The sequence below is a fragment of the Coloeus monedula genome, assembly GCF_965178545.1.
Source record: "Coloeus monedula genome assembly, chromosome: 17".
Lineage (NCBI taxonomy): Eukaryota > Metazoa > Chordata > Aves > Passeriformes > Corvidae > Coloeus > Coloeus monedula.
The window spans coordinates 7,431,577-7,498,740 of record NC_138797.1 but is presented as its reverse complement, the minus strand read 5'-3'; the positions used below and the strand labels follow the sequence as shown (position 1 = coordinate 7,498,740).

The window sequence follows — 67,164 nt, the reverse complement described above, 5'->3', positions numbered from 1 at the left end:
ATCTCTCAGCCTGTCTCCATAGCAGAGGTGCTGGCTGTTCCTTCAAGAAGCACCAGACCAGCTGGCCCTCACTGCAGACCCATGTTCCATCCCTGCTTCCTGTCCTGCTCTGCACGGTGTCGCAAGAGCCGGCTGGGCTCCCACAAGCCTTTCCAAAGAACTGCCTGGAAGTCATTTGCTGACCACGGCGGCTCCTCAGAGCTGCCCCATGCTGCGAGTGCCATTCCTCACGGTCGGTTTTGTGCAAATGAGGCTGGAGCCTCTGGACACTGCTGCCATCATACAAGTCATTAACAACCGTGCTAATGAGTTCCATTAGGCCAGAACGGCTGCCCAAAGTGCCCCAGGACAGCCAGGTCCCAAGAGCATATTCCTGAGAGTCTGGGTCTCCAGCACTGGCAGGTGTCACGAATCTGCTTCCATTTACCATCTTTTTTTTGTCATTTACAGAGAAATCTCTGATGAAGGGCTGGAGGCACCAAGAGAAACAAGGACACCCTCCCCCAAAATGAATCCCCTCTCCTTGTACAATCCGGTTTCCTTCCAGTCCCTCCAGCTCCAGACCTCTCTTTCCAGCTGAGCAGGGACATATTTAGCTGTCCCTTTTCTAGCCAAACCCATGGAGAACCAAGTCTTGCAAAAGGGGAAAAAATGCCATCCCCACAGGAGAGTGGTTCCAAAGAGGAGACTCCTCTGGGCTGCAGGACACTGCGCAATGACACCACAAGCTGGTTATTGTCTGACTGTGTGCTTTTAACTGGAGTGGAAGATGACAGGTTCGCCTTGCCTGACCAAACCAAATATCAAGGATGTATCTGTGAAGCTCAGCCTCCCAGACAGCCCAGCCTCTGCCCAAGCTTTCTCCAAGTGCCTCAGACAGCCGGGAGGCTTGCAACAGGACTTGAGAATCTGTGAACTCGGCTTTCAGCCACCCCTTCTGCAGACTGCTGGGCTGGAGACACAGCAGCTGGTAACTGTTTAAATTAGAGGCTTACATTCACTTAACGACATATTCAGCTTTGATTTACTGCAGGAATTACTGTGTGTTAAATTAATACAAGCTGATTATTAAACAGACACAGATTGCAACTTATCATCTATGCAAGAGACGGGATCTTATTACAATATTAGAACCATACTGAGCTTTAGCAACTGTCAATTGGTCCCTCACAATTTGCACTGAGCAACTGTCCCATCACCATCCCCACTCAGAGACACTTGGCTAGATGCTGTTCCAGTGGTCTCCAACCACCCCAAACCCCCCAAAGGCAGAGTAGGGTGTGCTTCAAGAGTCATACTCACCCAAAAGGGTCCAGGTCTTCCCCACCAACAGCAAAGGGGCTCAAGGGGGAAGGCCTGAAACACAGAACACAGCGAGATATTCAGGGAAGGGTAGAGAAGCTGCATGGAGCTGTGCCCATGGGTGCTCTCCCATGGCAAAGAGTGCAACACCTGGAGGGCCCTGGGACCTGTGGGACCCTGTGTGAGGGAGCTGCCACTGGGAGCCATCCCAGGCCCAGGACACAGCATTCCCTGCTCCAGGGTGTTGCTGGATGAGGACACTGATGTGTGTGGCAGCAGCTTGCTGAGAAAAAGAGAGCCTGTTGTTCTCACTGCTTCAAGGAGGAGCTGTCCATATATACCAGGAATTTCCATGCCAGGGGATCCCTAAGCAGGTCTGGGCTAGGCCAGGCTCTCCAGCATGTCCCAGCCCAGTCACAGTCCCACTTCTAGGAGTGTGGGGACAGTGGGGTGGTGGGCGTGCAGCCAGTTGGCACATCTCCCTGTCAATAATCCATGCCAGTAACATGGTTTCAGAGCAGTGCCCAGCTCCAGCCTGTCTTCCCAGGCCTCCCCATGGAGCCTCTCGCACCCTGAGAGGCAGCAGACAGCAGTGGGGTGACACACAAGCCAGATGTCCCAGCTGGTCCCCAAGAGATGGCAGAGCCACTGCAGTGTCTCTTGACTTCCAGCCAAAAGGCATCATAGTGTGTGTGTGAGAGAAGGGGGAACTCGCCTGCCACGTACAAGGGATGACTGGGAGGTGTCAGAAAGGGATGGCAAAGCAGGTGCCATGTGTCCCCTCTACCCAGCATTGCCAGCAATGGTTCCAAGGGGAAAGTGGGGTCAGGAGAACAAGAAGAGGAAGCCTTGCACCCCACCCTGGCTGGATGCATCTCTGGTGTCCCAGCCACACAATGGCAACTGTCCTTCCCACTGGTGTCCTTGCTCTGCCAGCCCCAACAGCCCCTCAGCCAGCACAGAGCAGGGCCACTGTCCTTCACCCCACACCTCACCTCTCAGCCCCAGACCCTGCCTGCTCCCTCCTGGGTCTGTCGGTCCAACACAGAGCTCCAGAACAGCCCATCCCTTTCCAGCAACCAAATCAAACCCAGGTGTCCAGGCTGATCCAGCTGGGGAAGGTCTGGATCCCTTACACTCCCCATCCCACATGTGAGAGATGGGCACCTGACATGTAGTTTGGGTCACATCCCATCTGACAGGGGGCTCTCAGCAGCCCCACGCTCTTTACTCACCTGGATGGGGCTCTTGTGCCCACTGGCTGCCGGGGAGGGAGCCGGAGCGGGTCCTCATCCCAGTGCACATCCCTTTTGGACTCAGGCTCCTTTTCGGCCTTTTCTGCAGGGCCCCTGAGGGGAGCAATTATGCCTGAAGCTATCCTTGTCCTCAGCTCCTCAGTGTTCTTGTACACCCTGCAGCAAGGAGAGGGGAGGCAGTGGGCTGGGGTAGCCATGGCACCAGGACACAGGGTGCTGGACAGGCTGCAAGAGGCATGGGGAGTGGACAGACAAGCCCAAAGCGTCCCTGGCACAAAACATGTCCCCTGCTGGCAGCACAGAGGGGACAGGAAGTGGTAACAGCACACAAGGGCATCAAAGTCCTCACCCCATTTCAGATGGGCAAGGTGTCACCCAGCCACTCCCTTCTGCTCCAACCCAACCAGTTTGCACTGGAGGAAAGCACATGACACTGCAGATGTGGCTGAAGCTGTCATTCTCCTGGGCAGTGTCCACCCAGCACAATGCTCTGGAAATAAATGGCCTGTCTCCAGGTGGGGTGGCCCTCCCCTAGGCTCCAACCCATGATCCCACTGTCCTCTAAATCTCTTGTGCCAGCGCAGAGGGAGGCATGGAACAGAGTTCTGGCTGCATTTCAGGGCTGGCCTGGGTTTGTACTGGGGAGTAAGTACAAGCTCCTCCCAACCTGATTTCTGACCCCCTCTCCATGCCAGCAGGACACTTCCTCCTGCAGAAAATACCAGGAAACTGAGATTACTTGTGGAAATCGTCCAGGTGCTCTGGGTTGATGTAGTCAGCCACTGCCAAGGTCACATCTGCCACCTTCTGAGAGCTCCGATCCTGGAAAAATGCAGGTAAAGCAGAGTGAGCAGCCTGGCAGAGCTGGGAATGAGGGACAGAGAAGCTACAACACCAGCCCCAGGCTTGGGATACAAAGAATGGGGCTCACCTGCTTCCCGCCATATCCCTGTGCTGTGCCTGAATCCCCAGGAGCAAACCCCAGCATACAGCAACATTTTCCCTGCTCCCTCTCCCCAGTTCAGGCTGCAAAGGGTGAAACACTGAGCAAAGCCACCTGGAGAAGGTGCTTGTTGGGGGCTGCAGAGATGTCCTGAGCTAGGAAAGGGACAGAAGCAGGGCAGCTCCTGGGCTGCAGTGTTCAAGGCCAACTGTCCCACTGCTCTGACACAGCAAGGGTTTGACCAGCTTCATGCTGGGCCACATCTTCTGCCACACAAACACCCCCTGAGTCTGCCCCATCCTGAGGGACAAACACCACTTCCAGGCAGAACGAGCAAAAGCAAACATTTAAGAAATTGCCCTGGTGTTCTTTTCAGCCAAAGGACCCCAAACCCCCTGGGCCACATGGGTGCTCACCATGACGTTGAGGATCATACTGTCCTCCACCATGATGGCCTTCAGCAGCAGCTCGTGGGCATCGTCCGTGGACTTGTAGCGCAGTGTATACACCTCCTTATTGGCTTCCCAGCCGGTGGGCAACAGCTCTGACTTCCTTTCATTGGGACCTGGCTGCAACAGAACAGACAGGCTGCCAAGACCCTGCCCAGGAGCCCAGCATGACCTCCTAGGGCGGGGGTCTTGTCTTGGCTGCACAGTGAGATCCAGGAGGGAACTGAGGTCTCTGGGAGGGGATCCCTCAGTGCCTTCACAGTTTCGACAGCAAAAGCAGGACTGTATTTCCTACAGGCTGGCCCTGCCTGCGACAGCCTCCCTCAGCATCCCTGTGCTGGAACAGGAGGGACTACAGCACCCTTTGCTGAGGAGGAAGATGTAACAAATACCCAGACTGGGAGACAATGCTCCTCCCTGCCAGACTCTCCCCCTCACCTCCCCAGCATGACACAGAGCTATCTGGGGTAGGGGGGAAGGCTATCATCATGTCTGTCCCAGCCTCACATCAGTGCTGCTGGGGGCCCTGCCCTACACTGTCCCCTCCTCTGGTACTGGGGAGGGTTCTCTGCCATGACAGTGTCCTGCACCCCCCATTACTCCCTAACACCACATCAGGCACTCTCCCAACACCCATCAGGATCCCAATTCAGTAGACCCCCACCTTAGCACTGGGTCCAGAACCAGACTGGCCCCCCACTCCAGTATTACCTCAGTACATTTACTCCTCAGCACTGCACTGGACACCTCCGTTTTATTACAGAGTTCTGCCTCAGCACCAAGCTCCACTTAGCACTGTACTAACTCCCTTCCCGAAGTCATAATGATCGCATCAGCAACAGGATCTCCCGTCCTGCGACATCCCACAGACCAGCCCCAGCATCGGGACCCTCGGCCCCCCCAGTACCGGGATCCTGTCAGCACCGCCATCCCTCCAAGAGCGGCACCCCCTACAGCACAGGGACGCCCCGCCAACACCAGGACACTCCACAACCCCGCAGTCGCCAGTTCCGACCTCCACAGCAGTACCGAGGCCCCTCGGACCCCGCACCGGCCCGGGTGGCCCCAACACCGCCGGCGCCGCGCGGTTCCCCCGGCTCCGGCAGCGGTCGCCGGGCTCGGCCGCACGGCGCCGGCGAGCGGCATTAGGAAAGGCCGGGGCTTCACCGTGGCCTACTAGGCCTCCGCGGCGCCGCAGCGCGGCTCGGCCCATACCTGGTCGCCGGTGCCCAGGCAGCGGTAGCCATGCCGGACCAGCTCCCAGTGGATGCCACAGACCAGAGCGTCCTGCGGGCGGGAAATGACGGCCCTTGCCAAGGCGTAGAGTGGCTCCAGCCCCGCCATGGCTGCTCCGGGCCGGGGCGGAGCCGGGGCCGCACCGCCCCTCACTAGAGGGCCCCCGTCCGCTGCGTAGGGCCCGGGCCGCCTGCTGAGGCTGCTGGGCCGGTGGCTGAGCTTTTGTGGGCGCCACTGCTGAGGCTTCTCGAGTTCTGGGATCGGTTTCGGGCCCCCCAGGACAAGAACGATATTGAGGGGCTGAAGCGTGTCCAGAGAAAGGAATGGAGCTGGGGAGGGGGCTGGAGCACCAGAAGTGGATGGGGAGCCAGAGGGGCTCAACCTGGAGAAAAGGAGGTTCAGGGGGCACCTTCTCTCTCTCTACAACTCTCTGACGGGAGGGTGCAGCCAGGTGGGGGTCGGGCTCTGCTCCGGGGGAACAAGGGACAGGACAAGAGGAAACAGCCTCAAGTTGTGCCAAGGGATGTTTGCTTTGGATATTAGGGAAAAATTATTCACCAAAAGGCTTCCCTGGGGGCAGTGGTGAAGTCACCATCCTTGGAGGGGTTTCACAGACTTGTAGATGTGGCACTCAGGGACGTGGGTCAGTGGTGTTGGTTGTGCTGTGGCAACAGTTGGACTCGATGATCTAAGAGGGCTTTTCCAACCTAAAGGATTCCATGATCCTGTGAAGGGTCTCTGCCCAGCACCATCCAGCAGCCTCCAGGGTAGTCACTCTGAGCGTCCTTCTCTACTCCTAGCTCTTTCTTGTCAGAAGAGCATTTGAGTCCATGCAGGGTCTGCTTGTGCTGCTATAGGAAGCCTTCACCAAAGGCACCAAAGCACCAAACAGCCATTGATGGGTTTATTTCATCCCTTCCATAACTCCCTTCTCTGGGTCAGTGTTTATAACACCTAAATTCTATTAAAGTTGCCACTGAAAGGCATTCAGGGGCTTTTTTTCCTTGCCCCTGGGCCAGAGCCAATGTCATCAGTGTGGCTGGCAGGAGACTGGGGCTCAGGACAAAGCCAGGGAACACCATCATCTGCTGCTTTCCTAATCTGAGCTTCAGCTCCTTGGGGATACTCATCTTGACTTCATTATGCGTCAATTAATTAACTTGCACTGCTCGCTCTTTCCATTTCCCTCTCAAGAAGTTACTGAGGCTGAACAACCCCCGGGCTGAACGACCCCCACGCTGAACGACCACAGTCCCACAGGTCCCATGGGAATCACCACCAGGAGACACCACACCTCCCACCATACTCTGACACTCCTGTCTTCAGGGAAGACAGCTGGACTCATCAGGAAAGCTGCTGCAGATTTTCCACAGGGCCAGGATTTCAGCACAGGAGCTCCATGAGGGAGGCATCAGATGGGGATGAGTTGGGAACAGCAGGAAATGCCTCAGCCGGATCTTCTCCATTGCTGAGATGTGATTCAGAGCAGCAGCAGCATTTCCACCCCAAGGCTCGGCTCACTCCCGGGCAGCAGCTGCGGTTTCAGGCTTTGATGGCATCCACATTTCACTTTCCCAGCACAGCCCGGCCCTGGGTGGGCCAGGCAGCTACCAGTGGCTCCATTTGAATGCCCACTTGTGAGGCAGAGTTTGAAATCATAGGTCCTTCCAGAAACCTGATCCAGAATCCTGTATCCCAGTGCTGCTAATAGATTCCCCTTAGATTCCTGCAGAACTGCTGCAGGTGCAGGAGCACAGGATATTTGGGATTGGTGGCCTCAGGAGCTGTTGGTGTCTCGGCAGGATCACACAGAAGCTCTGCTGAGTGCTTGCCAAGCTTTCCATTTCCCATCCAAATTGCTGCCATCCCTGTTCACCCACCATCCACTCCCCATCCTCTTGCCCTTCAGCACGTGCTCCCTTCCAGACCTCAGCTTGTCCTCCTGTGGCCTCACCTCCATATTTTCATCCTTAATTTATTTTCCCACACTGTGTTGTGTCAGCTGCCCTGGACCACTCTTGAGAAGTGACTTTTGGTGCCAAGTCCCCCTTGGCCTGATCAGCCCCTCTGTGGGCACAGCAGTGAGGAAAGCAGGATGCCTCCATGTATCCCCTCACCACAGGACCCTCCTGGGAGCCAGGCCCCTGCCATACCTGAGCCCATGGCCCTGGGGCTGACTGCCACTACATCAAAGCTGTTATTCCAGCACCCATGTTGCCATGGTGGCATTGCCTGACTCCCCGTTGTCTCCTTCCTCTGCTCCCGTGCCTCACTTGCTCCATGGCTCACTGATGATGAAAACCACTGGCCACATGAAAGCAGCCCCCTAATGAGAGGTAGGGGCCTGTGAACTGTGTGGGAGGTATGGAGAGCCTGGCCCCAGTTGGAATCAACAGCCAAGTTACTAACGAGGTGATGAGGACTGCAGAGCTGGCACACTTGTGCTGCAAGGCCAGCGCATCACAGCAGCTGCTGGGCACTCTGGTGCCATCATCGGAGCAGCCGTGTCCCTTTTGTGACTGCTGGAACACAGCTGGGAGCAGGAGTGATGCTGTGAGAGCTGAGCAAAGCCCTCAGAGCAGCCAGTGTCCCGATGCCTCGTACATGTTCATGATGATTCACACCCAGCTCTTGCACCAAGGAAGCTGCCCTTGGCCATTTTCCTCCCACTTTAACCTGGGAACATGATCCAGGAACATCGTGGAGGCCTGCTCCCTGACAGAGCATGGATGGGGGTGATGTCCCAGGGGAGGTGGTAGCTGGAGCTATCCCAGCCGGACGGCGGTGCTTTGAGCAGGTAGAGGGCTACATCTGCCGAGGTCACCTCCGTCACACAAACCGCAGACTCCCCTGACCTTCATACTTTCCCACTGCCTCACTGCTCCCATTGCATGCACCCACTGTGGTGTTGTAACGAGCAGAAGAGGAAACAGATTTCCCAACCGCCCGCCCCGCTGGCAGCCCATGAGCCCTCTGTGCTGGGAATGACAGCCAGCACGACCAGGGCAGCTGGCTCACCCCTGTGCTGTGCTCTGTGTGCTGGGTATGACCCAGAGTCTCACAGGAGAAGGCAGAGAGGGGCCGTGGATAATCTGTGGCTGATGTTCAGGTGTTGCAGGCTGCTGCTTCCCTCAGGGTCAGCTCACTGCTGCTCCTCTCCCATGCATCACCCAGGGCTGGGTGATGGATGGCACTGCCATGTTTTCTTCCAGAATCACTGTCCTGCTCCATGCAGGCAGCAGTTTCCTAGCACACAGTGGGAGGGAAAGATGGGATCCCCCGCTACATAGCAGGGAGAGCCAGCAGCGTTGGAGTAGCTTCTCCACAATCTGCTCAATGCCTCAGGGCTTACTGGCTCATAAGGAGCCACCTGATTGTGACTGAAATCACCAGTGCCAAGGGACATGGACTGGGACAGGACTTCCTGGAATGGGCTTTTCCCGTCACTGCCATCATTGCCTTGAGAGGGGAGGTAGTCACTCCATGAAAATTTGGCCTCCCCTTTATTTCCCCTAAATTCAATTCCAGGGAAAGATGACACTGAGGCAGGAGAAAGGGGTTTTTTCTCCGGGAAAGAAATGCAAACCACATGCAGGCAGGCTTGGGCAGGAGGAGGGACTGGGGCTGCAAGAGCCAGCACTCAGCAGCGAGGCCGAGCTAAAGTCAATTAGTGCTTCAGGACTCCAAACACGCCCGAGTGCTGCGCTTTGAGCAGGCATGATCCCTGTCGGAGAGAAGCTGCCAGTAGGGTTTGAAAATAATTAGGAAACCCAGAACCCCAGTGCTTCCCAGAAAAGCCTGTTAGTTCTGCGGTGGAAACCTTGCTTGCAGGGAGTGCATCGTACAAACAGAGTCGTGATTCATCAACTGGATGGAGCTAAACTCCATTTTTCAGAGGTCAACATGCTCAAGTCCTAATGAGCTTTACCCTTGATAGGGCTCCTGTGCTCCCTTTGTCTGCCTGAATTCCAGGAATGCCCAGCACACCTGAAAGTAATGGGGAACCGTTTCAGGGGATGTATTTCATCCAGAGACACCAAGAGCTTCCAAGAGGGCAGTGGTGATGGGGAAACTGAGGCACAGAGGGTTCAAACCACCAGCCCACTGCCTCCAGCCAGAGCCTGCACCACACCAGCCCCATCCCTGCAGCCTGGGTGGACGCTGCCAACCCCTGCTCTTGGGGGATCTCAGCTGTGAATACGAACGGTCCAGGACAGCCTTGGAGGAACAAAACAAGACAATCAATCACCCTTGCTTCATCCCGCCCCAGTCTGCATTGTGCGGAGCCTGAGGGACTCCACATCAAAGCGAGAGCAGCTGGCTGCCGGGGTGTCCCAAGCTGGCTGCCGGGGTGTCCCAGCCCCAGACGGGCAGCGCCCTGCCCACGGGCTGCCTGTCTGCACTGCCCACACGGGCTTGGCCTCTGCTCACTGCCTGAGCCCCGGCAGCAAAACCGGGATGCAGCGCTGCTCTCTGCTGCGAGTGCAGGGAGAGATGCCCGAGGTCACGGCGGCTTCAGAGAGCACCAAAGGTGGGGGTGCATGGATGCGGGGACACCATTGTAGCATTCCAGGGCTGGCAGCTCCTTCCCTCTGCGGGGGCGAGGAGGAGGTGGCATTACATATGGAGGAAGAGCCAGTCCCTTCCCAAGCTTATCCTGGAGCTGCGGGAAGCCTGCAGAGCAAAGCCTGCTCCTGCCGCGCAGCTCTCGCTATCCTCGCAAGACCCTTTTCTTTGCAGTTCCTTCCATGCCACACGGCGGGCGCTTCCCCCGGGCTGCAGCCCCAGCGCTGCTGCAGACAGTGTATTAATTTTTGGATGTCTTTTGCAGCTCCCCAGCATTTCTCTCCATCCCAGGCACGCACGGCTGGGATGAGGCAATGTTCTCGGGGAGTATCGGCTTCCCGGCTGGTGTGGAATATTCCCTGATGAAACTGGTCCAACGTGCTGCCCGGTGGGGCTGGAGATGGTGAGGGGTTGCAAGAGGTCCAGTCGTGGTGGGCTGGGCTGCACCATTATAAACAAGCAACACTGACCATCTGGGATGGGGTGTCTGAACCTGGATCTCCCAGGAGCAGTGCCGTGTGTGGGTGCAGCAGTGCAACAGCAATTTGGGTACAACACTCCAGATACCCCTATTTTCCCTCTGGCAAAGGGTCAGGGTGGCTCTGCCCTGTGACCACGGCATGGGACAGAGCAGGAGGACACGTCTCTGGCAGCCTGCGGGACACACGTGCCCGTGGTGGGTAACAATTGACATTTTTTCCAGTTCGTTAATTAAAACACAGAACAAAAGTCACTAAAGTGTGAGGCTGGGTGTTTACAGGGAAAATTCCTCTTCAGGTGCCAGGTTTATTAATAGAAGGGGAAAAAAACAAGGGGGAGAGGCAGGGCCACAGCTGGCCAAGGAACATCTGGGAAGGAGATGCTTTTGTGGGGGTGGATGGTGTTGGGGGTGTGTGTGTGGGATGGGGGTGTGAGGATGGGGGTGCAGTAAGCACCCATGTCCCCCCACCACCAAGACCCTGGGGTGCTGAGTGGCCATGGGGAAGCCATGCCATGGGCATTGCTGTGAGGCAGGAGGTTCCCAGCTCACCCAGTGGGACCCTGGCAGGGCTGATTCAGATCCTTTGAAGTTTTCCCCATTAACTGCCACAAATTGGTCAGGATCCAGGCTGATGAAGCAGAACATGCTGTCAGCATCGCCACCAGAGCTAGAGCTGCTGGGACACAAGGAAGACATGCTCAGCCAGGGTTCATGGTGTGAAGTTTGGGGCAGCAAAACCCTCCTGGCTCCTTCAAGCTGCCCCCAGGGGTGCAAGGGACTCCCAGCAGTGTTGGGGGTGGCAGAGCTGTGCCCCCCAGACCCACATGCCACCCACCTCTGCCAAGTGCCTGCACACAGGCTGGCATTTGCACTTCCATATGTGACACATTAAGATTTGTTTCGAAGCCCTTTATTGTCATATTTTGTTCTTTATTTCCTACAAATTCAATTTGCTGAGGGATATGTGCAGATTGTGAAATTATTTTGAGAATAGTTCCTCTGGGTTTTTTAATTTCCTTTGTATTAAATTTTTACAGTGTTTAAAAGGCTATGAAAAATTTTATGTTACAAAAAAAAAAAAATCAAAAATAAACTAGGAGGGCAAAATTCCAGGGAGGAAAGGAGAGGAGCCCAAGAGGGGGATGAACTGCGGGTTGGTGCTGGGACCAGCCATTGCCGCCTCTGTCATGGCAGGCGCCAGGGATGGTCTGGCACAGATGCCCCCTCCTGCTCCCACTTCATCCTGGATGGAAAACCAGGGTTGGGAGAGATGTGGCCGCTGCCTCAAAACTGGTGCCGGAGTGGGCCCTGCCATTTGCTGAGGCCTAGATGATTGTGGTTATTCCCACCACTCTGCCTTCCCCCTTCCTTTGCTCTCTGTATGGGAGCAGGACACAGATGCTTTGCACAAGGCCGCGGGGCTCCACTGACCCCCTCCCTGCCTTTCCAACCCCTCGCAGTCATTCGGTGCAGACGTGAAAGGCCACGGCCACTCCTGGCATGAAATTCCCGACAAGAAAATCTTCCAATTATTCCCAAGCTGTGACTGTGGAAAGCCAGGCTGCCCCCCATGAAGGGCTCCACAGCTTGGAGGCATTAGGGACCCCGTTTGCTGCTGGGGTGATGGCCAGTTGGGAGCCACCCTCCCGCCCTCTGTTCCCTGCTCTGGGTGTTTCCAGCTTCTTCAAATCACAGACACATTTTTCATCTCTTTAATTCTACCATTGTCATTGTCATTGTTCCAGGCTGGTGCAAATTGGGAACTGGCTGTGCACTGACACTGCTGCTCCCTTTGCCCGCAGCCGCCCTTGTCCCCGGAACCAGCAGGAGGGCAAATTCCAGGGATGGGGATGGTACTGCATCCTGCTGCCAGTCCCCCAGGGCTTTTGCACCTTGGTCCATGTCCCTGCCTGGCACAGGACCCTGGCATGCCTCTCTCCAACGTTATTTCCTCTTTGCAGCCTGCCTGAGGGGTGCTTGGAGTAGGGTGCAGGGGCTGTGCCAGTGTCTGGTGAAGGGCTGGCTGAGACCCCCCCAGTATTTTGAGAGGGTTCCTGGGGCCTCAGCAGCACTGGGGAGGGGGCTGGAAGCTTTGGGAATGATAGAATCATCCAGTTCCAACTCTCTGCCATGGGCAGGGACACCTTCCAGTAGACTATTCTACCTGGCCTTGAGCACTTCCAGGGATTGGGAAACTCAAACCCAGCAGTATCCTCAGCCTCAAGGGACCAGGAACAAGGGCTCCCCTTTGCAGTGCCAGGGTGCCCAACCCTCACCACAGCTATGCAGGGATCTGTAGGGTGGTTGGTGCCTCTCAGCACCAGGGGAGGGAGATGATGTGGAAAATAATTATGCAACAGGATTTATCCATTATTAACATGGAAACTGAAGAATTCGGTGAATTAACTTCGATCGAGAGCAAGATGCCAGGGCTGCAGAGTTGTCAAGTGCAGTTGGATATGTCAGACAACCAGCAGCACTGACCATCTGGGAAGAATGACAGGATGTTTGACTAAACTGAGAACAGCACAGTCTTCCAGGGCTGTGGGGAGGCAGGGATGCAGGGATATGGCGATAGAGGGATGTATGAATGAGGGGATGCAGGAATGTGGGGATTTTGGGGAGGCAGACATGCAGGGATCCAGAGATGAAGGGATGCAGAGATTCAGGGTTGTGGGGATGCAAGTCCCAACCTGATGGTCCCTCTGCCCATGCAGATCCTCTCCCTAACCTCAGCATGCCGAGGCCTTCTCAGATCAGCCTCACTCTGCTCCTCTTACCCCTGCAGGGAACTTGGCAAAACAACGGGGGAGGATTGCCGAGCAGATCCCAGCTCTTGATCTGTTCTAGGAAAAGAGAGGCCACACCAAGAACTTTCTGAAATTCCTTCCTGAAGCCTTGGCTGGGAGCCGCTGCCGCTTTGCTGAGGCATTCAGACCCTGGCAGCACTGGGGCTTGAGCCTGGCCTGGCCACGCCATCCTGCCTCTTCCCAGCACACAGGTTTAGGGAGCTGCAGCCTTGGCAAGGGCTCCGGCCTTTGCCCCTGTGCAGGTGTCTGGGTGTGGAGCCTCCCTGCCAGCCACCTCCTGGCTCCTCTTTGCCACCAGAGTAATGAGGTGGTGGCTTCTCCAGGCCACCAGCATTGCTTTCTCCGCCACATGCTGGCAAATTCCTTTCACATGAGCAGGAAGTACAAATTCTCCTCTTCTCTTTGTTTTTTCAGAAAAAGAATATGTTTAAAAAAATAATCTAATCAAATGCTGTTTGTTTGTGGTCTCGGTGATCTCGGTGATTGTTTGGTTGAGGCTCAGTGCAATACCATTAGGATGGCCGAGGACAGCGACCCTCCGAACCTACTGCAAACCCAGGTGCTCCCTGCCCTGCCATTGTCAGCAGAGCTGGGGCTCATCCCCGTGTGGGGACAGACAGACATCCCCATGGCTTCACTGGAACTGGGAGCACTGGAGCCAGAACTGGTTTGGCTGATGGAACCATTGCTGGCCCTGCTTCTGTCGGGCTGGCTGGGAGAGTGTGGGAGCACAGGGATTGCTGTGTGGTCTTCCAGGAGGGCTCAAATTAACAAGCCAGCATGGTTAAACAGCTCAGAACATCAGTAGCCTTTAATGATCCCCTTTTCCTATGGGAGGAGGCATTTTGCACCTGGGGAGGCCATGCCACACATCACTCTTTCATCACAGTATGATGGGATTTTTCCTCAACCCCAATGTCTGGAAGCAGCCCTGCTCCAGAAGCCCTGCTCCAGTAGGAAAGCACTGCCGTGCCAGGACCCTGGAAATCCCTATCCATGGGAAACAACTCTGTGATCCTTACAGGACCCCTGTTCCTGGATATGGCCCAGCTCAGGAATATCTCTCCTGCAAATATCTGATGCAGGTTTATTCCCTGTGTCCAGGGGGACTCTGAGCAGCATCAGTTCCTTGGGACTGGAATCACCCTTTGCACCCCAGAGCACCCCTAGGCCAGGGCTGGGACCTCAGCAGGAGGGACCCTCTGCTTGCAGGAAGGTGCTGGAACATCATTACTGCAATGGATGGCCGAGTTGGTTCTGTTGGGAGCCTCCCAGACAGCCAGGGAAGAGTGGGGATGGGTGGAGAGAGATGAGGGCACCAGGTCATGATGTCTCTCCATGTTGTGGTTGCATCTGAGCGGAGACAGAGCTCTCCCCTGTGGTGGGGAGTCATGAACCCCCAAAATGCCGTGGGAAGGAGAGGTGGCAGCTAAGAGTGCCTGGAGTGCATGCAGGGTGCAGAGGAGGCTGGGTACATTTGGAAATGTTCTTTTTCTGCTTTCACAGTGCAGCATGCATTTTTTACTTCATTTAATCTTTTTTGCTCAAATTCCCAAGTGAAGAATTCTTTCCATGAGCCAGAGCCTGCTGCCACGGCTTTGCGCCTTGCCATGGCGCTGGGGACCAGTTGGAGACCATGCCCTTGTATCCCTCCTCCAACTGCAGCAGCACGGATGCTCAGGAATTGGCATGAGGCTCAGGGCACCCAAATGGCACCCTCCCCATCACTGCTTCATCTCCACTGTCCCACCCCAACCCCCTTTTCTCCCCACTGCTGCAATGCCGTGTTTTTTGGGGTGATGAACCTCCTCTGTGTGCTTTGAGTGGGAGCTGCCCACAACCCTTTTTAAACAGCTCAGGCTCTGTCTTTATTCCAGCTCCTGAAAATTGAATTTGTTAGTGGCATAAACAGGATATACAAGACTGAAAAAACAAAACCAAAGAAGAGGGGAACATTTTTCTCCATGTCTTTTCTTTTGACCTATGAGGACCATATCCGCTGGCACCCCTGAGTGTTAGTCAAACTCCTGATAGCAAACAGCCCCTGGGGACCTGCTCTGTCCAGCATCCCAGGACACTCCTGATCTTGGATTTTTTAATACAAAGGTCACAATTTCTGCTCTTTTCCTTTTTTTTTTTTTTTTTTTGGTACTCTCCAAACTGACGCTGGTTTATGGTGCTCTTTGACGTCAGCCACAAATGGGGCTGCCAGGTGGTAATAATTTTCCTGAATGTCGGCTAAATACAATTATCACTCCATTTTCACTTCAGAAATATTAAAGTTTGTGTTCCTCCTGTTATTAATTCTGAAAAAAAGCCTTTGTAAGTCACCGTGGCACACGGCCGCCGGCCCTGGGGTGCTGGCAGCCACGGCAGGGCTGGTGACCATAGTCCAGGCTGGCCCTGCTGTGCCACGTCCCTGGATTGTTCTGGAGGGGAGGGATGGGAGGCAGTGCCCTAGAGACCCAGAGACAGAGCTGGGAATTGGGATGTCAGCAGGAGTGAGGATGGATCCTGAGCCTGGGAGGGTGAGGAGGGACCCATATCCCTGTGGGAGACCAAAATTCCAGTTGCTGTGGACCATGAACTTAAATTGGGTGTTTCCCAGCCCTGTGCCAGCACAGCAGGCTCCATCAAAGGACAGGCTCCTAGACACACTGTTTCCTCCTGGCTTGGTGTCCAAAGCATGAGCACATCCCTGCAGCTTCGGCCAGGGCAGGCGGGAGCTGAGGAGCTGCTGGCTTTTGTCATGGAATGATCACATCCTACTGCCACGAGAGGTCCATGAGGGTTGGGATTCTGTGGAAGTCCAAGTTCAGCTGCAACCAGAGGACCCAGGGCAGTTCCCAGAGCTGAGACACTAGCATTGGATTTTTAGCAAAATGGCTTAAAAGTAAGCTTTTAGACAGAGACAATGTCACAGCCTTTGGTGGCCGAGTCCCAGCTGAGTGATGCCAGAACCAACATCAGGCTCTCAGCCCTGGTACAAGCTGAGGGGCAGGTGCAGCCACACATCCCAAGTTTTCCTTCTCTGAGGGCACACAGATGGGCACCCTGCTTGCCTTCCACTGCCCAGGGTCACCTCAGCCTCTCACCGTGTCCCCTCACTGGCACACATGCACTGGGAGCTGCAGCTGCGGCGGGGCATGGGCAGGGCTGGCCACGGGCACCAGAGCCACGACTGCAGTGGCTGCTTCCACAGCCCTCCCCAGGCTCTGTGGCTGCGGGGGGGAATTTCCCCATCCCCAACCAGCAGCCTGCCCAAAGCCTTTGTCTTCTGCTGAATTCCATCTGGTGAGAGTCATCCACCAGAGTCAGAGGATTTACCCTCCTGGGGAATGATGCGCAAGAAGGGAACCATGTAGTCACATTACAATTATTTGAGAAAGAATGGTACTTCTGAGTGCTGTCTCACGTGGAGCCAGGAACATCCATCTGACTGATGCTTCCATCTGTCTTTCTCAATAGTTTCCTGAAATAGTCCAAATATTAAAAGAAAAATATTGGAATTTGGCATATATGGATCTTAGGAGAATAGAAGAGGGCCAGCTACTAAAATACCAGTGCCTTGCTCCCTTCCAGTAACAAACACATGATTTTCATTGCAGGGAACGCAGAGGCAGCTGATAGTCACATCTGGCACAGAGGAGGATGCTCCATGGTCACTGATGCTTTGGCTTTGCTGGGAGAGCAGGCTGTGCCCAGGCTGAGGGGTAGTGTGGGCACAGTAGCGGCACCCAACTCATCTGGGGAATTCCAGCTCCCTACAGCAAAGGAATCTGCAGTCCAGCTGCCCCAAACCCCAAGCTCCCTGCCCTGCACTGCAAGTCCCATCCCCTGCCTTTCCTTGGAGAAACCTTCCCTGAGCCCCCACTGTGCACGGCCAGGGGGAGTGGCTGCCATGGCAGGAAGAATTCTGGAGCACTTTTCACACCGTGTCTGAGTTCCTCGAAGACCTTGCCTGCCATTGCTCTTAGTCTCACCTCCTGCCAGCTCCTCCCAGGAACCCTGCGGTGCTGGCAAATGGGGATTGGTTTATGGCCTGGCTCAACGCTGGTGACTCCTCACCACCGTGTTTGCTTGTTTCATCCATCCAGCTCTGCTCAAGGAGCAATGACAGATTTTCAGTGATAAGAGTTTCAGTGGCTTATGTGGGATGGAGATTGATGTTGGCTTCGAGGATGGCGCTTGGTGCAAATCCTTTCCCACAGGGATGCCAGGGCTGCGGGGCATTCCCTGCCCCAATGTCATCCACTGCTGGGGCAGAGCTGGATAAAACCTTCAACAGCCCCCAGCCTTCACATACATCTCCTTTCCCCTTCTCCAGTGAATACCAAGGTCCCAGTTCAATGCTTCATGCAGCGAGCAAGTGCATCCTCCCTCCTCCCAAGGTTCTCCATATTCCACCATCCTCATCTCCTGGCTATCTGAGAGTGCTGCCCAAGCACCACCTCCCCTTGGGAAATCCCAGCTCAGCCATAACCACCGGCCCCGTGGCTACAGAGGAGCCCAGTGTGGGGACACCGTCATCCCCGGCACCCGTCGGTGCTGGCCGGCACTGAGCCCACCGCGCACCAGCCGCCGGGTGTTCTCCCCACTCTGACAGCTGTACGGAAATTGGAAGGCGACGCTGACATGTGTCAACAATAACCGGCGAACAAGCGCCAGCGGCGGTAGCGGCTGTCCCCACCACCTCGAGGAGGCTGGCCACTCTTGGCTGAAATTGCGGCACGTTGCGTCTGGAAGCAGGAGTATTGTTTCAATTATTTCCATTATATAAAGTCAGGCCATTTAATATATTCTGCCTCAAAGGGGCTCAACTAAAGAGATAAAATAAACACTGGAATTCTGCTCTGCTGACATGGATCAGGAATTCGGTTTCGACACCAAGCCTTCCCTCCCATCTCACTGCTCCTCTTCCCTTTATTCCCAGCTCCTTCTCCTCCTCTTGCTGCCCCTCGGCCTTCAGCGCCACGTGATGCCAATTCTCTCTTTGGGCTTTGCTCCTGTTTTGGCAGATGGAGCACTTGAAGGCTGTGCAGCCACGCTGGCGTCCAGGACTGGAGCAAGCCAGAGGAGCCAAGAAGAGAGATGGAGCTCCAGAGCTTGCTCTGGGATGAAGGATTTGATTTATGGCAAATCTTAAGCTTCTTGGGGTGCCACATTCCCTGAGAACAGCAGGAAGGCCGGGTGCCACAAACCCAGGAATGGCTGGAGTGTGGCATGAGGAGGAGGAGAAGAAGAAGGAAAAGGAGAAGGGAAAGGAGGAAGAGGAGGAGGGCAAGTGTCCCATGAGTGTGCTGCAGGCTGCACTTGGCAATGGCAGAACTAAAATAAGCCACCTTCATGCCTTCCTTCTCATCTGGGAGAGCTGATGGCATCCTGGCACTGAGGGACCTCACTGGCTCTGTACTGGCATGGGAGGGGGTGAGTTGGGCTGCCAGGAAGCTGGAGCTCCTCCCACCAGTTCTGACCAGGCAGGAGCTGCTTCCCATTAGAACTTCCCACGGCATCAGCCTCCCCAGAGCACTCCTCCCTTGCAGGGCTGTGCTAGTCCAGGTATTCCCAGCATATTGGCATGTGGGAAGGAGCACCAGCCATACCAGCAGTGAATCTGTTACTTGGCCTTCCCCAGCAGGTTTCCCTGCTTTGAGCTCTGCCTCTCCTCGAGCAGGGTCATGGGCAGTGCCAGGGACCCGGGTGACAGAGGGAGCCGTGTCACGGGATGCCCGTGAGGGCTGCGGTGCGGCGTTAGGTGGAGCTGGCATTTCATAAGAGCAGGGAAAGGGCCTCTGCCGAACTGGCGCGAGAGCAGCTGTGACTTTCCATTCCTGTGGGAAGTGGGCTGCCACTGTCCAAGCATCTGGGCTTGTTATGATGGGAGAGAAATGCCAAGTATTTTTCTTCCTTATCCACTACCATCCGCTCAAACACTCCCCTGATCAAACCCATATTCATCGCCTGGGATGCACTGGAGAAGATCCCTCCCAGCCCTCGTGGCTGCTGGGAGCTCATGGCACCTGTGGAGGAAACCCCGCCCTCGTCCAGGGGCTCGCTCCATCCCCTTTCCCCTTCCTGTCTCCTTCTGCTGCTAGCCAGCTCCAGACATTTAATTTTCACTTTACTACCTTTGCTAGGAGCATCCCCGCACCTGCATCCCCGTGCCTGCATCCCTGTGCCACCACCTCTATGACTGCATCCCTGCTGACCTGTGGGCCCGGTGGGACCGCACTGACCCCTCCAGAGCCCTGAGCATCCCGAAAGCAGCCACTGGGATGGTGCCACGGGCGTGTGCCCTGGGGCGCCTGCCGTGCCGGGAAGCAGGCGGTGCAGCCTTGGAAGGTCACCAAGATTTTTCCGAAGATGAAAGTGTGCTCAAGTGTCAAACAAACTTTCCAAATTATCTTTCTGGACACTTTCTCCCTTCTGCTTTGGAAGACGGAGGAGGAACATTTCATTCCCTCTGTGCTGGCGTGGAGCGGGGCTGCGTGAGGAGCCGGGAGCTGCCAGCGGCACCCGCGGCTCAGCCTCGCTTCTCCCCGGCATCATCCCTGAGTCACCGCGGGTGCTGCCCTGGCATCATCGGCTGGGCTTCCTGCCTCCCTGCAGCCCCCCAAACCCCTCCCAGCATAAGACAGGGCTGCCAGGTGCCCAGTTAAACAGCAGACACCACCTCTCTTCCCACTGCCGTTTGGATTTGTCATAAACAGACAAATTAAGGGAAACGTGTGGGTTTCTCTGCTCTCTCAGGGATACCTGGCACACAGCAGCAGGGGTGTGGGGACAGCGGCTCTGCCGCCCTTGGCAAGTCCCCCGTGATCCAAATAGATGGGGTTGGGCTGAGCAATGACCACGCGCTGCCCCGAGGATCCATCACTAATGAGAGCTGTCTAATTAGTGCGTCCTCCTGTGACGGGTCACCCTGGCAAAGCTTGTGCCAGCATCCGCTCACCCATGCCAGCAGCCAGAGAGCGTGACCAGGAATGAGGTGCTTCCCCGCCCCTTGCCCAGTGTTTGCCTTCCAGGTCTAGACAAGGAAATTCCCTATTGCCTCCAGGGCAGCTGGGCTGGCACCCAACAGGACTTGTGGCAGCTCCTTGCCCTGTGGTGCCCGCGTCTCCCTCAGGTCACGGCCATCCACACCAATGCAGCTGCCTGCAGCCAGGATTTGGAGACACTCAGATATCCCCAAGGCCATTCCCATATCCCTGTGTTTCTGTGCTGGAATGGCAGCAGCATCCCCATGTCCACATGGGCCCCCCAGCCCTTGCAAACCCCTGATGGTGATGCCATGCTGCAGTTTTGGTTGTTTATGGAAATTTCGGCTGAGCCAGATGCTGCAATTTATGCATTTTATGTGTACTTTTTCAATTTATTTCATAATTAGGAAAAAAAAAACCCTAAAGTGATCCCAACCATTATTACTCCTGGTTTCCTCAGTTATTACTCTGGGTTTCCTACAGTGAGACCAAAGGGGTCTGAAATGGTTCCTTTGTTGTCTGATCATTAACCCTTCAGGAATGAAATGCAGCAGTGCCGGATGGGAGCGCTGGGGAGAGAGGCTCAGTGGGGGCTGGGGGAGAGAAGGGAAACAGAAGGGAGAAATTCGAGGTGTAGAGAGAAGATTAACCCCAATGTACTGTCCCTGGGCATGGTTGGACACCCCAGGACACTGATGGACACATCCCCTGCAGCCCCGTGGGTGGTCTGCTCTAGTGCAATGAGTTTGCTGGTTCTCAACAGCCGCCAGCCCGTTCGTCCCTGCCAGGTGATGCAGACCCAGAGCATCTCAGGTGGGAACCTGCAATTTATTGGCGTATGGGATGAGCAGGTGGATTATCATCTTCCCCAGGGTGCTCAGAGGGGTCCTGTGTGCCCAGAAAGTCCCTCTGTGCCCCCTCTGGGGGGAGGAGAGGGACCCCATGTGCTGGTTTGCACTTGGTGATGCCAGGGGTGAATGCATTGTCACTGGGGCTGTCACTGGTGGCCAGTGGCCCTGGAGCCCTGGCTGGGAGGTCACCAGGCTGTTCCAGGGTACGGCTCCTGGCACAGGGTTGGCACGATGGGACAGGCATGTGGGGCTTCCAGGATGGGGACCTGCGCCTCTAGGTCACCTCGGGTGCCTGGCGAGTGAGGTGTCCCCCTCCTGCCCTGCATCCCACCCCAGGCACAGCTCTCAGGGTGGGTTTTGGGGAGCACAGCGTGGGACAAAGAGTGTGGACAGCCGCGTGAGAGCCCGGAACCGCTCAGTGAGCTCGTCTTGACTTGGCACATCTTGGCACGGCTTGGCACGGCTCGGCTCGGCTCCGCTCCGCTCCCGCAGCTCGGAGGGAGGTGAGCTAAGAAGCGCTCGGAAAATCCGAGTCAGCTGCAATCCTGAGGACAGCCGGGGCAGACCCACAGCCGCCGCCGGAGCTGCCGGAGACCCACCACGGCTCCCGGCGACCGGGGGGCTCAGCCCTCCCCGGGGGCTGTCACTGGCCCCCCCAGCCCTGCCGGTGCTGGAAGCGGGGGGCTGAGCCGGGGGGGCTGAGCCGGGGGGGCCGGCGCAGGCAGCGTCACTCGCCTGGCTCCACCCCTCCAAAATCGCAGGGGGCTTCGCTGTGACCCCGGCGCTGGGATGGCAGCGGGACAGTCGGACCGCGGCGGGACGGCGGGACGGTTCCCAGCCGAGGTGGTGGCTGGACTGCTCCGGGGGGATCCAGCCAGGGCGTTTGCCAGTCGCTTTGTTGCTGCTGGGGGATTTTTAATTTTTTTTTTTAGGATTATTATTATTTTGAAGGGGAGGGTGAGGAGAGGGGGCTGACACTGACTATAAAGGCAGAGCTCTCCGGAGCAGACGCCACTTCCCCACCACCATGAGCACTCCCCGGGCCTGACAGCCCCAGCCTGCCCCAGTGTCACTGGCTCATGCTGCCCTGAAGTGTGGCTGTGTGCCCGAAGCTCGGGTTGGGATGGTGTGAGCCCGGAGCCGCTCGTCGCCCTCCCAACACCCCTCACGGGCTCTGGCAGGAGCCGAGCCTGCCAGCCGCTTGGATGATTTGATTCTTTCCCTGCGCGACATCACTCCTGCCCAGATGCAGTGGATAATATTCATGTTGCTGTTATTCATCAGCTCCATGGAAATGCTCGCGCAGAACCGGTGGAAGAAGCAAGGTACGGTCCGTGCAGTGGGCTTGTCCCGCTCGAGTACTGCGGGGTGGATTTGGGACACCAGGCTGCCTGTCCTGCCTACACAGAGCGGGAAGAAGTTGTGAACCAGGGCTGGAGGGTGCCAGGAACCAGCATCCCCCAACCCTTCCCCTTGAGCCCCCTTGGGGACTGTCTGCGTTCCCCTCTGGGTGTGTGGCACGGGGCTGGCTTGGCAGTGCGGGAAGATGCAGAGTGCAGCCCCATGGCACTGCCTGCCCAGTGCCAGCCCTGCCTTTTGGCTTCGGGGCTGGCAGAAGACAAGGGACGCTGGTTGGATTGGGACCAGCTCTGCAAATGCCAGCAGAGCCAGACACAGTGGGGATAGCACAAAACGGGCTGATTTTCCAATATTTTTTTTCTCTGCATAACACACTGAAGTGCCTTAGGAGTAAAACCTCCTGGAAGGATGCTCAGAGCCACAGCAGGCACTGCCTGTCCCCTGTCCTGTCCTTTCCTCAGGAAGAGGCACCAGCTGAGCCACTGCTCAGTGCCTGGGCAAGGGCAGGGTGTGCCGGGGCTGTGCCAAGGCGCATGACCCCTCCATTGGGCACTGGCTCAGGTCCCCTCGCTGGGGAGTGTCAGGCAGTGCCAGCTGGCTGTGTGGAGTGGGCCAGGGCTGGTTATCAGCTCCGTGCCAGGAATGCCTTGGTTTTGGGGCCAACACGTGCCAGGGTAGGGGCAGGACCTCCCAGGACCAGGGCGCCCAGGGCTGGAGGCCAGAGAGCTTCCCTTGAAGTTGTTCCATGTTAAAGGCATGTGGAGGCAGTAGGTGTGCGTGATGATGTGGGTGGCCAGGCTGGTGGTGGCCAAAACACCCCTGAGAGGAAACAGCCTAGCACCAAGAGGGGCTCCAGCTACCAGTGCTTGATGCTGAATAGCACAGTGCTCCAAGGCCCTCAGGTCTTGGCAACACCTGGAGGTCTGGCCATGGCTTCACACCCCAGACATCTTATATCCCCTGGGATAACCAGCACAGAAAGTCCAGCGCAGGGTCCAGGAGCCATGAAAGATGCTGCAGCACCCCACTGCCTCTGTACTGCCACTGGCAGCTCTGATCTGGGCAGTCCAGCACTCCGGAGACTCACAGTTTCCAGCAGGACTGGGCGCAGGGTGGGCAGAGATGGGGAATGTCACACCCATGTCCAGCACATCTCAGGTACCCACTGTGCCCCCTGCCCAGTGCCCAGCCCTGCCCTGCACTCTGCCATCACCGCTGGCAGGAGGAGAACCCACCACCTGTTCCTAATCCTCAATCCCACGGTTTCAGCATGAGCCACATTCCGTTGTGCTCTGCAGTGGCTCCCAGTGTCACTCCCGGTGGCAGAGATGTGTGTGCCATGCCAGCAGCACCATGGGGTGAAGGAGCACGACCCCACTTCTCCCAGCTCCATACCATGGGATTAGTTCCAAAACCAGTGAGAGGAAGGAGCCCCCAGAGTCCATCCAAGGGTCCCCCACCTTCTCTAGCCTGGCTGGGGTTGGAAGGAGAGCAGCAAAAAAACCCCTAAATATCAAAAAGAATTAGGGAAGGGAGAGAGGCTCGTAAATCTACGGGTCTCCAGGGAAGCCGCTCCAGCTGCAGCCAGGAACACAAATGTTGTCAGCATTTGGTAAATATGTAACGGAGACCATAACAACTTAATGGATCCAAGGTGCTTCGTTAGCTTTCCCAGCAGAGGCAGCTCTAATGAAGGCTCCTGGCAGTGCTGCCATCCCAGACAGTGTGCCCCCGAGAAGGGACTGGGATGAGCCAGCTTGGGGACAACTGCATGGCACCGCAGCATCATGGACTGGCTTGTGCCAGGGACCAGCGCATGTGGCTGTGAGGCATTGCCCACCATCATCATCTGACAGAATCCTCTGCCAGCATCTCCCTGGCTTCCCCAGCACCTCTGCCCCAGCCCCACAGCCGTGGGACCCTTCTGATGCAACTCCTAGGGCCAGAGGGACCAGTGCCAGGCATTGCTCCCAGAGCTCAGTCTATGTCCGTGCCAGGCAGCACCCAACAGGTGGATGGGGCTTGTAGCAACCTTGTCTAGTGGAAGGTGTCCCTGCCCATGGCAGGGGGTTTGAGATGATCTTGAAGATCTCTTCCATCCAAAACCATTCTGTGATTTTATGATGCTATAGAGCCCAGGTCCTAAGCATGCTGTACCGGGACTTCTGCACTGTCACTGCTACTCAGCCTGTGGTGCCAGAGGCAAGCAAACAATTCCCAGCACAGGGGCATGATTAAGGCATTGGATGCCTGCATGCAGGAGTTCAGTGGCCCCTTTTGTGATGCCCAGCCATCCTGTGGTTGCAGAAAGACACAGGGTGTGTGTAGCCCCCAGAGCTCGATGCTCAGCTCCCCAGCTCCCAAAGTGCCTCTGTGCCAGGGGCATCCCTCCAGGCTGCTTTCTGTGGGCTCAAGAAGCAGGAGCTGTTGGCGATGTCTCTCAGGGCTGGTGGATGTTGGCACCCTGTCCTTGTCCCTGGGAACAGAGCCGACCTCGGGGTCAGTCACACTCCCACAGTCTGGGAGTACGGCACAGGCAGCCAGGGAGGCAGCAGAGGCTCTTGAGCAAACAGGCAGATGCTTATCTCAGCGCCTCTTGAGTGCATCCAAAATGCTCTTTGTCCTCTGACACTTAACAGGCATCAACTGATTAATCCAGGTCAGAGCATATTTCTACCCGCTGACCCAGCGGTTGTTCTACGTCCCATGGGATGGGCAAGGCTAGCTTGGGGTGTGGCTCAGGCTGTCACCCACGGGCAGTGCTGGGCATGGAGCAAACCCTCAATGTGGATTTTGTGGAGTGATGGAGACCATCAGCTGGGAGCGATGGCTCCATGTGTCCCCAAGCTGCCAGTGTGGGCAGAAGTGGGGATTTGAGGAGCGGAGGGAGGTGGGGTGGCATTTGCAGGGAGACAGGACAGTGCCGTCACCCTGGTGTGCCAGAGAGGGGCTGCCACGGGGCTGGGACCCACCTCGGCACCTGTGCCACAGCCCCTCTCCTCCATTTGTCCCCGCAGCGAGTGCCGGCCTGCTGGAAAACTGCACAGGCTGCGTCCTGTGCTCTGAGGACAACGGCTGCATCACCTGCCACCACCGGCTCTTCCTGCTTATCTGGAGGGACGGCATCCGCCAGTACGGGATGTGCGTCCACACTTGTCCCCCAGGCTACTTTGGTGTGCGGGGTCTGGAGGTCAACAGATGCACAAGTACGTCCCGCGCCAGCCGGGGTCCCCCTGCTCCTACTCGTGCCCCCTGCTCCCCTGGCCACCCTGCGGGTCCCAGTGCTGTGGGAAGGGCGATGGCTTCATTTCCCACAGCATCGCTGGTGGCACTGCATCCAAGGGCGGCCGGGCTGGGGGGGCTTCGTCCCCTTTTTCCCTTGCCCAGAGCTGCAGCCTGGAGCCCGCAGGTTTTGGGTCCCCGGTGGGTGCCGGGGGTGCCCCGGGCTGTCCCGCTGACCGGCCGTCCCTCCTGGCAGAGTGCAGGTCGCCCAGCTGCGAGAGCTGCTTCAGCAGAGACTTCTGCATGAAGTGCAAGGACAAGTTTTACTTGTACAAGGGCCAGTGTTTCCGGCAGTGCCCCTCCGGCACTGCGGCACAGCCCGGCACTCGCGAGTGCCAAGGTAAGCAGCACCCGCACCCCGTGCCCGCCGCCCCTGGGGACGTGCCTGATGCCGAGGGGTCACCAATCCGTTCTTCCCCTGTCCCCGCAGAGACGTGCGAGCCGGGGCCGTGGAGCGAGTGGAGCGCCTGCACCCACGAGAGCCGGACCTGCGGCTGCAAGTGGGGAGTGGAGACGCGGGTACGGGAGGTGCCGGAGGCTGCCCGGGAGGAGGGGACTGCCTGCCCCGCGCTGCTGGAGACCAGGAGGTGCCGCATGAAGAAGCACTGCCCGGGAGGTGAGCACCGCGCCACTGGGGCTGGGGACAGCTTCGCGTCCCTCCAAAGTGAGCCCGAGGGTGGCTGCAGGAGGACGGTGGCAGCAGGGGTTTAGCAATGGCCGGCGAGCCGTGCTGTCATCTCCCAAGCATTTTGAAATTCTGGGTAAAGCTCAGGCACATGTGCTGAGCAGCCCTAGGGCTGGCTGCTCCCACCTGGCAGTCCCCGAGACTGCCTGGGACGAGCCAGTGTCCCCTTCCATTCTGGGCTGGGCTGGGCACTAGCATGAACCGCCGTGGTGGGATGAGGCTGCCGAGCTCCAGCTCCCATCCTGCTACGACGTGAAGGGAGGCTTTCTGCACCGCAGCTGTGAGTAAGGAGGATTGAGACACACACACAGGGGAGGTTCCTGCAAAAACCTCTGAGCTCCCCAAAAACTGGATCGCTCATGGAGCAGGAGGGCATCACCCAGGGGATTTCTGATGGCCAAAGTTTTGAGAGACACTCCAGGGCTCATCCTCCATGGCTCATCCAGCCAGATGTTCACTCGTGCTCCTGCACTTCTCCCCACCTCGTCCCCAGGCTGGGGGCTTCCTGGCTCAGGGATCCCCCCACCTTTCACACACCAGACATGCTGCAGGGTCTGTCCAGGCGGTGCGTGCACGGGTGCAGGGCTGGCAATGGGAACCAGGACGTGGCTGATGTCATTTTTGGATGCAGGCATCTGGACTGAAGCTACCCTAATAAATCTCCACTTAATAACTGGCAGAAAGGGGGATGCATGAGATACCGATCTGTAGTGCCTGGCAGTAGATCTGAGCCACCGAGGGTTGCGGTTCGGAGCTGCGGGATCACTCCATGCTGTGGGATGAGCTGGCCGGCACCGCCAGCGTGGCGGGGATCAGAGAGGACAGGACTGTGAGGGTGGAGAGAAAAAGGATGAAGAAGGGGGGCAGCAGCAGAGGACGTGCGTGCTGGGCGAGGGCCACAGAGCCAGGAGAGAGGCTTCATCACAGCACCATCAATCATAAGTAATATTTTCCCGCTGACAGGGCAGAGGAGCTGATTCCGTTCTCCACCCAGGTCCCAACTCATATCTTTGGGGTGCCAGGTGGCATCGATTTTGAGAATGTTCCCCTCCCTTCTGCTCTGTGCCAGCTCCAGACCCGCAGAGCTGGTGACAGTTTGATGCAAGAAATTTAGTGTGGGAGGACAGGCTGCTCTGGAGCACTGAGTCCTGCAGCATCGTGCCCATGCCCAGCCCTGCCCAGCGGGTCCCACTGGCAGAGACTGCTGTGCCAGTGTTTCAGGGGCACCTCATCTTGTGAGGTGACTGGGAAGGCCCCCCAGAAAAGCACTTGTTCTCCTGCCTCTGCCTGTGCTTCTGCTCCTGCAAGTTGGAAGCCCTGGGGCTATGGTGATGGGCTCAGGGGTTGGCAGGACTCTACTCTTGAGGCTGCTGTCTGGGATCAGCTTCAGAGACAGGCCCGTCCCCTGTCCAGCAGAAGGAATCCCGTGAGTGCCCCCCAAGCAGCCCCCGCAGGAGAGAGCAGCCCCTCCATGTCTCCCACTCCTGGGCAGGCTGTTCGGCATCCCTGCCACAGCAGAGCGTGAGTCTGCCCTCGCTCCCAGGCTCCTGCCCGCCTGGCCAAGTGCTGGGTTATGGGATCCAGATGCTGAAGGAGGACGAGGAGTTCACTTGATGCATCCAAGACACCCCAAGCCCAGGCAAGCCAGGGCAGGCAGCCGGACCCGACCGTGTGATGAGAGATTTGTGCCACCACTTCTGAGCCATCCAGGCGGCTGGAAGGGAAAAGCCGCCACGCTTGGCCGTGGCACAAACCCCTCGCACTGCTGTAAATCTGCCTTGGGTGTCTGTCCCGCTCTCCAGACGCTTGGCGTGCGTGCCGTGCCCTCTCCTTTGTGGGTGGCAACTGTCTGGGAGATCAGAGCCGAGAAACAGCCAGGCAGGACAAGAACTGGAGCCCTCGGAAAGGGTTGGGGACAACAGTGCTGGCACACGCAGCACCAGGGACAGTCGTGGTCCCTTGTGTCCTTCACACCACTGAACCCCCCACCCATGTGACTCTAATTGGAGTGGGCACAGGGGGTCAAGGACAGACAAAGCTGCCCTGGTTTTGGGGCTACCATTCTGATCCTTAGCATGGACTCCCCTTCCCACTGGAGCCTATGGCACGGCAGAGTTTATCCCGAATCCCTGTTTCTTGGCGTCTCAGCACCAACACCTCGGCCAGCTGGAGGGTGTGTGGCAGCTTCTCAGGATGAGCAACGATTTGAGTCCCAACAGCCTGACCCTGGAAAGCTGACAGTGGGCTGATCTGGGATGCATCCAGGCTCCACCAGCACGTTAGCTGTGCCACTGGCATGGGGACCATCCACATGTGGAGGGTATCCACACGGAGAGCTTTAGCACCTATGCATGGATGCACCCCAAATGCCCAAATGCTCTCAGGGGCTGTCTGGGTCCTGTGGTGGTGGCAGCACCTGCCCACCTTCGTCTCCAGAGAGAAGGGAGGTGCATTCCCACACCGTGGCAGAGCTGAGCATGGCTGTGCCGTGGCTTTGGGGTGTTGGTGCAGCCGCTGTGCCTCTTTAACATCCACAGTCCTTGTTCAGAGAGAAGCTGGGGTTTCTCCAGGCAGCTCCCGCTTTGGTTGAGCTGCCCCAGCCCATTCCTAGGGATCTTGGGGTACCAGGATTTAGAGTCTAGCCACGGGAGATGTGGAGACAACACACCAGTGTCCCTCTGCCTGTGCCACCAGCACACCCAGACCCCTCCACAGCCCCTCGCTGCTGTTTCAAGACCAGGAGAAGGCTCTGGGGTCCCGAAAATGAGAAACTGGGTCCAGCACTAACATCCTGAGGGAGAATGTGGGATCAGCACGCCATGGATGGGGCTCAGGTCAGATCATGTTGCCTGGACAATGAGCGAGCCCTCCTTTTCTCCTCCTTTTTTTGTTGCAGAGAAAATCGAACCCAAAAATAAAGGCAAAAAGCGACAGAAGAAGCCGAAGACAGAACGGCACACGGGCACCTAGCAGGCACCAGCACGGGAGCTGGAGCACTGTGGCAGGAGCTCCCAGCCAGCTCCTGCCACAGTGGTCCAGCCATATTACCCCTGTTTTTCCATCCATAAAAAAAAAAAATTGCACAATTTTCTCTGCCGCCCCATCCCCCTTTTCTTTTGAGACAATTTATGGCCTGTAAAACATTTCCTTTTCAGAAAATCTAATTTGCAATGTCCAAAGCAAAGCCCTAGGGCTTGGGGAGGGGGTGGCTCCTTTATTCCTCTGGTCTTCTCTCTCCCCTAGCCTGCTCCATCCCTTCCCTTCCTCCAGACGGGCGGGATGGGGTTAGACCAGGGGCTGGACCCTGCTAATGAAGCTGATGCCTGCCTGGATACCGTCCCCCAGGGCTGGGAGCTGCCCTGGCTTCACAGGGTCCTGATTTTATGGGTGTGCTGGGGGACACAGTGCACCACTGAGCTGCTCCAGGTGCTGGATAGTGTTCCCCATCCTCAGCCACAGGCATGGGAAGCAGCAAGACTCCCAGGGTTGGGACCCCACTGGGGACCATGCCATTGCTCACAGCAGCCCAGCCTCATGCTCAGCATCCCCACAAGCACAACCAAGGGCCAAATCCCGCTGTCCTGGGGCAGCTGGACCCCCAAACTGGGAACCCTTCTGGGAACTATGCCAGCCCAGCACTCAGCATCCTCATGGGACAAATCCTGCCGTCTTTAGACTCACAGAGAGGCTCAAAGAGCTTCTCTCCCAGCTGGATATGGGCACAGGAATTTGTGGTGACCACGGCTGTATTCGGTCTAGGACAGGGACGCACACAGTGTAAGTGCCAGCGTGGGCGGGGCATGCTGCTGCCTCCTGCATCCCCAAACCGGGATGTGTTGGAAGCAGCGCTGTAACCCCCTCCCAGCCATCACCGGGTGTGTGACCGTGGGGTGCTGAGCCCAGGCCTGCCAGTCTGTCCCTCCCTGCCACGCTGTATGTGTCCACAGGCACAGCGGGCTGCATTGGTGTATATATACCACGTGTGTGCTTAAATCGCTGTCCCAGCCGCAGGCAGCTCTGCATTCGGGGTTTGCCGGGGTCCGAACTCCCCGTCCCTGCCCTGAGCGTGAGCAGGGGGAGGCCAGGGCTGGCCGCGTTGTGTCGGGGCTGCGGGGGCTGCACAGACCCTTCAGGACGGGAGCGCTGGGTGTCAGCATCGAGCCAGCCCCAGAACCGGCACAAAGCTGCCGGAGCAGCTCCTCCGTTCGCTTCATGACAAATAAACGGATTAAACCCTCAGCATCGCTCCTGCGTCCCTGTTTTCCCCATTCCCGTGAGTTGCTGCCGGAGATCCCGGACTGGGATGCTGGCTGTAGCCACGGCGTAATCCGCATTCCCCAGCTCGGCATCTTGGGTCCCTGTGGGGGGACACGGTGCCCTGGCCCCCCAGCACTGGGGCACTGGGGAAAGATTTTATTTCAAGCTTTTATTTAAAGTACCACCAGCATCACTCGCCTGAGCGAGCACTGGAGCAAGCGACAAGTGTGACACTGGGATTGCCATTCCACAGGGATTGGGAATCACCAGGGGGTTTTTCTGGCTGGTGGAGAAAATCCCCCTCTGCTGAGATGCTTGAGAATCCCCTTGGCAGCCTGTCCTCACCACTGGGATTATCTCCTCCTGGGGGACACAGCCCAGATCCTATCCCAGTACATGGCCTGGCAGATGTGGTGTTCCCCAGTTCTGCCCAACAGCTCCCGGCAGACCCCTGGCCTGGGATCTGGGCACGCCAAGCCCCACACACAGTCTGGCTGTGTCCTGCCAAGCTCTGCCTGGGACCCAGCCCCACTCCTGGTCCCCACGGGCTCATCCCATGCCAGAGCAGTGAAATCCAGGCCTGGCTCCCGCTGGCATTATAAATAGCTGGGACTCGGGGAGGGAGCTGTGCTGCCTGGGATGGGGGTGCCTGCATGTGGTGAGTCCCAGCGGGTGCTGATCGGGGGGACTCGCAGGGTGCAGGGCTGGAGGGTGGGAGGGCTCGGTGCTGCCGTGGTGCTGCCCATCCCGGGAGGTGCAGTGAGTTGTGCAGAGAACGGCCGGGGGAGGGACGGGGCTGCGTGTGCGAGTGTGTGTGAGAGTGTGTGTGAGACATTTATAGATCACGTGTGAAACTTGATCTCCCCGCAGTGGACTCAGAGGAAAGAAAAAAGATAGAAGTATTGTTTTTAAACAGATTTTTTCCTTTGTTTTTCTTTTTTTTTTTCTCCCCTCTCCCCCTGCGAGGGCTGGCGATAAAAGGCCGGGGCGGCCAGCGCCGGCTCAGAGGGAGGAAATGCCGAAATCGCCGCGCTTCGACGCGGCGGCGAGCGCCCACTGACCCATCCCTGCACGGAGCAAGCTGCCGGCGCATCCCCCGCCGTGGCATCCCGGTCCCGCGGGGACCCCCGCGCCATGCGGGCGCTCAGCCTCGGCCTCGTGGCCCTGACCTGTGCCACGACGGCTCTGTGCGCTGCCGGAGCCCAGCGCCGGGCGCTGGAGGGCGGCGGCCGCCGGCGCTACCACCGCGTGCAGCACGGCCGCTGCAGCTATACCTTCGTGCTGCCCGAGGCCGACCCGCTGCCCTGCCCGGCCGCCCCCGCTCCTGTCCCCGGCCCGGCCAGCGTGCTGCTCCAGCGGGACTCGCCGGCCGGCACCGCCGGGCACGGGGCTGCCCAGCGCTTGCGGCACCTCGAGAGGATCCTGGAGAACAGCACCCAGTGGCTGCTGAAGGTAGGGTGTGGGGTGTGTGGGGTGTGTAGGGTGTGTGGGGTGTGGGGTGTGTGGGGTGTGTAGGGTGTGTGGGGTGTGGGGTGTGTAGGGTGTGTGGGGTGTGGGGTGTGTGGGGGGTGTAGGGTGTGTGGGGTGTGGGGTGTGTGGGGGGTGTGTGTGTGTAGGGACAGGCAGCGGGGGGCTGTGGCCAGGGATCTGTGTCCAGCACCCACGCATGCAGCATCCCTGTGGCACAGCTGTGGGCACTGGGGCCTGTGCCCACCTGAGCATCCAGGTCAGCTTTCCCCTGCAGGAGTGCAGCTGGCATCAGGCACTGTCTGTATGGAGGGGATGTGTGCTGAGGGTTCTGCAGGTGCTGCAGCTCATGGGTGCTGCAGATCAATCACCCAGATCACTTCCCACTGAGGCTGTATTCCCTGCCCATCATTGCCATAGGGCTCCTCGTGGTCCTGGCTGCGTTAGCCATGCCAAGCATCCCTTGGGGATCAGCATTCCAGGTTCTGGGCGAGGATACTGGGAAGTGGTTTGGCCAGTGGCAGGGCAAGGGTCCCGAGGGCAGGGGCCATCAAAATCTCTCCAGCTTCATCATTTTCCCTCTTACAGGCTCTGGAATAGCTCCCAGCACTTGGTGACACTTTGTGTGGGACCCATGGCTCCTGGGTGGCCTGTGGGTGGTGCAGGGTGGGGGCAGTGGGGTGCCACACCAGTGGGGCTGTGTACCCACACGGTTGCCCCCCCCCAGCCCCCACTGTCTCGCCCCGTCCCCAATGCCTGAGGCAGGAAGCAGCATTTCCTTCCTGGAGTCCCCACCAGCTGACTGCAGCTGCCTTCGTCAGACCCAGGAATAGCTCGTCCCAGGGGACACATCCCTGGGGGGCCATGCCAGGAACACTGGGTACCTGTGCTGATAAGAGGGGAAGCAGCTTGTCCCCAGCTGTCACTGACCCAGCAGAGTCACATGCATGTCCGGTGGTGTCCCGCCAGGCTGCAATGGGACCTGTGTGCCTGTGCACTCCCATTTCCTGGGTGATGTCCCTGTGCCGAGCCCCCACAGCCCTCAGGGATTGGGAGGGGGCCAACACACTGAGTGGGGGTCCTGGGGATGGTCTGTGCCAGCCACGCTGCTTGGGTAGCCACCCTGGCTGTGGGGGACAGTGCAGGCAGCAGGGACATGCAGGACGTTGTTCCTTGTCCCCTCAGCCATCCTAGAGAACAAATTCCTCAGGAGCTGGGAAAACGCTGAACTGTGGCTCTGCTGGAAGCCAGCCCAGGGTGTTGCAGAAGGGTCAGCAGGGCCAATGACAACCTGGCTGGTGGCACTGAATCTCCATCACTGTGGAACCTGCTGGGTGCACACCATCCTGAGGTCCCTGTGCCCTCAGCTCTCTGCCTCGGTGTCCCTGTGCTCTGGTGTCTTTGTGCCCTGTGTGCCCAGGCCAGCTCTGAGCTTCCCTTGGGATGAGGGCAGCCTTTGTACGGCCGAGCAAGGCAGGGGACTGGGGTCCCACCACGGGTGCACATGGCCCTGTCCAGAGCACTCAGCCACAGGCAAAGTGGGACTGCACATCTGGACAGCTGTGGGCACCAATGCCCCTCACTACAGGCACAAGGAGCACAAGGCAGTGAAGCACTGAGCAGCCAGTACCCCATCCCCATCCCCATCCCCATCCTGTTCTATCCATCCATCCCATCACAACAATCCCACCCCATCCCATCCCATCCCGTCCCATCCTGTAGCATGGCTCTCTCCTTTCAGAGGCAGCTTGAAGCTATGATTTTTGCTGTTGTTCCTCAGCTTCCCAAATTTCAGCAGAGCTGCCCAAGAACGCTTGTTTTGGTCAGACTCCAGCCCTGAACAAACAAGCGCGGGCTCAAATGAGGCATTGGGTTCAGGGACAGGTCGTAAACAATGTTGCATCCCCGTCTGCTCTGCCCTGGCATGGGGAGCCCTGGAACATGCTAAGAAATTGGGAGATCTCCTGGTACCCAACAGGGCTCCCCAGGCCCCCTCAGGCATCTCCAGCACCAGCTTCCTCCAGGACCCCCACCCACGGCACTGGGGAGCTGGTCCACTCAGCACCTCTTGCTTGGGACATGGCAAGGACCCAGCACACAAGGACACTTCAGCTGCTCCTGTCTCAGGAGGAATTAATTTTAGTTCGAACACAAACATTTGATTGTACCGCTGGGTCTAGGAGGGGACATGGGGTTGGAGGGGGTCTTCAGTGGCAGTTTGGCAGCTCTGAGGTGCCTGAGGCACAGGGGCTGGTGCTGCTCACCCTGGGATGGGTGCAGGGGTGTGGGTTTTCCACCCATGTGTAGCTCAAGGATCCCCCAGCCAGTGCTTGTGGAATGTTTAGAAATGCCAGGCCAGGATAGGAACTGGGACAGGGGAGGGATGTGGCTGCAAGAAGGCAGTACAGGATGATCCAGGTGTGGGCAATGGGATCCCAGCATGGGGACAGCAAGTGGCTGAGTTTCCTCCTGCTCCACGGTGATGTTTTGGGGTGACCAAAACTGCACCACAGCTTTCCCACCAGCTCTGCACTTACGGTGGAGAAATGAGTCTCTGAGCTCAGGAGAGCCCAGCTCACATCAGCACCCATGAGATGAAGGAGGGGGGATCAAGGATTCCCTGTCCTTGGCACAGCCTGTCCCACTTGTGTCCCCTATGCCACCCATGGCTGGGGACACTGTGCCCCTCTCCAGCTCCCAGGGAGCTGCTGGAGCCAGGACCCAGGGCTCCGTCTCCAGAGCTCTCACCCTTCCTCGTGCCAGCCTGACCTTTTCCGTGGGTATGTTCTGCCCTCGGCTCACAGATATGTTTATTTAAAAAAAAAAAAGCGAAAAGCAAGATTGAGAGGGAGAAAAGGCCTCCCCAAGCCCTGTGAAGCAACAAGATTAACGACGTGGTTAAAGGGAAACTCTCCAGCAATCCCTCAGCTCGGGGAAATGTTTTCCAGACGTGGCTCTCCGACCTCTCCCCGCTTCCTCCCTGAGAGCATGTTCCTGCGAGGGAAAATCCCCAGGGAAGGAGGTGCAGGCAATGCTGGCTGGGATGGTCAGCCCTGGGACCTTCCCACCCCGAGACCCTCCTGCCCCACATGGGTGCTGACAGTGGGGTGATGGTTTTGCCATTGCCTGATGCCGGGGAGGAGGGAACAGTGGGATTTCATCATGCCAAACAAGTGCAGAGCCCTGTGCCCTGGCCCGCTGCCGGCCCCACTCCCACACTGAGTATCCCAATGCTGCTGCCTGCCATGGCGCTGAACACCCTGGTATTGCTGCCCATCATGATCATCAAACAAACATCCCAGCACCGCTGCCCGCCCGACAGTGCCGAGCATCCCAGCACCACGGCATTCCCACCATGGTGCAGAACATCCTGTCACCACTGCCTGCTTTCCACACCGCCCAGAGAGCAGCATCCCAGCCCTGCTGGTTCTGGTCCACAACCCCGCAAGATGCAGGGGGATGTGGGGCTCTGCCTGCAGCACTGGGGAGCTCAGGCAGGGAGCGGGATCTGGGCATTGCAGGACAGCAGGATCTGTGGGGTGCAGGGAGCTGGGCAGCCCCCGTCCCTCCTGCTCTCAGGGGCTGCTTTCCCAGCGTGGGCGGCAGCGCGGCCCCTTCCGCTCCCCGTGGCCCCCGCCGAGGGACCGTGCCCCCACCGAGGCCATCACCCTGGGGAGGGGCTGAATGGGAACCTCATGGCAGGGCTGCCAGAAATAGCAAAGCCTTTGGGAAAGGCGGCTCCCCCGCGGGCTGGGAAAGCGGAAGCGTCATCTCAGCTGTGTCCGAGCTGTGGCGGCAGCCAGCTCCTTCCCAGCCCCGAGTACTTCCACATGGTGGGGCAGCACCGGGTGCCGGACACCCACCTTCCCTGGCTGATGGTGTCCCCTCACCCTCCATATCCCCAGCCCTGGGAAACCAGTGGTTGGGGGCTGGCAGCTGATGCTGATGTCAGTACTGATGCCAATGCCAATGCCAGCCACTCGCTGCCTGGCTGCTCGGCACCCAGCTCACCAGCACACCTGGGCATACAGAAGTCCGTGCCAGGCCCCAGCTGGTACCACAGCCCAGGAAACTTGGCAGCCGGTGCCTGAGGAGCCTCCCCTGCAGCAGCTCATCTCGCTCTGTCCTCTCATAAGATTCTAAGGGCCCTGAATGGGCCTGGTGGGTCGAGCTATGCAGAGACACAGGGCTGTGCCTGGAGGCTGTGCCCAGTGGTGCCAGGCTCGGCTGGGATGCTGAGACACCAGAGAGGTGCCCAAATGACCCACTGCATCCCCACTTCCCTGCACAGCTGGAGAGCTACATCCAGAGCAGCATGAAGCCGGAGATGGCGGAGCTGCGGCAGACGGCAGCGCAGAACCAGACTGCCACCATGCTGGAGATCGGCAGCTCCCTCCTCAACCGCAGCGCCGAGCAGAGCCGCAAGCTCACTGATGTGGAGGCCCAGGTATGGCCCGTGGCCTGTGTGTCCCAACATCCCCACCACCCTGAGACCGTGGTGGATGGCATGATTTGTCTGCAGATAAAATCAATTCCCTGAGGTGACACAGGGTTTAATGCCCAGTGGCGGAGGTACCAGGGCTGTGTGCCAGAGACCAGCCAGCCCGGTGACACCAGGGGTGTGTGTGGCTCTGGCTGCTGATGCCAACACTCCCCTCTGCTCCCGAGGCAGGTGCTGAATCAGACGTGGCGCATCGAGATGCAGCTCCAGGAGAATTCCCTGTCCACCACCAAGCTGGAGAAGCAGCTGCTGCTGCAGACCAACGAGATCCACAAGCTGCAGAACAGAAACAAGTAGGGGCTGGGGCAGCTCAGGGACCCCCACAGCCCTTGGACCCCCCAAGGAGGCCAGTCTCTCCCACCTCACACTGCGCTTTGAGGGGGCTTGAACCCCTCCAGGTGCTGGCTGGGGTCCCTGCATAACCCCAGCAGGGTTTCTTGGGCTTTGAGTTCCCCTGGCTGGCCACATCCCAGGTGTAAGGGTACAATTCAGGGGGTGCAGCAGGGGATGGGGACAGCAGTGGGTCCCTGCAGACACGCTGGGACACTGCAGCTGCAGCTGGCTTCACTCTGCCACCCCATCACCGCTGCATCCCACTCCCAGCATCCTGGAGGTGCGGGTGCTGGAGATGGAGACGAAGCAGCAGGCGGAGCTGGCGGGGGCCCACTTGGAGAAGGAGAAGCTGCAGCGGCTGCTGAGCCGGCAGAGTGGCACCATCGAGGAGATGGAAAGGACGCTGCTGGCTGCCAGTGCCAACACCAGCCTGCTCCAGCGCCAGCAGCTCCAGCTCCTCCAGTCTGTCCAGAGCCTGGTGCACCTTGTCTCCCAGGGCAGAGGTGAGCGGTGTGTGCGGGCAGAGTGGGGGCAGTGGGAAACCTCCTCATCCTTCCAGGAGGGTGTCAGGGTGCCCCTGTGGTCTGCTCAGCTTGAGTGACTTCACCTCAAAAATCACAGAATCGTTCAATCATAGAATGGTTTGGGTTGGAAGGGATCTTAAAGCTCATCTCTTTCCAACACCCTGCCATGGGCAGGAACACCTTCCACTAGAAAATGATCCACTCATTGCAACCAAGGAGCAGCTTGGAGCCCCAGGGAGTGGGTCCACAGCCTGATACCATTCCCAGCCATGGCAAACCCCTGGGTCTAGGCTGGCAGCAGCCCCGGTGGCACAGCTGCCTTGCCCAGCCCTCCGGAGATGGCGCAGAAGGAAAAAAATAATCTGTGAGCACAAAGGCATCCAAAGGGAGAGGGAAGAGCAGCAAAACCAGGCAGGGCTGCAGGGTCATCAGGGTTTCTGCCTTCTCACTGTCCTCTCTGCCACAGCCGTATCACCTGGCCAGGAGCAGCAATTCCAGGACTGTGCCGAGGTGCGCCGGGCGGGCATACGCACCAGTGGCATCTACACCCTGCACATTGCCAACCTCAGCGAGCCCAAAAAGGTGAGCACAGTCCAGAGAGGGCTTCCCTGCAGCAGCCCAGAGTGTTGCCCACCCAGTGCACACCAGCCCCACACCAGATCCCTGTTGCCTGGCATGTCCCAGAGCAGTTTCTCCACCCCATCCAGCCTTGGGGGCTGCACAGGGGCGAAGACAGCATCCATGGGGTGAAAGCACAGCCTTCCAAATGGGGGTATAAAACTGATTTTAAAGGCACCCTGACCTATGAGCACCAGACTCCAGCCCCTACCCACAGCCATGGAGGGAGGAGAGACCTCCCCCCAACCAGGCACTGGGCATGGCAATGGCACACCCTCACCAGCCCCTCAGCCAGCCCCAGTACCCATAGAGCACCTGCGCCGAGCTGCCCAGCCTGGCAGGGATGCACCTGGCCGCCCACTCCAAGGCACCCCCAGCCTGTCCCTCACTCCCCTTGCAGGTGTACTGTGACATGGAGACGGATCGAGGGGGCTGGACCATCATCCAGATTCGTGCCAACGGCAGCCTCAGCTTCCAGAGGAGCTGGAGGGAGTACAAGCAGGTGTGTACCTGACCAGGGAGGGGGACACCCTGGGGGCACCCCAGGCACCTTGAAGTCACCCACCCTGCTGCTCCACAGGGCTTTGGGGACGTGGCAGGGGAATACTGGCTGGGGAACGAGGCCGTGCACCTGCTGACAAGCCGGGTGCCCTACGCCCTGAGGGTCGAGCTGCAGGACTGGGAGGGCAGCCAGGTGTATGCCCACTACAGGAAATTCCAGCTGGGGAGTGAGCGGCAGTTTTACAGGTAGGAGAGAGGCACTGTGGGGATGGCCACCCAGCACTCCCCATCTCTGACTGTCCCCAGGCCCTGTGGGCAGCAATGGCCAGGGGCAAGGGCTGGATGTGTGCCCCAGGGAGGTGCAGGATCACCATAGGCTTCACTGAGTTGTCCTGGTATAGTTATGATGCCAGGTGCCGGGCACGTTGCTGGGACACTTTCATCTCTCCCTGGGCTCCTGAGAAGTAGATTTTTAATGTATAAAATCGCATCAAGGCAGTGGGATTTGCCATCCCAGTGGGAGTTCCTATCCCAGGCAGCAACCTGGGCACTCGCACTGGGGCTCGTTGTTTGGGCAAGGGAGGTGATGCAGCTGTGGCCACCAGACATTCCCAGGGGTGTTGGGCATCCCCAGGCTGTGCACGTCTAGGGAGGGATGCTGCACTCCTGATGCCCAGCTTGCCATGACCGTGTGCTCCTGGCCATGGGCAGGAGAGTGGACAGCAGCTGGGGGGCTTCACTGATGGGCTGGAGGTGGAACCAGACCCCAGACATCCCCTGCACCATCCATCCCATGCATGCACTGAGCTGACCCCCAGCAAGAGGACGGGAGGAGACTCGGGGGGTCCTCTCTGCCCCAGCATAGCACAACCTCCACCCTTGGGGACCAAGGACAGGAGGCCAAGCTGAAACCGCAGGATCTCTGCCCGCATCCCTCTGTGCTGTGTTCAGCTCCTGGCAGCCCCTGAGCAGTGCTGAGGGCTCTGTGACCTGCCCCGGCAGCCAGCAGTGACAGTGGCTGTGCTCCTGCTGGGCACAGGCTGTCGCTGCAGGACTACAGTGGCACGGCTGGGCAGCAGAGCGGCCTGGCACTGCAGGGCACCCAATTCAGCACCCGTGACGCTGACAACGACAACTGTCTCTGCAAGTGCGCCCAGATGCTCTCGGGAGGTGAGTGGAGCAGGGGGACACCCCCACATAGCACCCGTGGGTGCCAGCCTGCGATGCCACCCTCCCGCCCTGTTCCCTTCCCACAGGATGGTGGTTTGATGCCTGTGGCCTCTCCAACCTGAATGGCATCTACTACCCAGCCCGGAACAACATCCGCAAGCTCAATGGCATCCGCTGGCACCACTTCCAGGGGCCCAGCTACTCCCTAAAGGGCACCCGCATGATGATCCGACCCACCAGCTTCTAACGTGCCTGTGGCCAGTGCCAGCGCTGAGGGAGAAGTCGGGGACGAGGGATGGTTAGGGGCAGCTAAGATGCCCCAGCTGCTGCAGGGAACTTTTGCCATGAGTTATATTTTTCACTCTTGTTTATCTCATTTTCCAGAAGCCTGCAGTGTCACCACAGCCATGCTGGAGGGGAACCGTGGGCAGGGGTGAAGGGCGCTGCAGGAGCTGGAGCTGCAGGAGCTGGAGGGGAACAAAGCCAAACCTGCCAAAGTGGGCTCAGCATATGGAAACCCCCTGATCCTGCCTCAGCTTCTCTCTCTGAATTTCTGCTGGGCCTCAGGGTTTTGTCTTGGGGACAGGGCTCCAAGACCTCCCCAGTGATGGGGCTCTGAAAACCACTGGGACCATGTGCATTCAGAGGGGCCCCAGAAATGATGGGGGCTTTGCCTTTTCACTGGTTTTGGATATTGTAAATCCCCCACCATCCTGTTCTCCTGCAGGATTAGAGGGGCTGGGGTGGGACAGGAATCCTCATGAGCATGGGGGGGCTGGTGGCATCCCTCCTTCCCCTTTTGTCCAGACACAGCCATGCAGAGGGCCACAGGCTGTCCCCTCCAAAGCATGGCCTGAGCCACTGTCCCCATGTATGGCAGGACAGGCACTGCTCCTCACGGGATGGAGCTGGGTTTCTCCAGCCCTCAGAGAGGACGGGAACAGCAGGGGATGTCCTTGGGGACCCTCATGGGGACCAGTCCTGGGATGGTCAGTGGCCCATTTCTGGACGGCGCTTGCTGGGAGCAGACACTGTGCTGGCAGGGGCTGGCAGGGCCCCAGGATCGGCAGGAAGGGGCTGGGGGGTCGTGGGTGGGGAGGGGGCTGTGGGTTAAAGGGGCCGGGAGGCGGGAAGTGGTGGGTGCTGGCACCGACACCGGCTGTGCACGCAGCAGCGGGGGGGCTCCTGCTGCCTGCCCTCATCACTGTCCCGAGGCACCCGCTAATTAACACTGATTAAAGCACGTGACGTTGTTGGCGCTTCCAGAAGATGCTCATCAGTGGGGAATAATTAAAAAATGGAAAACACGGGGGGCGGCGCTGCTGGTTTTCCTTCTGTCCTGGCTGCCTGCCTGCACCTCCTGCCTGCACAAGGGGCACCCATGGGGAATCTCAGCACAGAGGGTGAGGGTGATGGACATTTCCCCGGCTGTCCCTCCTCTCTGGAAATAACTGATGGGCTCAGCTGCACTCCCCATGAAACCGGAGCCACCGGGAAGCAGCTGCCAGGGAAAGCGATAGGGAGCACGGCGCTGTCCTGCTGTCCCCAGTGAGGACAGGCGATGGGGGGGAGGGCATTCCGGGGGGGAACACGCACATCTGAACACGTCTGTGCCAGGGTTTCATGCTGGCAGTCCCATGGGCAGGGGTCAGATGGAGACTTCTGCCTCAGGAACACGGCTGCTGTCTGTGCATCTGTGTGTGCACATTGAAACACTGCTCACAAACATGTGAGGGCATGGACACACAGACACACACATCCTGCATGCACAGGGTCATGCATGCACGTATGAGCACCCAGGGCTTTGGATGGCCATGTCAGGTCCCATTCATGCAGGACATGGGACACCAGAGCCACACCAAGGACTGGCAGCACCTCAGGGACATGTGGCTGCTCAGCCGTTGCCTGGCTGGGGACTGGTGGGGGCCCTCCCCTTCTCCTTAGCCATAGAAGCAAATTTAGACCAAGCCCTGGGACACACCATGCTGAGGAATCCGGCAGCACAGCCGGTCCCAGCCACCAGCAAGGATCTGGTTCCCTCCCAGATTTCCCCAAGGGCAAAGCCTGTCCCCAAGCGAGTGCCTCGGGTCCCTGTCACCCTCTGGTTTCCGGGGTATTTTCCTTGGGAAGGCACCCAGTGCCCCATGTGCCATCATTAAGGATCCCCTGGGGGTGTGTGTGCTCCCCAGAGCACTTCCTCAGCCTGAGTCACAGCCAGATACCATCCCCATGTCCTGTGACCATGTCCTGTCACCACGTCCTGACACCACGTCCTGCCCTCCACATTCCCAGCAGCTGGACCTAACAATACCCCAGCAGGAGTCGGATCCTGCACCCCAGGCAGGGGATCTGGGTGGACACACAACAGCTCAGGAATCAAGCTGGGGTGGTAAATTCTTCTTTATGAGAGCTTTTCTGGGGACCCCAAGCACTGGATGGAAGCCCTGGTCAAGGGGCCCCTGGTGCTGCCTTGGCCCCTGGTGCTGCCTAAGGGGGCTGGCACTGAAGGGAGGCAGCGGCAAGCCCAGGGTCCAGGTAGGGTCCCCTGTGTGCATCCGCTTGCTGGTGGCTTTGATGTCACCTTCCCCAGCAGACACGTGCCTGCATGGGATGCATCCGGAGCATGGGGACCACAGGGCACAGGTGGCACCTGAGGTGCCAGGAGGGCTGCGGTGCCATGCAAGGCTGCCCTGGGAGAACACACGGGGCTTTTCATCTTCAAAGCGCTCCCTGCACCGACTTTGATCCCAGCCCACCTGGGAGGTCTCTGCTATTGCCGCTCCCATCTCCCAGTTCTTGAAGGGCTGGGACCTGGCCAAGCTTTGCCAGAGTGAGGGAAGGAGGCAGGGGAGGGTGCATGGCACAGAGGGAAATCCCAACAGCTGGGGCTCTGCCGGGACCTGCCAGACCCAACCGCTGCCCTGCCGTACCCGCTGGGCCCCGCGCTGGCACACGGCAGCACAGAACCCATGATTCCCTTCCAGCACCCATCGGCTCAGCACCCACAGCCCTGCAGAGCTACAGCACCCCAAGGGTCCCTGTTCCATCCCGACCTCCACTGCCTCAAGAGACAACACACAGCCTCCAAAACACAGGCGTTTAATAAAACCAGTTGCATTATCATTATTATTATTTACAGATCAAATATTAGAAAAAAGAGTAGAAAACAGGAACTGTTGTCTTCATAAATACTGGGCCCAGCATGGTGGGAGCTTTGTGCCTACTGGCAGCTGGGGGGGGGGGGAACGCAGGCACCCGCAGACACTCACACAGACACACAGCCCTGGGCAGCTTGAAGCAGGGGGTCAGGTTTCCCCCTCACCCCTCAAAGCACCAGGCTTTTCTTCAGCAATGAGCTGGGACCACCAGGATGTGACCACCACCCCAGGCAGTGGGACCCTCTCGGTGCAGTGTCCCTGTTCCATGCAGGGGGAACCAGCCCCTTGCACCCCAACCATGGGTGCTGGTGAGAGGCAGGACAGGCAGGAGCTGCCAGCAGTGCAGGCAGGGCAGCCACACATGGGGCCCCGTGGGTGTTGGAGACCAGCCACACACCCAGGGACACGTGTCCTCTGCCTTCCCACAGGCTTGCAGGGACCTGGCTCTCCAGTGCTGGCACAGGGCTCTGACAATGGATCCCTGGTGACCACATCGGGCCGGTGATGCTGCAGCACAGCAGGGCTGAGTTCAAGGGTCCTGTCACCCCCAAGAGGTCCCTGCTCCTCCCAGGGCACAGCCTGTGCTCTGTCCCCATCCAGCATTGCCCACTTATGAGCAACCCATCCCCGGTGCCCACCGTGGCACTGCTACACATCAGAGACCTGCTGGGGCTCCCTGGCCTGGCGCAGCCCGTAGAGCCACTTGATGACACGGGCGTTGCGCTCGATGATGGAGATGCCGTAGGGCACGCGCTCGGCCGGCCGCCCCTCCGGCGTGGCAGCGCTGGGTGGCGAGTGGCCACCCTCCGAGCTGGCCGTGCTCACGCTGTGGAACTTGAGGGACACGATGTCGGAGCTGGCGCGGGCGAAGCGCTCAGCCCCCATGTCCTGCATCTCCTCGGGGTCAAGGCCACAGTAGTTGAAGAAGCGCTCCAGGTCGGCGGTGGCCCGCGAGAGCCGGTCGCTCAGGTCCGACTTGGAGCGGTGCAGCAGCGGCTGCCGGCGGGCGCTCTCGGGTCGGGCGGGTGAGCTCCGGGACGGGGTCATAGGCAGCCCACCTGGGATGGGGGATGCAGGCACCGGTGTCACTGGGCTCCGCGGAGCTCCACAGGGACGGACGTCCACTCTCCGCACGGCCACACTGCCGGGGGGCTTGGTGGTGGCCGGGCTCTCCGGTAGCTTGACAGCCCCCTCCACCGCCGGCGCTTCCGCCCGCCACCTGCACTCCCTGCCCAGCGGGCTCTCCACCTTAGGGAAGGGGCTGTCACAGAGGTTGATGAGGTTGTTGAGGATCTCCAGGTCAAGGGAGGTCTTCGGGCTGGCAGCATCGGCGCGACGCGGCCCCGGGGATGCCCTGCGGCTGGGGGTGAGAACAGCCCGGCGCACCCCGGGGGTGAAGAGGGGCTGCTTGAGCAGCAGCGGCTTCACCGGCTCCTGCTTGGTGCTGGCGACCCTCTGGCTCTTCACGTACTTGGCCTTGTCGGCCTCCAGCCTCTCCACTGCGCTGGGCTTCCCGGCCCCCGGCTCGGCGTGCCGACGGAAATACGCGGGCCCTTTGCGGAGGATGCGGACGGGCATGGCCGAGGTGAAAGGCGCCGTCACCGTCACCCCCTTCATGGTGTCACCGGCTTGTAGCGCCTCGACGGGCATCCTCTGTGCCGGCACAGGGACACGGGGTGGGCGGCCGCCACGGGCAGCGAGGGGCTCAGGTGCCGCCGGCTGCGAAGAGGGGCCGGAGTGAGAGCGGGGCCGGAGTGAGAGCGGCGGCGATGCTGCCCCTGCCCGCGCCCCGGCCCCACGGCAGACAAAGACAACCCGGGCTGTGCACTGGCTGCGCCGCCGGCTCCGGGCCGCCTATTTGAAGGCGGTCACCACGCCTCCGCCGCCACCGCCGAGCCTCCCCGACACTCCTCCGGCCAATCCGCGCCGCACGCCTGCTTCAAACCGCACCGGGGCCAATGGCGCCGGCGGGGAGGGCGTCCCGGTCGCGGGCGAGGGGCACCCTGGGGAGCGAGGGGGGCGGAGAGAGCCAAGCACCCCTCATTGATGCTCTGCACAGGTCGCAGGTGCCGGGGGAGCATCGCCCGCATCAAGGGGTGCATTGCATGTGCTCATCATCCGTGCTCAGGAGTGCACTGCCCACATCCGGGGGTGTATTTCCTTCACTCAGGCGTGCATCACCCACTCCCAGGGAAGCACTGATTTCTCCCAGGGGTGTCTCATCTACATCCTTGCATCACCCGTGCCCAGGGGTGCATTGCCTGCTCCCAGGGGTGCATTCCCCATGCCCAGGGTGCCATCACCCACCACCCTGCCGGGCTGGTGGATTCGGTGCTCCACTCCCTCGGCTGTTCCCTCAGTTCTCAGCCCTCTCGCAAGCTCCGGGGCTGCACCCAGGCTCCCTGCTCCCATCCTGGAGCTCCTTGGAAAGTACGTGGAGTTCACGGGGGTTTGTTTCCACTCGTGCTTCCCCGGCCGCGGTGTGCTCGGAGCAGCGTGGGGCCCTGTGCACCCCGTGTCCTTGGGTCCCTGCCAACCCCAACAAGCGCAGCCGCCACAACGGCCACGCAGAGACATCAGCCCGCCCACAGCGAAAAGGGGGGGGAGGGCACCCAAACCAGCCCTGCACCCTTCTGCAGTCCCCTGACCAGGGGTGGACACACCCAGAGTGGCCCCAATATCCAGAGAGGCTTGGCAATGGCAGGGCACACAGAGGAATATGTGGGTCAGACCCTTTTCCCCACCCCTTTCCCAAGCTGCTCTGAGATTCCCCCTGAGGGTCCCGATTTGGGGTACTGATGAGCCCTGAGGATGTGACAGCAAGCCCCAGCACTCACCCGGTGCAGTGGTGGGCAGGACGGGGGCCGGTGTGCTGTGGCCTCACTCGCTTCCATGGCAGCCCCGAGCAGGCGGCTGCCACCGTCACCCGCTCACCTGCCTGCACAAACTTCCTGGGAGCAGCCCAGCGCCTGTCCCAGCACTGACCGCCGGCGGCAGGAGCCAGCCCTGGCACCCACAGCCCCGCCGAGCCATGGCTGAGCCACAGCTGAACCATGTCTGCACCCCCTGCCAGCCCACGGGTGCCAGCGTGTCAGCCCCAGCACCCCCAGAATCCGGACCCCAGCAGGGTCCCTGCACAGCACACGGTGCATCCCCCTGACACGCTGTGACAGACGAGTGGCCCAGGGGAGGCTGGCTGTCCCTGTCCCCGTCCTCGTCCCCTGCCTGGGGCGACATGCTGCCTCCTGACCTGGAAAATGTCTGCAGGGGGGCGGCCAGGCGTAGCGACAGCTGAGAATGGTCCCAGGACCGGCACAAATCCTCCTGCCTCCTCCCCGGGCAGCTCTTTGCACCCCTTTGCCCGACCCCTCGGGTCCAGTGCTGCCCAGCCCCTGTGCCAATGGCCAGCTTCACTGTCCTTGTACCTGTGCCCAGCACAGAGAGGGCTCCCCGACTCAGCACAGGGGTGCAAAAATGCCCCCCAGGCAAGGCAAAGCGGGAAAATGTCCCCATGTCAGGCACTGGAGCTCAGCCTTGTACCAGATGCTCAGCCAAGCCACGGCTGTCGAAGTGCAGGGACAAGGATACGGGACCCCTGGAACAGCCGCCTGTGGCCAGCTTGGGGTCCCCTCCCCAGCATGGACAGCCCGGCCGGTTACAACCTGCTGCTCCACATTCCTGCGGTGCTGAGCCGCTGCCCTGGCACGGCCACACCGAGCTTGGCTGCATCGAGCCAAGCCGAGCCGAGCGGAGCCGCCCTCCGAACAGCTCCAGAAACACGGCCACATAATCCCATGCCCCAAACCCAGTCGGAGCGCGGGGATCTGAGCTCTGGGCATTGCCCAGTGTGGCCCCAGCTGCTCTCCCTCCTGGAGTGGGCAGTCCAGCCACGTTCACATGGCACACCAGGTCACCTCCTCCCTGGAGAAGTTGCTCCAGAGGTACAGGGTTATGACCCCTTCACCGGCTCACCCAGCCCCATTCTGCTGGCGCTGGACCAGCAGGGGACCAGCACCACCTCCGCCACCCACCTGGATCAGCCCTGCGGCGTGGGAGCCTCCTCGGCACGGATCAGCTGCCACGCTTCTTCTCCCTGCTCTCTTTCCGAGGGTGTCCCGATGGTGTCCTGATGTCCCCACGCCTCCTGCTCCCCAGCCACGTCCTCCCCGTCTCCCCCCGTGCCGGCGGCTGGAGGGTGCTGGAGCGGTTCTGTATGCGGCGGCTGCCGCTGAGTCAGCGCCGGGCGAGGACGCCCTCCGAGGCAACTCAGCGCTCACATGGGATCGAAACCACGGGGCATTCCTCCATGCCAGGCTGCGTCACACAGTGTGACGGTGCCCGGTGACGTCCCAGGTGCCGGTTCAGCCCGCGGTGCCGGCTGAGCAGCCTGGATGCGTACACGGCCCGAGGTGCTCGCACGGACAAAGCCAAAACACTTCTGGATGTCACTGCTCGCTGTGGGCAGATGGTCCTGGTGCTGGGTTAGGGCTTCAGGGATGCAGGGGAAATTCCCAGCATTCCTGTGGGCACCCAGATTCCCTTGTATCACTGGTGTGGCCAGTCGGCAGGGCCTGCTCTGATTTGGAAATCTCACCTTGTTTCCTCATGCACCCGGCAGCAACAAACTCCAAAATGTAGGGAAATAAATGGGATAGTAGGAAGGGAGGTGACAGACTGGAACAGGGTCACCAAGCCTGCAGCCACCTGAACCTGCTGGCCTGAACCCAGCCCCAGGGTGGCTCCTGCTCCATGCTAAAGGCATCTTCGTTCAGCTCTGCACGGAAGGAATGAGTGTTTGGCTTGTTCCATGGAGCTCAGTTACAGTCCTGCATTTTTCAAACGGCTCCTGGAGCAAGAAACACAAGGAGCTGGTGGAGGGAGAAGGGCCAAGAGAAGCACACAGTCTGGGAGCCAGAGGGCCGCCCTAAGCCCAGATTCACACAATGGGCTGAGCTGGAAAATCCCAGTTGGTAGGCGAGGGCAGAGCCCGCAGGCTGCGTCCCCCCACAGGTGCCGAGGCCGTGCGGGTGCAGGCAGGAGGCTGCAGGAGCTGCTCGGGCACGTCTGGCCCGTTGGAGCAGGGCGTTGGATCCAGGCAGCGCCCCAAGCCTCGCCCTCCCCGGGAGCATCCCAGGACATGCTCTGGGACGGCGCCTTCCGCAGGAATGCTCCCCCAGCACCCGGTGCAGCATCTCCACCGCTGCTCCAGGGACACGTGGACGGTGTTTGTGAACAGAGGGACAATCGGGCACTGGCAGTGCCTTTGCTCTCACCTCCTCCAGACACTCCCTCGTGCCAGGGACCTCCTGGTTGCTGATGCATGAAAACTAGGCAAGATAACATAGTATGAGGCCCACAGAGCAGGTATTTTTTTATTCGAGGCCGGGAGCTGAGGGGGACAACTCCACCACAAACTCACTCGTCCATTCTTCGCACAGTACCAGCTTTTATACTTTTTTTTATTTAATGTGCACATTATACTTTCTTAACCTTCATATTGCAACATATTTTCTAATCACAGGATTATGTCAGCCCTTGTAGCACACGCGCGGTTCCTGAACGAGGTGGCCGTCAGCCTCCTCGTGGTCGTTTTTGATGAAGGCTCATAAGTCTTCCTCGGGCTTGAAGTTTTCACCCCTGTTCCCTGCGCATGCTCTATAACACTGTCTGCTCAAATAGCCAGTGGTTAGCTTTTTGCAGTTAGCTTGTTCTGCTAATGTCGTGATTACTAAAAAGCACTTCATTCACATACCCTGTTACAAAGTAACTCCTTCTTTCTGCATAGGTACAGATTTTTGCATAGCTCAAGCATTATCTTGTTGCCTCGGCATCAATGCTAAATGAAGGTGCCAACCAGAAAAAAACACACTGAGAGGCAAATTCCCCTCCTGGAAGTGCTGGGTGGAGGCAGCTAGGGTGCCTGGCAACACTGGCCAAGCCGCGGGGCTGGGGCTCAGCAGTGTGGGCACCCCCACGCAGAGAGGTCCCCAGCCCCTTCATCTTGGGTGTTAATTCGTGGTGTTTTATTCCAGCTCGTTGCCGTGCCCTGACCCGGGACAAGCCACCACCTCCTCCTGCCTCAGTTTCCCCAGCGAGAGCTCTATGGAGCTGCTCTAGAAGGAACACGGGGACGGAAGGGGGAGGCACGTGCTGCACCCAGCATCACCCCACTCCCTGTGGGCAGAGGGAATGATGCTGCCTGCACTAGGATCTTCACACTCGGTCTCTGCTCAGGGATCCAGGAGCCAGGGAGGTGACAGATGGGGACAGGCCGGGCACGAGGCCTTTGTCTGGCCGGTGGTGGCGGCAGCACAGACCCACAGATGGTGGCTGCCGTGGGGCCGTGGCTGCAGCCCATGGCCAGGCGAACACTGGGCCCTGGGGATCCAGCCCTTTTGTTGGGGTCTCACCTCCGGCAGCGGCCCCTTCCCGACTGCCCCCCACCAGCCTTTCAACTTTCAACTTGACCTGCTCCTTTCACATGGAAATGGAATGCAAATGGGGCTGGGGCTGCCAGGGTCCAGGCTGAGACCCGCCAGCCGGTCCCCAAGTCTGGGGGTCATAGCCTCTCAAATAAGGTGGCCAGTAGTCCCTGGAGTGAGGGGGTCGCTTTGTCCCCCAGCAATGGAGCAGCAGCCACCCTCTGCCCAGGCAGACCATCCTCACTGCTCACACATAGAAGATATGAGGGGATGGGTCTCGCCAGGGCTGAGTTCAAGGACAGACGCCTGCTCTTCTGAGCTGCCATTCCTTCCATGCCTTCCTGCCACCCTGTCACCCCTACAGCATGGGCAGTGTGCCCACCCTGGGGATCCCTGCTGCACCCCCCGGCCTGCACTGGCTGCAGTTGGGATGGGGCCCCCAGCCCTGGCTGGATGAGGATGGGGCTTCCTGGAGGGATGGTCATCACAGCCCAGCGAAGTCCCGCAGGCAGGGACCACTCGGCTACCAAATGTTGCCATCTGCCTCCGGGGCCTGCGCTTGCATCTGCCGGGGGTGCGGAGGGGCGAGGGGCCGGGGGGGCCGGGAGCTCAGCTGGGGGGCAGGCAGGGGGCGGAGAAGGCACAGGCAGGGCAGGCAGCGCGCGTCGGGTGGATTTGGGTGAGTAGCGTGAAGGGGCAGCACGGGGGTCCCACACCCAGCACCCCCTCAAACTGCCTCTGCCCCATAGCCATTCGCCCCCGGGAAGGGTCTCGCTGCCGGCTGAGCTGCCTCTTTGTGCCGACAAATTAAACACAGGACAGTTGCCGTCCCCTCCCTGTCCCCATCGCCATGGACACACAATGACCTCAGCTGCCCCGGGCTCACTCTAAGCCCCCTGCCCCTGGTTTTCCCCCAGCACCTTGGACCTGTTCCCCACCTTCCAGGTCCCCTAGGGTCCTGTACCAGTTTGACTGGGGCAGAGGTAATTTTGCCCATAGGAGCCAGCGTGGGACTGTTTTGGAGTTGTGCTGAAAGCAGTGCTAAGCCAGGAGTGTTTGATCATGGCTGAGCCATGCTCACAGAGCCCCAAGGACTTTTCTGCTGCCCCACCACCGAGTGAGAGCGCTGGGGGTGCATAGAAATTGGGAGGGGACGTGGATGGGACAGCTCTGCCCCTCCCCCCCCCCCCCCCCCCCCGCAATATCCTGGACTGTAGGACTTCCTTGCTTTTCCTATTAAACTGACTTTATCTCAATCCGCCAGTTTTGTCCCTTTTACCACTTTATCTTTTCCCATTTTCTCCCCCATCCCATGGTGTGTATGAGTGACCAGCTGCGGGGGGCTGAGCTGCCTGCTGGGGTTAAATCACAGCAGTACCTCAAACTGTGACCATCCCCCGCCACGGTCACCCAGCGTCCCTGCAGCCCCAGGGACAAGGGACACTCTTGTCCCCACTGCACCCAACGGTCCTGGCTGCCGCGGGTGCTCCCACAGGCGCAGGACAGGGTGGAGGGGCAGGCTGTATCCCCCCGAGGGACAGGGACGAGCACTGCAGGCAGGTAGGACAGGGACGCAGGCAGGGAAGCAGACGGGAGAAGGCAGCCCCAGGTTTTGCAGGGCTGCAGCCCGCTCTCCCAGCGACACCCGGTGGGTGCTGGGGGAAGAGCTGCCATGAGGCATCCTGGGGCGGGGGTCCTGGGATTTGGGGGGGGGGAGGGGGGGTGCTGCTGGGGGTGACCTGGGGTCTGTCTCCTCAGCCGTGTCACCTCCCGACCGGTGCAAGTGGCTCATCCGCTGGCTCACGGCTTGGTCCCCGCAGTGTCCCAAGGTGGGACAGCTGCCACATTCGGAGGTTCCCCAGCGCCCCGTGCCAACCCATTGACCCCGCAGAGATCCTGATGGGGACAGGAACCGCCACCGGGTCACACTTGCACCTGCAAGAAGAGTCTGTGATAGGTGGGACGCAGTTCAGGCGGGGACAAGGACAAAGTCCAGGACACCGCCAAGAATAATAACCCCCCCTGAGCTGGGGACTCTGCCAGCTGGGACCAAAGACGAGGAGCAGAGCAGGGCCAGGCTATCACCCGTACGCATCCGGAGGTGGTGACGTGCCCGCCTCACGTCACTGCTGCGGCAGCCAGGAGTGGCTCCCGCCCGCGTGGTGCTGCCTGTCCCCAAAGCGCAGTGAGTTCCCCTTGGGAGATTGCCGAGGGACCGGTCAGACCGGAGCCCGTTTCCTTCCTGGTTCCTGTTCCAGCCCCGATGCCTCCCCGCGGGGCCGGGGCCGGGACCATCAGCGGGTTGTTGCGCCCGCCAGGCTTAGCCCCGTGAGACGTGAGTTTCCTCTGGCGGCCTCAACGCCCCGGGAGAGGGCTGGAGACGGCTCCGCGGGGTTGCGGGGACACGGAACATAGGGACGTCAGAGTTCTTCCCAGGGGCGGGATGAGAGTGGGCAAGGGAGGTGTCTGGATCCCAGCTGACTCAGCTGACTGGTACGAGCCGAGGCTGGGCTGCAGGATGGGCTGCTGGGGCCTGTCTCCCGCGGCCACCGGGGCGTGTCGGGATCGCGCGGGTCCTGGCTGGGAGGAGACGGGCGCTGCGTCGTCCTGCCCTGCGGATGCAGTGGGACGTACGAGGCGTCCATTCCCAGCAGAGCGGCTGCCCAGGACGCTCAGCCCCCAGGTGAGAGCCCTCTTCCCCCTGCACCCGGCTGTGCCGAGCCCTTCCAGGCTGCACCGAGCTGCAACGTGAGTTGGCACAGGTTCAATGCCCTCCTGGGTACCGCACTTGCTGCTCCCAAGCCCCAGCCCTCCGGGATGAGACCAGGTGGAGCTCATCAGGATCCACACCCAGGGCAGGAGGGCACTCTGTCATCACTTGAAGGGGGCAGAAGGGTCCGCAGGGCTTGCAGAGGGCAAAGTGGGGCTGGGCTGGGCTGTGGGCCCCACACCCCCACAGAACGTAGGAGGGAAGCTGTTCTACCAATGCAGGCAGTGGTCATGGGAGGACAGGGCCAGGATCTGGAAGGGTCAGATCTCACCTCACCACTCATCAAAGTCTCTCCCCACAGCACAGCAGCATCACTCCCAGGCCCAGGCACCCAGCCCTGAGCCATGGCACTTCTCACCCACTTTCTGGCCTGTGCCTTTGGCATGGGCTCCTGGGTGGCCATCAATGGGCTGTGGGTGGAGTTGCCACTGCTGGTGACGGTGCTGCCAGAGCAGTGGTACCTGCCCTCGTACATCACCATCATCATCCAGATGGCCAACGTGGGACCACTCTTCGTCACCCTCATGAATCGCTTTCGGCCTGGCTTGCTGAAGGAGGTGGCTGTTATCTATGCAATTGTGTCCGTGGGTGTCATGGCCTGCTTGCTCCTGGCTTTCCTCTGGAACCACACGTCCCTCATTTCCGGGACATCCCACAGCATCCCCTTCCTAGTCCTTACCTTCTTCCTGGCCCTGGTGGACTGCACCTCCTCTGTCACCTTCCTGCCCTTCATGATGCAGCTGCAGCCCCAGTACACATCCACCTTCTTCATAGGCGAAGGGCTCAGTGGGCTGATCCCTGCTCTCATTGCCCTGGGCCAGGGCTCTGGTATCTCCAGCTGCACCAATGTCAGCTACGAGGTCAACATCACCACCGGCAATGAGACCATGGAGAGCACCATTTTTCATCTGGAGTCACGCTACCTCCCACCCAAGTTCTCCACCCTCATCTTTTTCCTGCTCATGACTGCAATGATGCTGACCTGCTTGCTGGCCTTCTTCTTCCTCACCCGGCAGCCCAAGGTGTGGGAGCTCTCTAAGCAGCACCTCTTTTCCAGCAACATCGTGCTGAACTCATTTGACCAGGTCCTTCACGAGGGACCTGACTTGCAGCTGAACAGAGGCTGCTCATGCTCAAAGGATCTCAAGGGACCTGGGGACATCCTGCCGCAGAAGTTCTCCTACTCCTTAACCAAGCTCACCCTCATCTACCTCCTCATCGCCTGGGTGAGTGCCCTGACGAACGGGGTCCTGCCATCTGTGCAGTCCTACTCCTGCCTGCCCTATGGACACACCACCTATCACCTGGCAGCCACGCTCAGCTCCATGGCCAACCCCCTCGCCTGCATCGTGGCCATGCTCCTGCCCAGCAGGTGGGTTGTAGGGTCCTGGGGGTTGCAGCAGGGTGCGCACCAGGGGCTTCTGCCGTTAAGAGTGGCCCCTACTTTGCAAGAGTTGGGGGTGGGAGGGGGTCTGTGGGGTGCCCATGCCGTGGCAGCACAGACACCCCAGGAAAGGAGGGTGGAGACAGCAAGGAGCCAGAATGTGCTGCGTGCCTGTGCTGTTCACCAGGGACAGGTAGTGTTCTCCAGTGACAATTGCATGTCCCTTGCAGGTCCCTGACCCTGATGGGCATCCTCACCATGGCAGGGACAGGCTTTGGTGCCTACAACATGGCCATCGCGGTGATGAGTCCCTGCCCACTCCTCCAGCAGTCCGAGTGGGGTGATGCTGTCATCGTAAGTTATGGTGTCCCTCTCACTCAGGGAGGTCTTTGACACCACACCTGGACCTGACCTCACCTGTCCCCTCAGTGGAGATCCCCCAGCCCTGACCTCTCTCTCATCTGTGCCACCAGATCCTCTCCTGGGTGCTGTTCACTGGGACGCTCTCCTATGTGAAGGCGATGGCCGGGGTGATCCTGCGGAGCCGCAGCCACAGCGCACTGGTGTGGTACGGGGTGCTGGAGCAGCTGGGCTCCCTCCTTGGGGCGCTGCTCATGTTCCCCCTTGTCAATGTCTACAGCCTTTTCAAATCTGCTGACTACTGCAGCCTGCAGTGCCCAGAATGAGTGGGGTGGGCACCCCAAGACCGCTGCTCTTGCCAGCATGAACTCCCAAAATCAGCGAGGCTGGCTGGCCTGGAAGCAGCAGTGGGACCAGGATGGTCTGGGACCAGCTCCCTGATGGGCTCTGCCAGGGAGCAGCATCTTCAGGGATTTGTCCCACAGGGTGTTCCCATCATGTGAAAGCAATAGAAGGTGTCTTACTCAGCTCTCTGCCTCCCTGCTGCCTGCATCCTCCATGCGCCAGTGCCCCCCACCTGGGTACCTCTCAACTGGGGCCATGTCCTACCCCTTCCCCTGGGGGATCTGGCACCGTTTGGCATCGTGCCCTAAAGCCCCCCTGGGCTCTGTGGGTGGGCACAGCTCCAGCTGCACCCGGCAGCACCGGTGGTGTTCCCAGCCCTGTGCTGTGGCAGCTGCCCCCAGACAGGGGATTTGCAACCAGCTGGGGGGAGTGGGGACAAAGGCGGCTGTGGGGAGGGGGATGGTGGGGGACACGGGACATTCACAAGGCCCCCAATAGCAGCTGGGGAAACTGAGGCACAGTGGGACTGGAGGGACATGCGTGATATTTGCCACCCTCTGCTGTGGTCCCATCTGTGCTTTCTGCTCCCTCCCCACAGCCGTGTGCCCCCTGCACCCCATCTCAGCCCTGCTGCACCCTGAGACAGGCAGAGCTGGGGAGGGACCACAGCAGAGCCCTGCACCAGAGCAGCGTGGGCACAATGCCCACGGCAGGGGTGGCACAGCACCGGTGCCAGGGCTGGGCCACCTGGTACCCAACTGTGCTCTAGCCATGCCAGCCAGGGCGGGGGCCAAGTGGGCACTGGGGCATGGCAAGCACGAGAGGTCGGGACAGCGGCAGCCCCGGGGTGGGACAGCACCCGTGCCCTGCACGCGCCTGCGCCCCTTCCCTGGGGCACAAGGCAGCCGGGCCTTTGTCCCCGGCCCTTTGTCTGTCATCTGCTCCCTGCGCCGGCGGCAGCACCAGACCACGGACTGGAGCCACTTCGGGGCTCCGGCTGCGACCCGGGCGCCTCTGGGAAGGACGCAGTTGGAATACCTAATGGCCAGCAGCCCCCCAAGCTGGCAGTGGTGGGGGTCCTGAAGCTGAGGCAGCAGGGATGGCAGGAGTGAAGGCTCTGCCCCCCGGCACTAGTGGGCATCCTCTGGCAGATCCTGGCTGACCCCACAGCCTGTGTCCAGGGTCCGTGGAGGATGGGGGAGCTGAGGACCAGTGAGAGATGTGGGGGCACGGCGGGGCAGCTTGTCTCATTCCAGTAGCATGATGTGTCCCTTGTGGGTAGACTGGGAGCTGAAGTAGGGACCTGACCTCCCTCCCCCTGCCCCCCAAGAGGATGATCCTGCCTTTGAGAGCCCCCAAAACCCCGCCTTTGAGAGCCCCCAAAACCCCTCACCCATGTTACCCCCCCCAGCCCCCTCCCTCTTGTCAGAGAAACAATTGCCTCCGATGGGAATTATTTCCATACAGCTGCTCAGGAAGGCACAAACCCGGTGGAGGAAGGCTGAGCCTTTCTTCTGGCGCTGCTCCCCCTCCCCACAGTGGTGGGGGCAGGTTTGGGGGGGGCCCAGGCGCTGCCGTCAGCGCTATCAGCTCGGCAGGGCTGGCTGCGGTTATTACCATACATTATCGCAGTCCCCTGCCTCCAAAAGGAGCCGGGGCTGCTCCCCCCTCCCAGCCCTCCCTCCTCCTGCCTTTTACACTTAATTACCTCCCTTATTACACCGCAGCCTGGAGAGAGACAAAATCCCAGGGCAGCGGGCGGGCAGGCAGCAGGCAGTGGGCAGGCAGCGGGCAGGCAGCGGGCAGCGGGCAGCGGGCAGGCAGGCCCAACTAGGGCGTAAGTAATCGCCCGTTCTGCAAACGTGCCTTCCAGGAGAGAACAGGCACACGCACGGATAAATAAATCAGGGAGCAGAGGCCGGGAGCCCAGTGTGTGTGTGGGATGCCGAGAGCAGCCCGGCAGGCAATGTCCCCTCGGGGCCGCAGCCCTCCGGGAAAGGTGACCTTGAACTTGGCAGAGCCTTGACGTCAGGGAAGTGCTGCAGGGACAGATGGGGCTCGTGGTGCTGCCGGCAATCCCTGGCCGAGCGCTGCAGGAGCAAGTGGAGAGACCCCAGACTACAGGGGGGAGCAGCCCTGGGATCCTGTAGGATGTGGAATGCTGTGGATATGGGATGCTCTGGGACGGGGGATGCTGTGAGCTGTGGGATACACTGAGCTGTGTGATCCTGTGAGATGCTGTGGGATACTGTGGGATATCGGACACTGTGGGATGCTGTGGGATGCCGTGGCCTGTGGGATGCTCTAGGCTGTGGAATGATGTGGGCTGTGAAATGCCCTGGGCTACAGGATACTGCGGGATGCTGTGGGATGCCCTGGGCTGTGGGATACCACACAAAGCAGTGAGCAGGGGCACTGTGATGCAGGGCTGGCTCCAGACGTGGCTCTGGGCACGACTGAAGGAGCAGACACGGTTGGGAGCAGGCAGACCCGTGGTGCTGCCTGTGGGGTTGCTGCTTTTGGTCCCCAGACTAAGTGCCACATCCTCGGCCAAAGGGGCCAGTGTGCCCAGGGCTGCCCTGTGCCAGCTGTGCTCTGCCTGCAGTAACAGCTGAGGGACCATCCTTATTAAGTGCTGCAACACTCTCGGCATTGCACAAGGTTCAGGGAGAGCAGGGTCAGCTGGCAGCCAGGTCCCCGTGTCACCCACTGGCCCTCAGATGGCACAACTCCGGCCTTCAGATGGCACAACTCCGGCCTTCAGATGGCACAACTGCAGGGAAAAGCAGTCCCGGACCACCGCCTGCCTGCAGCGGAGCGCAGAGAGGAGGGGGGGGAGTGGGAGTGGGAGTGGGGGCTCCAGTGAGACGAGGGGGGAGCGAGAGTGGGGGCTCTGGCAGGGAACAATGAACTGCCACGAGTCTGGCTATTGTTGTGGCTCCAAAGGTCACTGTGTTTCCTGGGGACTGGGAGTGGGACAGGGACATGGGAAAGGGAGAGAAGGTGGGAAAAGAGGGATGGGAACAGTGAGCAGGGATAGGGACAAGACAGAGGTGGGACAGAGATGAGGGCAGGGAAGAGGGAAAAGGGTTGAGGACAGAGAAAAAGGTACAGGAGAAGGGAGAAGGGAAAGAGAAAGGGGACAGTGGAAAGGGACTGTGGACAGAGATGAGAACAGGGAAGATGGGTGGGAATGGGAACAGGGAACAGGGATGGGAACACGGAGCAAGGACAAGGAGAGGAGAAAGGGACAAGAAGCAGGAACAGGGACAGGGATGGAGACAAGGGACAGGGGACAGGAATGGGGACGGGGGACAGGGATGGGGATAGGGATGGGGATGAAGACTCCCGCCCGGCAGACCCATCCTTCCCTGGCCCCGGGGACTGGCGGCAGGGAGACAAAGGCGGTGGGAGGCAGAGGCATGTGCCCCCCCCCCCCCCCCCCGTCCTCCCCCCGTCCCCCTGTGTCCCCATTGTCCGTGGCCGGGGTGGGGGGAGGAACCAGGGGGAGGGACCAGGGACCCCACAGTGTCGTGATGCCCGGGGCACCCCGCGCTGCCGGCGGCTCGGGGGGCTCTGGGGGGGCTCCGGGTGCGGCTGGGCGAAGCGGCCCCCTCCCCCCCCCCGACCGCCTGTCTTCCTCCTCCTCCCCCTCTTCCCCTCCTCCTTCTCTTCCTCCTCCTCCTCCTCCTCCTCCTCCTCCTCCTCTCCTCCTCCTCGCCGCCCTGCCGCCTCCCCGCCCCTCGCACTCGCCTCCCCGCGCCTCTCCGTGCGCACCGCCGGGGCCGAGCGCCGGGGCCGGGGCGGGGGGGGCCGGGGCCGGTGCGGGGGCCGGGGCCGGTGGCGGTGCCGGTACCGGAGGTGTCCAGCGCTGCCCGGCCCCGCCATGCCCCGCTCCTTCCTGGTGAAGAAGCTGAAAGCGGAGGCGTTCCCGGCCGCCGGGGCCCCCGCGCCCCCCTACGCCCCGCTGGAGCCCCCCTACACGCTGCCCGGCCCCGCCGCCGGCGATGGTGAGTGCGGGGCCGGGGGTCCGGACGGGCCCCCCCGCCGCTATTGTCTCTGCGCCCGGCGGGGCACCGGGGGAACGCGGGGCAGGACGGGGCGGGGGTCCCCGCGTTGTGTCCCGCGGCGGGCGAGGGGTGCGGGGTGGGGTATGTCATCCCTCGTCGTCGTCTTGTCCCCCTCTCCGGGGCCACCGGCCGCTGCCGAAGTTGGTCCTTGGGGAAACATCTCCTGCGTGACAGCGTCAGCCCCGTGGGCAGCCCCGAGTGTCCCCCGCCCATGGGGCACCGAAGTGGGCTCCTTCCCACGACAGCTTGGGGGGTACGAAGCAACCGGTCTGGGGGCGGCGGGGGGCGGCAGCCTCGCCGTGCCGGCGGGTTTCATTGTTCGCAGCGGTGCCCCGAGCCCCCCTGGGAGCGCGGGGGAGGCCGGCGCCCTCCGGGGCACGGGGAGCGGGGCAGAGGGGAGAATAGGGGGTACCCCCAGCAGCGGGAGATGTGCAAAGGGCTGGACTGGGGGTGGACGTGGTCCTTGGAATCCCGTCCTGCGGGGGAACACTGGGGTGGGCTCGGAGTTCCCGAAGCACACAGCCCCCCAACGGGGCAGCCCAGGCACCTGCTCAGAAAGAGGGGCTGGCCATGGATTGGGGAGGTCTGTTGCATAGGCTTGGGACTCCTGGCTGCTCGTGGATTGGGAGACGGAGATGGATGCGGGAATGGGCCTGATCCAGCCATGCACAAGCTAACATCGTCCAGCCGCTGCGGTGCTTGTCCCCGCTTTTTAGTGCTCCCCAGCCCTTGGTAGGCTTTCCCTGCCAGGGGCCGGGGTGCAAAGCCCGTCTGGCCTGGGGGTCCTCTGCTCCCCCCCCCATCAACCAAGAGCCGGTGGGGGAGGGATGTGCTGCAGCTGGGCAGAAGCTGCCGACGCTGCTCTCCTGGAAATAACCTTGCTGCATGCTCGGAGGCAGCGTGAGAAATTGCTGAGCAGAGCGCTTTCTGCACAGCCCGCGCTGTCAGCACGGCGCGGGGGACGGGGGGGCCCGGCTCTGCTCCCGCCATGCAACCCCCTCCCCACCGTGGGCATCCCTGGCCGCCACGGGACAAACGGCAGCAGTTGCTTGCCAAGGGGTCCTGTGGGTGCTGCCGCGGGGTGTGGATTTAGGGGATGCTCGGCCGCAGCTGCAGTGGGGTGGGACACTGACCCCAGGCGGGGGCCAGCCCCTCTGTCACCATCAGTGGGGATGAGGCCTCTGAAGCAGCTTGCAAGGACCAGTGTTCACAAGGCAGGGGATTGCTGGGACCAGTTTGGGGGTCTTGGGTGCCAGCATGTCCCCAGGATTGCTGGTCCGGTGGGAAGGGGGCTGCACTGCTGCTCCTGCAGTGACCTTTGTGTGACAGCACAGAGGGACCATGATGCCAACGCAGTGCCCACTCTGACACAGGATGGGAGTCCTGCATACGAAGCAGGGTCATGAGCGGACTTGCACCAATGTCACGTGTGTGACACCAGTGGAGTGGTACCCGAGCCTGGCTCCACATCTGGGGGGCTGTAGGTACTCACTTTGGCAGGAGGCCAGCGACCTGGTGCTGTTGCCCTCCTGCCACTGTCCCATTTCCAGGAATAGCCCCTGTGGGGACAGCAGAGAGGTGGGGGGCTTTCCCAGCCCCTTTGCTGAGGAAGGGGAACCTGGGGCAGCCTCATCCCGCTCATCCCGGCTGCCCACGGAGCATAGCTCATTACCGGTATGGCCCCGGTGAACAATGAGCTCCCGGCACCGACAGCTGTCTGGCGGCTAATGGCCCCCAGGGGCTGCCTGAAGCCGGGGCAAGCGCAGCTGGACGTTCTGCAGCTCCAGCCCCAGTTCCCATCCCGGGCAGCCCTGCGGGATGGGATCCATCCTGCCAACAGATGCAGACAGGAGCCAGAGCAGGGCAAGGCAGCTCTGGTGCTCAGTGGCTCAGTGGGGACAGGAACCAGTTTGGGGGGGACTACCCTGGTTCTGAACCTCCTATGAGCAATTTTGGCTCGTGGCTTTTCCTGTCCCTGGTAAAGTTGCTCTGAAGGGACAATGACCCCACTGTGTTGTCCCCACAGGGTACCTCCAGCACTGCCTGGCGCCAGCCGGCTATGACACTGACAAGAAGCAAGGTCTGCCACCACCGCCACCAGACCCAGCCTACGCACCCGGCCACGAGGAGTACAGTGATCCCGAGAGCCCCCAGTCCAGCTTTTCCGCCCGCTACTTCAATGGGGAGGCGGCAGTGACAGACAGCTACTCCATGGATGCCTTCTTCATCACGGACGGGCGGTCGCGCCGGCGCAGCGAGAGCCAGCGTCGTGGCAGCCACCGCCACTCCTGCCCCGAGTGCGGTAAGACCTACGCCACCTCCTCCAACCTCAGCCGGCACAAGCAGACCCACCGCAGCCTGGACAGCAAGATGGCGAGGAAATGCCCCACCTGCGGGAAGGCGTACGTCTCCATGCCCGCCCTGGCCATGCACGTCCTCACCCACAACCTCAAGCACAAGTGCGACGTGTGTGGCAAAGCCTTCAGCCGGCCCTGGCTGCTGCAGGGCCACATGCGGTCCCACACCGGGGAGAAGCCGTTCGGCTGCTCCCACTGCGGGAAAGCCTTCGCCGACCGCTCCAACCTGCGCGCCCACATGCAGACCCACTCCGCCTTCAAGCACTACAAGTGCAAGCAGTGCGAGAAGACCTTCGCCCTCAAGTCGTACCTCAACAAGCACTACGAGTCTGCCTGCTTCAAGGGCTCCGAACACAGCTGTGCAATAGGGAACTAGCCCCCCAACCCCTGTGGCACATCTCCATTCCCAACCTCATCCTTCTATCCAATCCCCATCCCCATCCCCATCTCATCCCATGCCCATTCCCATTCCCCTACACATCCCACCCTGTCCCCACCCCTATTCCATCCTGGTCCTAGTCCCTGTGCTAGCGCTCCTGCAGCTGCAGCCAGCTGGTTTGTTGCTGTGCTGAGGCTGGAGGACACATCCCCACAGACTCACTCCCCATCTGCTCCCTGGGAAGCGGGTCCCCCACAGTGGGACCCAGTTCCTTTCCCCTGGTCCCAGAGACACCCCGCAGCCAGGCAGGTCTCTCTGCGGGGGACTCACCTGGGGACCTCTTCCAGACCCAGGAGAGACTTTCCTCCCCTAGCTCGTGACTTTCACCTCTATTTATTTAATTTATTACTATTATTTATTTAGAGCTGCTGCTTCTCTTCCCGGGGGATCCCGGGGGAGAAAAGACACTTTTCTGCTCCCCACTAGGAGCAAACCCTCCCCTTGACCCTAATCCTGATGGGACCATGGGCTGGTGCTACTGCTGGTTCAGCAGGACTGACGGCTACTGAGGCTGACGGAGGGCAGGGCTGCCAGTCACCCTTGGAGCCTGGGTTCCCTGCATCCCACCACCCAGGGCCCCCTGCTGCCCCTCTGCCCCGTGGCACAGTGTTCACCCTGGCCCTGCAGATATGCAGCTCTGGAGTCAGGGGAAGAGCCAAGGGAAAAGCGAGGGGCTTCCAGCAGAGATCCACAGGACACATCCTCCATCAGCTCCCAGCTCCCGGCTTGGCCAGGCACAACTGGCCCCTGCCACGGTGATGGGGAATAGCCCCCCAGGCAGGTGCAGCCCCCCTCCCCATGTGAATGGCTGGGCTGGCAGCTGGGCTGGAGACCCAACCCTGGGGCAGGCAGCACCCGAACCCCCCAACCACCCCCCGTGTATCCCCAGCCCCTTCTCCAGCCGGCTCCCGGCTCCCTCGCCATTGCCCCCCACCTGCACTCAGGAGGAGGGGGTCAGAGTAGCTGTAAAGTTTGGGTGAGTCTATTTAAATGTTCTTATTTATATTATTTATTACTTACGCTTTTCACTATTTATTTGTCAAGACTGGCCGGGCCATGCCAGCGCTGGCTCGCAGGAGGTGGCAGAGCTGCAGCAGAGCTGCCGTGCCCAGGACACAGCCACGGTGACACGGACGGGGACGGGACCCCGAGAGCGGACTGTGTGGCGGGCACGGAGGCAGGAGGGCACGAGCTGGCCCGGCAGCCCAGGCTCCATGTCCTGCAAGCCTCCCCCAAAGGCAAAGCCCTTCTTCTTTGTCTTCCTTGCTGCCACGGGCTCCTGCTTTGCTCCGTGCCCCGCGCCAGCCCAGTGCGGACAAACCAGCCACTCTATGCAACCTCCCGGCGGAGCGCCCCCGCACCGGCCCCGGAGCAACCGCCGCGCACGGCATTCCGGAGCGGGGCCCGACCCACGCCTCCGCTTCCTACCTCGGGCCGCGAGCTGCCACAGCCCCGTCATCCTGTGCCGGTCCCCAACACTTCGGGACTCAGCCCGGCACCCCCGGGGCCGCACTCGCGCGCACCCCCACACCGTCTTCCTGCGCCGTCTTCCTCCCTGCACCGTCTTCCTCCCGCTGCCTCGGTGCCTGTGTTGGTCACGGGTTTAGTGGGGATGTCCCTGTCATGGTCCTCGCTGCCATGGCACGGTGACCACACGTCCGCACCCCACAGAGGGGATGAGCATCGCCCTGGCCACGCGGGCACCCTACCGGGTTTTTTCCACGATACCGGCGCCGTTCCGCGGAGCACGGTGTCCTGAGGCCGGCAGACTTGGAGCACTGCGCTGCTGCCCCTCTCTCCTGTAAATAGCAGATACTACAGCAATAATTTTCCGTGCATGATAGATTTTTTCTGCCAGGTTTTTTACTTGCCAGCCCCAGTATGACAAGTCTACTGAGATCCGGCCACCCGCAGTATTACTTGTAACGCAATTCAGGGATATAAAAGGGATTTCTGCCACTAACCATGTGTCTTGAGGGATTTGTGTCGGCAAGGTGGCAGGTGGTGGCACGCGAGCTGCCAGCCTGCCCATCCCACGGTGCCCTGTGCCCATGCCCACTCCTGGGCTGGAGCATCGTGGAGAGAACTGCCCCAAACAGAGGGGCAATGTCCTGGCAGCCCTCTGGGAGCGGGTGGCTGAGGCGGCCGGAGCATCCATTCCACGCTGCCCACGTGGCCTTGCCAGCCCCGCAGCCAGTGGGCAGCAGCCAGACCAACCCCTGCTGTGACAAGGAGGGGTTACGATGCCACCCTGCTCGTGAGAGCGCCGGGGGCTGTGAGCACGGCAGAGCGCTGACCTGGAAGTAAAGCGGCGTGTGAAATCCCGGCAGCGAGCGCAGAGCCCGGCGGGCAGCCCGGGGAGGGCGCCGGCAACGCTCACACCCTTGGGGCGCCGCTGCGCTGGATGGCGAGCAAATTTTATTTCAACTCGCCGGTGGCAACAACCCAGCAGAGCCCCTGCTCCCAGGGACAGACAGGCATTGCCACTCCCCACCCCTCTCTCCTCATCGTTTCCCACATGTGGGTGCCAATGAGGGAAGGCAAATTATTTTTAGCATCCAGCTTGTCAGCAAAGACCTAGCTGAGCCCTGAGCTCCCAGTGACATCAGTGCAATCTTTCACCCGCAAAGTCATCACCAGATTCACCTAGCAAAAAACTAATTCCAGAGCCTCACCAACCCATCTCTGACGATCACTGGCACACTTCTGAGTCAGTTCTGTGTCTGGGGACCCTCCATGACACCAGGGAGCCAGGGTGAGGGCACTGGGAGCAGCCATCCACTGTCATCATGTTCCTGCTGCGGATCCAGGGTGCCCCGGTTGCAGCAGCCAGAGGGGTGGGAAACCCAGTTCTTCCGGGGAGCCTCTCCCCACTTGGAACACTGGTCTGAAGAAATGACCTAGAAAGGCTCGGGGCTGAAGTTCTTCGGTGCCTGTCCAGCTGCCGAGAATCCTGGCATCACTGCTCAGCTCTGGAGTTGTTTCATGCCTCATCTTCCTCGCCGTGGACCCCATAGGTGTCAGCGCAGCAGGGTTCTGGGTTGGGGACGTGTTCCTGGTACAGCCAGGCAGGTGGTGGGCGTATCCCAACAGTCAGCTGCAGGATGATCCTTAGTGCCCCGGCACGGCCAGGTGGGACCAGAGACTCCCGGGGACAGGATGGGGATCCCCAGCACACAGGGTGGGGGGCTCAGCTGCCGCGTGCCCGTGGGTGTCCCAAGGGAAAGAGGAGGTGAGGGCAGCCCTGACCGCAGGCTCTCCGGAGCGGGCAGCGGGCCAGCCGGCTCTAGCACCCGGGCCGGAAGTCTGTCCTGCCCCTTCACTGTGACTCTGCAAAACCGTGGGGCGGCGGCAGTGACGATGACGATGTCTGGGCCAGGAGGAAGCAGAGGGGCCCGGCTGGGCGCTGCACTGTTCGGGGCAGAGCGGAGGGCTCGGCTGAGCAGGACAGAGGAAGGCCAAGGCCGGCCGCCAGCCACAGCCATGGCTGAGGCCGAAGGCAGAAGCATCCATACACAGCACATCTCGGCCGTGCACAACGTGCCCATGCGTGTCCTCATCCGGCCCATCCCGGCAGAGCTGGAGCCCGGAAAGGTGCAGAGCCTGATGGAGACCCTGCAGGTGAGCACAGCCCCCGGGATGCAGAGGCAGCCCCTCCTGCACCCACTCGGAGGGCACTGCCGGGGAAGTTGACAGTACCCAAGCCCTGGTACAGTCAGGTCGGGGGGTGTCAGGACAGGTTGGGAGTGCCGGGGTGTGTTGCTCTTGGATGTCTCTCCCCCTTCCCAGGAGGATCCCGAGCGGGTGCCCCCCATCGACGTGCTCTGGATCAAAGGCAGTGAGGGTGGCGATTACTTCTACTCCTTCGGGGGCTGCCACCGCTTCGCTGCCCACCAGGCACTCCGCCGGGAGACCATCCCCGCCAAGATCATCCCCTCCACCCTCAGCGACCTCCGTACCTACCTCGGCGCCTCCACGCCCCACCTGCGCTAGCCCAGCACCCCGAGGATGCCCAGCAGCCCGCTCTGTCTCTGTTGGTTCTGACCCGTGAGCGCCTGGTGAAGATGTGGTCGAGGTCCCCAGCCCTGGGGAGTCCCCAGGGTCCCTCCAGCCGGGATGGGTCAGGGTCCCCCAGCCTTGGAGAGTCCCCAGGGTCCCTCCAGCCGGGATGGGTCAGGGCCCCCAGCCCTGGAGAGTCCCCAGGGTCCCTCCAGCCGGGATGGGTCAGGGTCCCCCAGCCTTGGAGAGTCCCCAGGGTCCCTCCAGCCGGGATGGGTCAGGGTCCCCCAGCCTTGGAGAGTCCCCAGGGTCCCTCCAGCCGGGATGGGTCAGGGCCCCCAGCCTTGGAGAGTCCCCAGGGTCCCTCCAGCCGGGATGGGTCAGGGTCCCCCAGCCTTGGAGAGTCCCCAGGGTCCCTCCAGCCGGGATGGGTCAGGGCCCCCAGCCCTGGAGAGTCCCCAGGGTCCCTCCAGCCGGGATGGGTCAGGGTCCCCCAGCCTTGGAGAGTCCCCAGGGTCCCTCCAGCCGGGATGGGTCAGGCTCTCGCCGGTACCGGGAAGCGCCCGGCTGGGCCGGCAGGTGGCGCTATTGTGCCGCGCTGCGCCGCCCGGCGCGGCCGCGGGATCCGGGACGGGACGGGATGAACCGGGACGGGATGAACCGGGACGGGATGAACCGGTTGGGGTGAGAAGATCCGGGGCACGGCTCCATCGGGAATAGCTGAACCGTGATGGAACAGGCTGAACCGGGGCACGGCTCAACCGGGAATAGCTGAACCGGGATGGAACGGGCTTAACCGGGGCATGGCTCAAGCGGGAATGGCTGAACCGGAGCACACTGGAACTGGGACAAGTCACAGCTCATTCGGGGCATAGCTGAACCGGGAAGGGGTACAGAAGAACCGGGACACAACAGAAGCAGCACACAGCCGTACCGGGAAGAGCCACAGCCGACCCGGCATGGCCAGTCCCCAGCCCTCCCTCAGCGACTCTGGACCTCCAAAATCCTGTGGGGGGGACACCCGCTGCTGCACCTGGAATAAAGGTGTTCAAAACTCCTGCAGCTCCTTAGCCTGGTGCTAGGGGGTGCTGAGCTTGGGAGCAGGGATGCAGTGGTCCAGCATGGCAGAGCACGCCACAGCGTGGTGGCCTGGCATCAGCAAGAGCAGTGGCTGCGGGCACACAGGACAGCGACAGATGTTTTGCAGGGGGATGGATGTTCTGTGAGGGAGTGGATGCTGTGCTGAGGGATGGATGCTGTGACGGGACAATGCTCTGCCAGCCCGCTCTGTCATGTAGAGGAATTCAGGGTCAGCTCTGGCCCAGCTGTGGGGGTGCATGCGGTCCTGCCATGCTGGGATGCTGCCATTTCTGCAAGCACCACGTCGTCACCCCACGTGCAGCCTAGAAAAAACGCCTCGAGCATCCCCTGGGCATCCCAGCATCCCTCTTAAGTCGAGAGCCTCCATCCAGGGAGGGGAAAGGCCACTGACTCACTCACTACGCCGTGAGTCAGCAGCAGGACTGGGACAGGAACCTCAGCCGGACACTTCTGCCTCATCAGCCATGCTCCTCCCAGGACGGATCCTGTCCCCCTCAAGGCAGAAACGGGCTGGGAGAGGAGGGCACGGCTAGGTCGTTTGCATGGCAGGAGCTGGCAGTGCTGGCATCAGACAGGGCACAATTTACCGCTGCCTCTACGTTTCCGCAGGATCCACTGGGGAGGAAGAGCAGGGTGGGCTGGGGGTGCTGGATGAGGGAAGGGACCGGAGAGAGACTCCAGTGCGGCAGAGCTGCATGTGCCGCATCAAAGCAGCTGTGTGCCGGGAGGAAGCCCTGCAAGCGCTCACGGAGAGCAGCCCCAGCCTGTGGCTCCCTGATGGGCCATAAATTTCTCCTAAGAATTGTGGCGTGCTAAAAAGTTTCCTCTTGTTAGAGAGCGGGGGGTGGAGGGAGGAGGTAGCAGCTCCTGCGGCAGCTCCTGCGGCAGCTCCTGTGGCAATGGGGACATCTCCAGAGTGCCCCCCAAACGGGTGTCCCATGGTAGGTACAGATGTCTGCCCACATCCTATGTGCCCCCACTGCTGGGTGTCTCACATGGACTCTGTCTGCCCTACTCTCATGGGCTTGTGCCCCTCATCCCTTGGACAAAAGGCAACTCAGCAAAACTGGGACTCCATAGAGTGGGAACGAAATGAGGCTGCCCAGATCCCACAACTCCTTTCCCTGCAAGCTATGGAGGCTTCTTCCACCTGGGAGGCCTGCTGCAGGATCTGCTTTTCCAGTTTAG

At 60.3% G+C, this 67,164-nt stretch overlaps 7 protein-coding genes across 10 annotated transcripts in view; 5 read left to right on the top strand and 2 right to left on the bottom strand.

Moving 5' to 3' along the window:
• Positions 1-5,316, bottom strand: part of PSMF1 (proteasome inhibitor subunit 1) — a 7,189-nt gene extending 1,873 nt beyond the window's left edge. The window contains exons 1-5 of the mRNA XM_082292949.1: positions 5,166-5,316; positions 3,918-4,070; positions 3,298-3,380; positions 2,538-2,714; positions 1,303-1,356 (exon numbers count right to left, since the gene is read on the bottom strand). Of these exons, the coding sequence (XP_082149075.1) occupies positions 1,303-1,356; positions 2,538-2,714; positions 3,298-3,380; positions 3,918-4,070; positions 5,166-5,294 (596 nt within the window). The 5' untranslated portion in view covers positions 5,295-5,316. The remainder of the gene's footprint in view (positions 1-1,302; positions 1,357-2,537; positions 2,715-3,297; positions 3,381-3,917; positions 4,071-5,165) is intronic.
• Positions 5,317-22,051: 16,735 nt separating this feature from the next.
• On the top strand, positions 22,052-29,170 carry RSPO4 (R-spondin 4; the record flags this gene model as incomplete). The annotated part of the gene is made up of 5 exons (XM_082292605.1): positions 22,052-22,199; positions 25,251-25,439; positions 25,712-25,855; positions 25,946-26,131; positions 29,097-29,170. The coding sequence occupies exons 1-5, from the start codon at positions 22,121-22,123 to the stop codon at positions 29,168-29,170; spliced, it is 672 nt and encodes a 223-aa protein (XP_082148731.1). The 5' UTR covers positions 22,052-22,120.
• Positions 29,171-31,279: 2,109 nt separating this feature from the next.
• On the top strand, positions 31,280-40,633 carry ANGPT4 (angiopoietin 4). The gene is made up of 9 exons (XM_082293071.1): positions 31,280-31,909; positions 36,216-36,371; positions 36,597-36,718; positions 37,029-37,261; positions 37,749-37,864; positions 38,301-38,402; positions 38,481-38,647; positions 39,441-39,571; positions 39,658-40,633. The coding sequence occupies exons 1-9, from the start codon at positions 31,592-31,594 to the stop codon at positions 39,816-39,818; spliced, it is 1,506 nt and encodes a 501-aa protein (XP_082149197.1). The 5' UTR covers positions 31,280-31,591; the 3' UTR covers positions 39,819-40,633.
• Positions 40,634-42,453: 1,820 nt separating this feature from the next.
• On the bottom strand, positions 42,454-46,839 carry FAM110A (family with sequence similarity 110 member A). Its single transcript, XM_082292647.1, has 2 exons — positions 46,761-46,839; positions 42,454-44,448 (listed from the first exon to the last, which is right to left on the bottom strand). The coding sequence occupies exon 2, from the start codon at positions 44,377-44,379 to the stop codon at positions 43,378-43,380; it is 1,002 nt and encodes a 333-aa protein (XP_082148773.1). The 5' UTR covers positions 44,380-44,448; positions 46,761-46,839; the 3' UTR covers positions 42,454-43,377.
• A 4,413-nt stretch (positions 46,840-51,252) lies between these two features.
• On the top strand, positions 51,253-54,075 carry SLC52A3 (solute carrier family 52 member 3). Of its 4 annotated transcripts, none has more exons than XM_082292717.1 (4): positions 51,253-51,336; positions 52,223-53,293; positions 53,536-53,659; positions 53,779-54,075. In XM_082292717.1, exons 2-4 carry the CDS (start codon positions 52,266-52,268, stop codon positions 53,989-53,991), a joined length of 1,365 nt encoding a protein of 454 aa, XP_082148843.1. In that variant the 5' UTR covers positions 51,253-51,336; positions 52,223-52,265; the 3' UTR covers positions 53,992-54,075. The 4 variants fall into 4 exon arrangements, with proteins under 4 accessions (XP_082148843.1, XP_082148841.1, XP_082148844.1 ...); XM_082292715.1 differs by lacking the exon at positions 51,253-51,336 and adding an exon at positions 51,357-51,486; XM_082292718.1 differs by lacking the exon at positions 51,253-51,336 and adding an exon at positions 51,667-51,834.
• A 3,821-nt stretch (positions 54,076-57,896) lies between these two features.
• Positions 57,897-60,917, top strand: SCRT2 (scratch family transcriptional repressor 2; the record flags this gene model as incomplete). The annotated part of the gene is made up of 2 exons (XM_082292652.1): positions 57,897-58,020; positions 60,107-60,917. 2 exons carry the CDS (start codon positions 57,897-57,899, stop codon positions 60,811-60,813), a joined length of 831 nt encoding a protein of 276 aa, XP_082148778.1. The 3' UTR covers positions 60,814-60,917.
• Positions 60,918-64,236: 3,319 nt separating this feature from the next.
• SRXN1 (sulfiredoxin 1) lies at positions 64,237-66,310 on the top strand (the record flags this gene model as incomplete). Its single annotated transcript, XM_082292720.1, has 2 exons — positions 64,237-64,497; positions 64,666-66,310. The coding sequence occupies 2 exons, from the start codon at positions 64,237-64,239 to the stop codon at positions 64,867-64,869; spliced, it is 465 nt and encodes a 154-aa protein (XP_082148846.1). The 3' UTR covers positions 64,870-66,310.
• Positions 66,311-67,164: the final 854 nt, after the last annotated feature.

Coding starts and splice junctions, on each gene's coding strand:
- SLC52A3 (XM_082292717.1), top strand. CDS start 52,266: ATGGCACTTCTCACCCACTTTCTGGCCTGTGCCTTTGGCATGGGCTCC. Junction 53,294..53,535: donor GCCATGCTCCTGCCCAGCAG/GTGGGTTGTAGG, acceptor TGTCCCTTGCAG/GTCCCTGACCCTGATGGGCA. Junction 53,660..53,778: donor AGTGGGGTGATGCTGTCATC/GTAAGTTATGGT, acceptor CTGTGCCACCAG/ATCCTCTCCTGGGTGCTGTT.
- ANGPT4 (XM_082293071.1), top strand. CDS start 31,592: ATGCGGGCGCTCAGCCTCGGCCTCGTGGCCCTGACCTGTGCCACGACG. Junction 37,262..37,748: donor CCTTGTCTCCCAGGGCAGAG/GTGAGCGGTGTG, acceptor TCTCTGCCACAG/CCGTATCACCTGGCCAGGAG. Junction 37,865..38,300: donor ACCTCAGCGAGCCCAAAAAG/GTGAGCACAGTC, acceptor CTCCCCTTGCAG/GTGTACTGTGACATGGAGAC.
- FAM110A (XM_082292647.1), bottom strand. CDS start 44,379: ATGCCCGTCGAGGCGCTACAAGCCGGTGACACCATGAAGGGGGTGACG.